This window comes from Crinia signifera, chromosome 5 (genome assembly GCF_055691185.1).
Source record: "Crinia signifera chromosome 5, ASM5569118v1, whole genome shotgun sequence".
Taxonomy (NCBI): Eukaryota; Metazoa; Chordata; class Amphibia; order Anura; family Myobatrachidae; genus Crinia; species Crinia signifera.
Genome location: NC_139221.1, coordinates 187,390,105 through 187,462,193, shown reverse-complemented (window position 1 = coordinate 187,462,193; position 72,089 = coordinate 187,390,105). Strand labels below are relative to the sequence as shown.

The 72,089-nt window shown below is 44.7% G+C and overlaps 1 protein-coding gene across 2 annotated transcripts; it reads right to left on the bottom strand.

The window, feature by feature from the left end:
- Positions 1–57,033: 57,033 nt before the first annotated feature.
- On the bottom strand, positions 57,034–64,888 carry LOC146080730 (syncytin-1-like). Of its 2 annotated transcripts, none has more exons than XM_083188311.1 (2): positions 64,469–64,888; positions 57,034–59,742 (listed from the first exon to the last, which is right to left on the bottom strand). In XM_083188311.1, the coding sequence occupies exon 2, from the start codon at positions 58,888–58,890 to the stop codon at positions 57,397–57,399; it is 1,494 nt and encodes a 497-aa protein (XP_083044437.1). In that variant the 5' UTR covers positions 58,891–59,742; positions 64,469–64,888; the 3' UTR covers positions 57,034–57,396. The 2 variants fall into 2 exon arrangements, with proteins under 2 accessions (XP_083044437.1, XP_083044438.1); XM_083188312.1 differs by lacking the exon at positions 64,469–64,888 and adding an exon at positions 59,819–60,504.
- Between the last annotated feature and the right edge of the window lie 7,201 nt (positions 64,889–72,089).

Here is a 72,089-nt window from a genome sequence, read left to right as displayed (position 1 = left end):
GGCTGCCTCCTATGGAATGACGGCCTTTTAATTCTCCATCCTGAAGCCAAAATAGCATTAAAGCAGCTCCATTATGCGATATTAAGACCCCGATGTTACGGTGATCCCCATAGCGCACGCGCTCATCCTTTTGCAAATATGCCCGTCTACACCCCTACTCTCGTAAACATGTCACCTGACGCGGAATGACGGCTTCATCCTATGGAATGACGGCCTTTTAGTTCGCCATCCTGAAGCCAAAATAGCATTAAAGCAGCTCCATTATGCGATATTAAGACCCCGATGTTACGGTGATCCCCATAGCGCACGCGCTCATCCTTTTCCAAATATGCCCGCCTACACCCCTAATCTCGTAAACATGTCACGTGACGCAGAATGACGGCTGCCTCCTATGGAATGACGGCCTTTTAATTCGCCATCCTGAAGCCAAAATAGCATTAAAGCAGCTCCAATATGCGATATTAAGACCCCGATGTTACGGTGATCCCCATAGCGCACGCGCTCATACTTTTCCAAATACGCCCGCCTACACCCCTACTCTCGTAAACATGTCACGTGACGCGGAATGACGGCTGCCTCCTATGGAATGACGGCCTTTTAATTCGCCATCCTGAAGCCAAAATAGCATTAAAATAGCACAGTGGAATGACAGTGGAATGACAGTGTTGTCTGCAGATAAGGAATGCCAATTGACTATAATGGGAGAAAATGACTTATATATTAATATTTCTGAAATTATTGCACATATAAACTATATTTTTGGTATACTTCTTGCTAAGACCATTACACATATTTTACATGCAGAATGACGCGGAATGACGGCTGCCTCCTATGGAATGACGGCCTTTTAATTCTCCATCCTGAAGCCAAAATAGCATTAAAGCAGCTCCATTATGCGATATTAAGACCCCGATGTTACGGTGATCCCCATAGCGCACGCGCTCATCCTTTTCCAAATATGCCCGTCTACACCCCTACTCTCGTAAACATGTCACCTGACGCGGAATGACGGCTGCCTCCTATGGAATGACGGCCTTTTAATTCGCCATCCTGAAGCCAAAATAGCATTAAAATAGCACAGTGGAATGACAGTGGAATGACAGTGTTGTCTGCAGATAAGGAATGCCAATTGACTATAATGGGAGAAAATGACTTATATATTAATATTTCTGAAATTATTGCAAATATCAACTATATTTTTGGTATACTTCTTGTTAAGACCATTACACATATTTTACATGCAGAATATTGCGGAATGACGGCTGCCTCCTATGGAATGACGGCCTTTTAATTCGCCATCCTGAAGCCAAAATAGCATTAAAGCAGCTCCATTATGCGATATTAAGACCCCGATGTTACGGTGATCCCCATAGCGCACGCGCTCATCCTTTTCCAAATATGCCCGCCTACACCCCTAATCTCGTAAACATGTCACGTGACGCAGAATGACGGCTGCCTCCTATGGAATGATGGCCTTTTAATTCGCCATCCTGAAGCCAAAATAGCATTAAAGCAGCTCCATTATGCGATATTAAGACCCCGATGTTACGGTGATCCCCATAGCGCACGCGCTCATACTTTTCCAAATATGCCCGCCTACACCCCTACTCTCGTAAACATGTCACGTGACGCGGAATGACGGCTGCCTCCTATGGAATGACGGCCTTTTAATTCGCCATCCTGAAGCCAAAATAGCATTAAAATAGCACAGTGGAATGACAGTGGAATGACAGTGTTGTCTGCAGATAAGGAATGCCAATTGACTATAATGGGAGAAAATGACTTTTATATTAATATTTCTAAAATTATTGCACATATCAACTATATTTTCGGTATACTTCTTGCTAAGACCATTACACATATGTTACATGCTGAATGACGCGGAATGACGGCTGCCTCCTATGGAATGACGGCCTTTTAATTCGCCATCCTGAAGCCAAAATAGCATTAAAGCAGCTCCATTATGCGATATTAAGACCCCGATGTTACGGTGATCCCCATAGCGCACGCGCTCATCCTTTTCCAAATATGCCCGCCTACACCCCTACTCTCGTAAACATGTCACGTGACGCGGAATGACGACTGCCTCCTATGGAATGACGGCCTTTTAATTCGCCATCCTGAAGCCAAAATAGCATTAAAGCAGCTCCAATATGCGATATTAAGACCCCGATGTTACGGTGATCCCCATAGCGCACGCGCTCATCCTTTTCCAAATATGCCCGCCTACACCCCTACTCTCGTAAACATGTCACGTGACGCGGAATGACGGCTGCCTCCTATGGAATGACGGCCTTTTAATTCGCCATCCTGAAGCCAAAATAGCATTAAAGCAGCTCCAATATGCGATATTAAGACCCCATTGTTACGGTGATCCCCATAGCGCACGCGCTCATCCTTTTCCAAATATGCCCGCCTACACCCCTACTCTCGTAAACATGTCACGTGACGCGGAATGACGGCTGCCTCCTATGGAATGACGGCCTTTTAATTCGCCATCCTGAAGCCAAAATAGCATTAAAATAGCACAGTGGAATGACAGTGGAATGACAGTGTTGTCTGCAGATAAGGAATGCCAATTGACTATAACGGGAGAAAATGACTTATATATTAATATTTCTGAAATTATTGCACATATCAACTATATTTTTGGTATACTTCTTGCTAAGACCATTACACATATTTTACATGCAGAATAACGCGGAATGACGGCTGCCTCCTATGGAATGACGGCCTTTTAATTCGCCATCCTGAAGCCAAAATAGCATAAAAGCAGCTCCATTATGCGATATTAAGACCCCGATGTTACGGTGATCCCCATAGCGCACGCGCTCATCCTTTTCCAAATATGCCCGCCTACACCCCTACTCTCGTAAACATGTCACGTGACGCTGAATGACGGCTGCCTCCTATGGAATGACGGCCTTTTAATTCGCCATCCTGAAGCCAAAATAGCATTAAAGCAGCTCCAATATGCGATATTAAGACCCCGATGTTACGGTGATCCCCATAGCGCACGCGCTCATCCTTTTCCAAATATGCCCGCCTACACCCCTACTCTCGTAAACATGTCACCTGACGCGGAATGGCGGCTGCCTCCTATGGAATGACGGCCTTTTAATTCGCCATCCTGAAGCCAAAATAGCATTAAAATACCACAGTGGAATCACAGTGGAATCACAGTGGAATGACAGTGTTGTCTGCAGATAAGGAATGCCAATTGACTATAATGGGAGAAAATGACTTATATATTAATATTTCTGAAATTATTGCACATATCAACTATATTTTTGGTATACTTCTTGCTAAGACCATTACACATATTTTACATGCAGAATGACGCGGAATGACGGCTGCCTCCTATGGAATGACGGCCTTTTAATTCGCCATCCTGAAGCCAAAATAGCATTAAAGCAGCTCCAATATGCGATATTAAGACCCCGATGTTACGGTGATCCCCATAGCGCACGCGCTCATCCTTTTCCAAATATGCCCGCCTACACCCCTACTCTCGTAAACATGTCACGTGACGCGGAATGACAGCTGCCTCCTATGGAATGACGGCCTTTTAATTCGCCATCCTGAAGCCAAAATAGCATTAAAATAGCACAGTGGAATGACAGTGGAATGACAGTGTTGTCTGCAGATAAGGAATGCCAATTGACTATAATGGGAGAAAATGACTTTTATATTAATATTTCTGAAATTATTGCACATATCAACTATATTTTTCGTATACTTCTTGCTAAGACCATTACACATATTTTACATGCAGAATATTGCGGAATGACGGCTGCCTCCTATGGAATGACGGCCTTTTAATTCGCCATCCTGAAGCCAAAATAGCATAAAAGCAGCTCCATTATGCGATATTAAGACCCCGATGTTACGGTGATCCCCATAGCGCACGCGCTCATCCTTTTCCAAATATGCCCGCCTACACCCCTACTCTCGTAAACATGTCACGTGACGCGGAATGACGGCTGCCTCCTATGGAATGACGGCCTTTTAATTCGCCATCCTGAAGCCAAAATAGAATTAAAGCAGCTCCAATATGCTATATTAAGACCCCGATGTTACGGTGATCCCCATAGTGCACGCGCTCATCCTTTTCCAAATATGCCCGCCTACACCCCTACTCTCGTAAACATGTCACGTGACGCGGAATGACGGCTGCCTCCTATGGAATGACGGCCTTTTATTACGCCATCCTGAAGCCAAAATAGCATTAAAATAGCACAGTGGAATGACAGTGGAATGACAGTGTTGTCTGCAGATAAGGAATGCCAATTGACTATAATGGGAGAAAATGACTTTTATATTAATATTTCTGAAATTATTGCACATATCAACTATATTTTTGGTATACTTCTTGCTAAGACCATTACACATATTTTACATGCAGAATATTGCGGAATGACGGCTGCCTCCTATGGAATGACGGCCTTTTAATTCGCCATCCTGAAGCCAAAATAGCATAAAAGCAGCTCCATTATGCGATATTAAGACCCCGATGTTACGGTGATCCCCATAGAGCACGCGGTCATCCTTTTCCAAATATGCCCGCCTACACCCCATCTCTCGTAAACATGTCACGTGATGCGGAATGACGGCTGCCTCCTATGGAATGACGGCCTTTTAATTCGCCATCCTAAAGCCAAAATAGCATTAAAGCAGCTCCAATATGCGATATTAAGACCCCGATGTTACGGTGATCCCCATAGCGCACGCGCTCATCCTTTTCCAAATATGCCCGCCTACACCCCTACTCTCGTAAACATGTCACGTGACGCGGAATGACGGCTGCCTTCTATGGAATGACGGCCTTTTAATTCGCCATCCTGAAGCCAAAATAGCATTAGAATAGCACAGTGGAATGACAGTGGAATGACAGTGTTGTCTGCAGATAAGGAATGCCAATTGACTATAATGGGAGAAAATGACTTATATATTAATATTTCTGAAATTATTGCACATATCAACTATATTTTTGGTATACTTCTTGCTAAGACCATTACACATATTTTACATGCAGAATAACGCGGAATGACGGCTGCCTCCTATGGAATGACGGCCTTTTAATTCGCCATCCTGAAGCCAAAATAGCATAAAAGCAGCTCCATTATGCGATATTAAGACCCCGATGTTACGGTGATCCCCATAGCGCACGCGCTCATCCTTTTCCAAATATGCCCGCCTACACCCCTACTCTCGTAAACATGTCACGTGACGCGGAATGACGGCTGCCTCCTATGGAATGACTGCCTTTTAATTCGCCATCCTGAAGCCAAAATAGCATTAAAATAGCACAGTGGAATGACAGTGGAATGACAGTGTTGTCTGCAGATAAGGAATGCCAATTGACTATAATGGGAGAAAATGACTTATATATTAATATTTCTGAAATTATTGCACATATCAACTATATTTTTGGTATACTTCTTGCTAAGACCATTACACATATTTTACATGCAGAATGACGCGGAATGACGGCTGCCTCCTATGGAATGACGGCCTTTTAATTCTCCATCCTGAAGCCAAAATAGCATTAAAGCAGCTCCATTATGCGATATTAAGACCCCGATGTTACGGTGATCCCCATAGCGCACGCGCTCATCCTTTTCCAAATATGCCCGTCTACACCCCTACTCTCGTAAACATGTCACCTGACGCGGAATGACGGCTTCATCCTATGGAATGACGGCCTTTTAATTCGCCATCCTGAAGCCAAAATAGCATTAAAGCAGCTCCATTATGCGATATTAAGACCCCGATGTTACGGTGATCCCCATAGCGCACGCGCTCATCCTTTTCCAAATATGCCCGCCTACACCCCTAATCTCGTAAACATGTCACGTGACGCAGAATGACGGCTGCCTCCTATGGAATGACGGCCTTTTAATTCGCCATCCTGAAGCCAAAATAGCATTAAAGCAGCTCCAATATGCGATATTAAGACCCCGATGTTACGGTGATCCCCATAGCGCACGCGCTCATACTTTTCCAAATATGCCCGCCTACACCCCTACTCTCGTAAACATGTCACGTGACGCGGAATGACGGCTGCCTCCTATGGAATGACGGCCTTTTAATTTGCCATCCTGAAGCCAAAATAGCATTAAAATAGCACAGTGGAATGACAGTGGAATGACAGTGTTGTCTGCAGATAAGGAATGCCAATTGACTATAATGGGAGAAAATGACTTATATATTAATATTTCTGAAATTATTGCACATATCAACTATATTTTTGGTATACTTCTTGCTAAGACCATTACACATATTTTACATGCAGAATGACGCGGAATGACGGCTGCCTCCTATGGAATGACGGCCTTTTAATTCTCCATCCTGAAGCCAAAATAGCATTAAAGCAGCTCCATTATGCGATATTAAGACCCCGATGTTACGGTGATCCCCATAGCGCACGCGCTCATCCTTTTCCAAATATGCCAGTCTACACCCCTACTCTCGTAAACATGTCACCTGACGCGGAATGACGGCTTCATCCTATGGAATGACGGCCTTTTAATTCGCCATCCTGAAGCCAAAATAGCATTAAAGCAGCTCCATTTTGCGATATTAAGACCCCGATGTTACGGTGATCCCCATAGCGCACGCGCTCATCCTTTTCCAAATATGCCCGCCTACACCCCTAATCTCGTAAACATGTCACGTGACGCAGAATGACGGCTGCCTCCTATGGAATGACGGCCTTTTAATTCGCCATCCTGAAGCCAAAATAGCATTAAAGCAGCTCCAATATGCGATATTAAGACCCCGATGTTACGGTGATCCCCATAGCGCACGCGCTCATACTTTTCCAAATATGCCCGCCTACACCCCTACTCTCGTAAACATGTCACGTGACGCGGAATGACGGCTGCCTCCTATGGAATGACGGCCTTTTAATTCGCCATCCTGAAGCCAAAATAGCATTAAAATAGCACAGTGGAATGACAGTGGAATGACAGTGTTGTCTGCAGATAAGGAATGCCAATTGACTATAATGGGAGAAAATTACTTTTATATTAATATTTCTGAAATTATTGCACATATCAACTATATTTTCGGTATACTTCTTGCTAAGACCATTGCACATATGTTACATGCTGAATGACGCGGAATGACGGCTGCCTCCTATGGAATGACGGCCTTTTAATTCGCCATCCTGAAGCCAAAATAGCATTAAAGCAGCTCCAATATGCGATATTAAGACCCCGATATTACGGTGATCCCCATAGCGCACGCGCTCATCCTTTTCCAAATATGCCCGCCTACACCCCTACTCTCGTAAACATGTCACGTGACGCGGAATGACAGCTGCCTCCTATGGAATGACGGCCTTTTAATTCGCCATCCTGAAGCCAAAATAGCATTAAAGCAGCTCCATTATGCGATATTAAGACCCCGATGTTACGGGGATCCCCATAGCGCACGCGCTCATCCTTTTCCAAATATGCCCGCCTACACCCCTACTCTCGTAAACATGTCACGTGACGCGGAATGACGGCTGCCTCCTATGGAATGACGGCCTTTTAATTCGCCATCCTGAAGCCAAAATAGCATTAAAATAGCACAGTGGAATGACAGTGGAATGACAGTGTTGTCTGCAGATAAGGAATGCCAATTGACTATAATGGGAGAAAATGACTTATATATTAATATTTCTGAAATTATTGCACATATCAACTATATTTTTGGTATACTTCTTGCTAAGACCATTACACATATTTTACATGCAGAATGACGCGGAATGACGGCTGCCTCCTATGGAATGACGGCCTTTTAATTCTCCATCCTGAAGCCAAAATAGCATTAAAGCAGCTCCATTATGCGATATTAAGACCCCGATGTTACGGTGATCCCCATAGCGCACACGCTCATCCTTTTCCAAATATGCCCGTCTACACCCCTACTCTCGTAAACATGTCACCTGACGCGGAATGACGGCTTCATCCTATGGAATGACGGCCTTTTAATTCGCCATCCTGAAGCCAAAATAGCATTAAAGCAGCTCCATTATGCGATATTAAGACCCCGATGTTACGGTGATCCCCATAGCGCACGCGCTCATCCTTTTCCAAATATGCCCGCCTACACCCCTAATCTCGTAAACATGTCACGTGACGCAGAATGACGGCTGCCTCCTATGGAATGACGGCCTTTTAATTCGCCATCCTGAAGCCAAAATAGCATTAAAGCAGCTCCAATATGCGATATTAAGACCCCGATGTTACGGTGATCCCCATAGCGCACGCGCTCATACTTTTCCAAATATGCCCGCCTACACCCCTACTCTCGTAAACATGTCACGTGACGCGGAATGACGGCTGCCTCCTATGGAATGACGGCCTTTTAATTCGCCATCCTGAAGCCAAAATAGCATTAAAATAGCACAGTGGAATGACAGTGGAATGACAGTGTTGTCTGCAGATAAGGAATGCCAATTGACTATAATGGGAGAAAATGACTTTTATATTAATATTTCTGAAATTATTGCACATATCAACTATATTTTCGGTATACTTCTTGCTAAGACCATTACACATATGTTACATGCTGAATGACGCGGAATGACGGCTGCCTCCTATGGAATGACGGCCTTTTAATTCGCCATCCTGAAGCCAAAATAGCATTAAAGCAGCTCCATTATGCGATATTAAGACCCCGATGTTACGGTGATCCCCATAGCGCACGCGCTCATCCTTTTCCAAATATGCCCGCCTACACCCCTACTCTCGTAAACATGTCACGTGACGCGGAATGACGGCTGCCTCCTATGGAATGACGGCCTTTTAATTCGCCATCCTGAAGCCAAAATAGCATTAAAGCAGCTCCAATATGCGATATTAAGACCCCGATGTTACGGTGATCCCCATAGCGCACGCGCTCATCCTTTTCCAAATATGCCCGCCTACACCCCTACTCTCGTAAACATGTCACCTGACGCGGAATGGCGGCTGCCTCCTATGGAATGACGGCCTTTTAATTCGCCATCCTGAAGCCAAAATAGCATTAAAATACCACAGTGGAATCACAGTGGAATGACAGTGTTGTCTGCAGATAAGGAATGCCAATTGACTATAATGGGAGAAAATGACTTATATATTAATATTTCTGAAATTATTGCACATATCAACTATATTTTTGGTATACTTCTTGCTAAGACCATTACACATATTTTACATGCAGAATGACGCGGAATGACGGCTGCCTCCTATGGAATGACGGCCTTTTAATTCGCCATCCTGAAGCCAAAATAGCATTAAAGCAGCTCCAATATGCGATATTAAGACCCCGATGTTACGGTGATCCCCATAGCGCACGCGCTCATCCTTTTCCAAATATGCCCGCCTACACCCCTACTCGCGTAAACATGTCACGTGACGCGGAATGACAGCTGCCTCCTATGGAATGACGGCCTTTTAATTCGCCATCCTGAAGCCAAAATAGCATTAAAATAGCACAGTGGAATGACAGTGGAATGCCAGTGTTGTCTGCAGATAAGGAATGCCAATTGACTATAATGGGAGAAAATGACTTTTATATTAATATTTCTGAAATTATTGCACATATCAACTATATTTTTCGTATACTTCTTGCTAAGACCATTACACATATTTTACATGCAGAATATTGCGGAATGACGGCTGCCTCCTATGGAATGACGGCCTTTTAATTCGCCATCCTGAAGCCAAAATAGCATAAAAGCAGCTCCATTATGCGATATTAAGACCCCGATGTTACGGTGATCCCCATAGCGCACGCGCTCATCCTTTTCCAAATATGCCCGCCTACACCCCTACTCTCGTAAACATGTCACGTGACGCGGAATGACGGCTGCCTCCTATGGAATGACGGCCTTTTAATACGCCATCCTGAAGCCAAAATAGCATTAAAATAGCACAGTGGAATGACAGTGGAATGCCAGTGTTGTCTGCAGATAAGGAATGCCAATTGACTATAATGGGAGAAAATGACTTATATATTAATATTTCTGAAATTATTGCACATATCAACTATATTTTTGGTATACTTCTTGCTAAGACCATTACACATATTTTACATGCAGAATAACGCGGAATGACGGCTGCCTCCTATGGAATGACGGCCTTTTAATTCGCCATCCTGAAGCCAAAATAGCATAAAAGCAGCTCCATTATGCGATATTAAGACCCCGATGTTACGGTGATCCCCATAGCGCACGCGCTCATCCTTTTCCAAATATGCCCGCCTACACCCCATCTCTCGTAAACATGTCACGTGATGCGGAATGACGGCTGCCTCCTATGGAATGACGGCCTTTTAATTCGCCATCCTAAAGCCAAAATAGCATTAAAGCAGCTCCAATATGCGATATTAAGACCCCGATGTTACGGTGATCCCCATAGCGCACGCGCTCATCCTTTTCCAAATATGCCCGCCTACACCCCTACTCTCGTAAACATGTCACGTGACGCGGAATGACGGCTGCCTCCTATGGAATGACGGCCTTTTAATTCGCCATCCTGAAGCCAAAATAGTATTAGAATAGCACAGTGGAATGACAGTGGAATGACAGTGTTGTCTGCAGATAAGGAATGCCAATTGACTATAATGGGAGAAAATGACTTATATATTAATATTTCTGAAATTATTGCACATATCAACTATATTTTTGGTATACTTCTTGCTAAGACCATTACACATATTTTACATGCAGAATAACGCGGAATGACGGCTGCCTCCTATGGAATGACGGCCTTTTAATTCGCCATCCTGAAGCCAAAATAGCATAAAAGCAGCTCCATTATGCGATATTAAGACCCCGATGTTACGGTGATCCCCATAGCGCACGCGCTCATCCTTTTCCAAATATGCCCGCCTACACCCCTACTCTCGTAAACATGTCACGTGACGCGGAAAGACGGCTGCCTCCTATGGAATGACGGCCTTTTAATTCGCCATCCTGAAGCCAAAATAGCATTAAAGCAGCTCCAATATGCGATATTAAGACCCCGATGTTACGGTGATCCCCATAGCGCACGCGCTCATCCTTTTCCAAATATGCCCGCCTACACCCCTACTCTCGTAAACATGTCACGTGACGCGGAATGACGGCTGCCTCCTATGGAATGACTGCCTTTTAATTCGCCATCCTGAAGCCAAAATAGCATTAAAATAGCACAGTGGAATGACAGTGGAATGACAGTGTTGTCTGCAGATAAGGAATGCCAATTGACTATAATGGGAGAAAATGACTTATATATTAATATTTCTGAAATTATTGCACATATCAACTATATTTTTGGTATACTTCTAGCTAAGACCATTACACATATTTTACATGCAGAATGACGCGGAATGACGGCTGCCTCCTATGGAATGACGGCCTTTTAATTCTCCATCCTGAAGCCAAAATAGCATTAAAGCAGCTCCATTATGCGATATTAAGACCCCGATGTTACGGTGATCCCCATAGCGCACGCGCTCATCCTTTTCCAAATATGCCCGTCTACACCCCTACTCTCGTAAACATGTCACCTGACGCGGAATGACGGCTTCATCCTATGGAATGACGGCCTTTTAATTCGCCATCCTGAAGCCAAAATAGCATTAAAGCAGCTCCATTATGCGATATTAAGACCCCGATGTTACGGTGATCCCCATAGCGCACGCGCTCATCCTTTTCCAAATATGCCCGCCTACACCCCTAATCTCGTAAACATGTCACGTGACGCAGAATGACGGCTGCCTCCTATGGAATGACGGCCTTTTAATTCGCCATCCTGAAGCCAAAATAGCATTAAAGCAGCTCCAATATGCGATATTAAGACCCCGATGTTACGGTGATCCCCATAGCGCACGCGCTCATACTTTTCCAAATATGCCCGCCTACACCCCTACTCTCGTAAACATGTCACGTGACGCGGAATGACGGCTGCCTCCTATGGAATGACGGCCTTTTAATTCGCCATCCTGAAGCCAAAATAGCATTAAAATAGCACAGTGGAATGACAGTGGAATGACAGTGTTGTCTGCAGATAAGGAATGCCAATTGACTATAATGGGAGAAAATGACTTATATATTAATATTTCTGAAATTATTGCACATATCAACTATATTTTTGGTATACTTCTTGCTAAGACCATTACACATATTTTACATGCAGAATGACGCGGAATGACGGCTGCCTCCTATGGAATGACGGCCTTTTAATTCTCCATCCTGAAGCCAAAATAGCATTAAAGCAGCTCCATTATGCGATATTAAGACCCCGATGTTACGGTGATCCCCATAGCGCACGCGCTCATCCTTTTCCAAATATGCCCGTCTACACCCCTACTCTCATAAACATGTCACCTGACGCGGAATGACGGCTTCATCCTATGGAATGACGGCCTTTTAATTCGCCATCCTGAAGCCAAAATAGCATTAAAGCAGCTCCATTATGCGATATTAAGACCCCGATGTTACGGTGATCCCCATAGCGCACGCGCTCATCCTTTTCCAAATATGCCCGCCTACACCCCTAATCTCGTAAACATGTCACGTGACGCAGAATGACGGCTGCCTCCTATGGAATGACGGCCTTTTAATTCGCCATCCTGAAGCCAAAATAGCATTAAAGCAGCTCCAATATGCGATATTAAGACCCCGATGTTACGGTGATCCCCATAGCGCACGCGCTCATACTTTTCCAAATATGCCCGCCTACACCCCTACTCTCGTAAACATGTCACGTGACGCGGAATGACGGCTGCCTCCTATGGAATGACTGCCTTTTAATTTGCCATCCTGAAGCCAAAATAGCATTAAAATAGCACAGTGGAATGACAGTGGAATGACAGTGTTGTCTGCAGATAAGGAATGCCAATTGACTATAATGGGAGAAAATGACTTTTATATTAATATTTCTGAAAATATTGCACATATCAACTATATTTTCGGTATACTTCTTGCTAAGACCATTACACATATGTTACATGCTGAATGACGCGGAATGAATGCTGCCTCCTATGGAATGACGGCCTTTTAATTCGCCATCCTGAAGCCAAAATAGCATTAAAGCAGCTCCATTATGCGATATTAAGACCCCGAAGTTACGGTGATCCCCATAGCGCACGCGCTCATCCTTTTCCAAATATGCCCGCCTACACCCCTACTCTCGTAAACATGTCACCTGACGTGGAATGACGGCTGCCTCCTATGGAATGACGGCCTTTTAATTCGCCATCCTGAAGCCAAAATAGCATTAAAGCAGCTCCATTATGCGATATTAAGACCCCGATGTTACGGTGATCCCCATAGTGCACGCGTTCATCCTTTTCCAAATATGCCCGCCTACACCCCTACTCTCGTAAACATGTCACCTGACGCGGAATGACGGCTGCCTCCTATGGAATGACAGCCTTTTAATTCGCCATCCTGAAGCCAAAATAGCATTAAAGCAGCTCCAATATGCGATATTAAGACCCCGATGTTACGGTGATCCCCATAGCGCACGCGCTCATACTTTTCCAAATATGCCCGCCTACACCCCTACTCTCGTAAACATGTCACGTGACGCGGAATGACGGCTGCCTCCTATGGAATGACGGCCTTTTAATTCGCCATCCTGAAACCAAAATAGCATTAAAATAGCACAGTGGAATGACAGTGGAATGACAGTGTTGTCTGCAGATAAGGAATGCCAATTGACTACAATGGGAGAAAATGACTTTTATATTAATATTTCTGAAAATATTGCACATATCAACTATATTTTCGGTATACTTCTTGCTAAGACCATTACACATATGTTACATGCTGAATGACGCGGAATGAATGCTGCCTCCTATGGAATGACGGCCTTTTAATTCGCCATCCTGAAGCCAAAATAGCATTAAAGCAGCTCCATTATGCGATATTAAGACCCCGAAGTTACGGTGATCCCCATAGCGCACGCGCTCATCCTTTTCCAAATATGCCCGCCTACACCCCTACTCTCGTAAACATGTCACCTGACGTGGAATGACGGCTGCCTCCTATGGAATGACGGCCTTTTAATTCGCCATCCTGAAGCCAAAATAGCATTAAAGCAGCTCCATTATGCGATATTAAGACCCCGATGTTACGGTGATCCCCATAGTGCACGCGTTCATCCTTTTCCAAATATGCCCGCCTACACCCCTACTCTCGTAAACATGTCACCTGACGCGGAATGACGGCTGCCTCCTATGGAATGACAGCCTTTTAATTCGCCATCCTGAAGCCAAAATAGCATTAAAGCAGCTCCATTATGCAATATTAAGACCCCGATGTTACGGTGATCCCCATAGCGCACGCGCTCATCCTTTTCCAAATATGCCCGCCTACACCCCTACTCTCGTAAACATGTCACGTGACGCGGAATGACGGCTGCCTCCTATGGAATGACGGCCTTTTAATTCGCCATCCTGAAGCCAAAATAGCATTAAAATAGCACAGTGGAATGACAGTGGAATGAGAGTGTTGTCTGCAGATAAGGAATGCCAATTGACTATAATGGGAGAAAATGACTTTTATATTAATATTTCTGAAATTTTTGCACATATCAACTATATTTTTCGTATACTTCTTGCTAAGACCATTACACATATTTTACATGCAGAATATTGCGGAATGACGGCTGCCTCCTATGGAATGACGGCCTTTTAATTCGCCATCCTGAAGCCAAAATAGCATAAAAGCAGCTCCATTATGCGATATTAAGACCCCGATGTTACGGTGATCCCCATAGCGCACGCGCTCATCCTTTTCCAAATATGCCCGCCTACACCCCTACTCTCGTAAACATGTCACGTGACGCGGAATGACGGCTGCCTCCTATGGAATGACGGCCTTTTAATTCGCCATCCTGAAGCCAAAATTGCATTAAAGCAGCTCCAATATGCGATATTAAGACCCCGATGTTACGGTGATCCCCATAGCGCACGCGCTCATCCTTTTCCAAATATGCCCGCCTACACCCCTACTCTCGTAAACATGTCACGTGACGCGGAATGACGGCTGCCTCCTATGGAATGACGGCCTTTTAATACGCCATCCTGAAGCCAAAATAGCATTAAAATAGCACAGTGGAATGACAGTGGAATGACAGTGTTGTCTGCAGATAAGGAATGCCAATTGACTATAATGGGAGAAAATGACTTTTATATTAATATTTCTGAAATTATTGCACATATCAACTATATTTTTGGTATACTTCTTGCTAAGACCATTACACATATTTTACATGCAGAAAATTGCGGAATGACGGCTGCCTCCTATGGAATGACGGCCTTTTAATTCGCCATCCTGAAGCCAAAATAGCATAAAAGCAGCTCCATTATGCGATATTAAGACCCCGATGTTACGGTGATCCCCATAGCGCACGCGCTCATCCTTTTCTAAATATGCCCGCCTACACCCCATCTCTCGTAAACATGTCACGTGATGCGGAATGACGGCTGCCTCCTATGGAATGACGGCCTTTTAATTCGCCATCCTAAAGCCAAAATAGCATTAAAGCAGCTCCAATATGCGATATTAAGACCCCGATGTTACGGTGATCCCCATAGCGCACGCGCTCATCCTTTTCCAAATATGCCCGCCTACACCCCTACTCTCGTAAACATGTCACGTGACGCGGAATGACGGCTGCCTCCTATGGAATGACGGCCTTTTAATTCGCCATCCTGAAGCCAAAATAGCATTAGAATAGCACAGTGGAATGACAGTGGAATGACAGTGTTGTCTGCAGATAAGGAATGCCAATTGACTATAATGGGAGAAAATGACTTATATATTAATATTTCTGAAATTATTGCACATATCAACTATATTTTTGGTATACTTCTTGCTAAGACCATTACACATATTTTACATGCAGAATAACGCGGAATGACGGCTGCCTCCTATGGAATGACGGCCTTTTAATTCGCCATCCTGAAGCCAAAATAGCATAAAAGCAGCTCCATTATGCGATATTAAGACCCTGATGTTACGGTGATCCCCATAGCGCACGCGCTCATCCTTTTCCAAATATGCCCGCCTACACCCCTACTCTCGTAAACATGTCACGTGACGCGGAATGACGGCTGCCTCCTATGGAATGACAGCCTTTTAATTCGCCATCCTGAAGCCAAAATAGCATTAAAGCAGCTCCAATATGCGATATTAAGACCCCGATGTTACGGTGATCCCCATAGCGCACGCGCTCATCCTTTTCCAAATATGCCCGCCTACACCCCTACTCTCGTAAACATGTCACGTGACGCGGAATGACGGCTGCCTCCTATGGAATGACGGCCTTTTAATTCGCCATCCTGAAGCCAAAATAGCATTAAAATAGCACAGTGGAATGACAGTGGAATGACAGTGTTGTCTGCAGATAAGGAATGCCAATTGACTATAATGGGAGAAAATGACTTATATATTAATATTTCTGAAATTATTGCACATATCAACTATATTTTTGGTATACTTCTTGCTAAGACCATTACACATATTTTACATGCAGAATGACGCGGAATGACGGCTGCCTCCTATGGAATGACGGCCTTTTAATTCTCCATCCTGAAGCCAAAATAGCATTAAAGCAGCTCCATTATGCGATATTAAGACCCCGATGTTACGGTGATCCCCATAGCGCACGCGCTCATCCTTTTCCAAATATGCCCGTCTACACCCCTACTCTCGTAAACATGTCACCTGACGCGGAATGACGGCTGCCTCCTATGGAATGACGGCCTTTTAATTCGCCATCCTGAAGCCAAAATAGCATTAAAATAGCACAGTGGAATGACAGTGGAATGACAGTGTTGTCTGCAGATAAGGAATGCCAATTGACTATAATGGGAGAAAATGACTTATATATTAATATTTCTGAAATTATTGCACATATCAACTATATTTTTGGTATACTTCTTGCTAAGACCATTACACATATTTTACATGCAGAATATTGCGGAATGACGGCTGCCTCCTATGGAATGACGGCCTTTTAATTCGCCATCCTGAAGCCAAAATAGCATTAAAGCAGCTCCATTATGCGATATTAAGACCCCGATGTTACGGTGATCCCCATAGCGCACGCGCTCATCCTTTTCCAAATATGCCCGCCTACACCCCTAATCTCGTAAACATGTCACGTGACGCAGAATGACGGCTGCCTCCTATGGAATGACGGCCTTTTAATTCGCCATCCTAAAGCCAAAATAGCATTAAAGCAGCTCCAATATGCGATATTAAGACCCCGATGTTACGGTGATCCCCATAGCGCACGCGCTCATCCTTTTCCAAATATGCCCGCCTACACCCCTACTCTCGTAAACATGTCACGTGACGCGGGATGACGGCTGCCTCCTATGGAATGACGGCCTTTTAATTCGCCATCCTGAAGCCAAAATAGCATTAAAATAGCACAGTGGAATGACAGTGGAATGACAGTGTTGTCTGCAGATAAGGAATGCCAATTGACTATAATGGGAGAAAATGACTTATATATTAATATTTCTGAAATTATTGCACATATCAACTATATTTTTGGTATACTTCTTGCTAAGACCATTACACATATTTTACATGCAGAATAACGCGGAATGACGGCTGCCTCCTATGGAATGACGGCCTTTTAATTCGCCATCCTGAAGCCAAAATAGCATAAAAGCAGCTCCATTATGCGATATTAAGACCCCGATGTTACGGTGATCCCCATAGCGCACGCGCTCATCCTTTTCCAAATATGCCCGCCTACACCCCTACTCTCGTAAACATGTCACGTGACGCGGAATGACGGCTGCCTCCTATGGAATGACGGCCTTTTAATTCGCCATCCTGAAGCCAAAATAGCATTAAAGCAGCTCCAATATGCGATATTAAGACCCCGATGTTACGGTGATCCCCATAGCGCACGCGCTCATCCTTTTCCAAATATGCCCGCCTACACCCCTACTCTCGTAAACATGTCACGTGATGCGGAATGACGGCTGCCTCCTATGGAATGACGGCCTTTTAATTCGCCATCCTGAAGCCAAAATAGCATTAAAATAGCACAGTGGAATGACGGTGGAATGACAGTGTTGTCTGCAGATAAGGAATGCCAATTGACTATAATGGGAGAAAATGACTTATATATTAATATTTCTGAAATTATTGTACATATCAACTATATTTTTGGTATACTTCTTGCTAAGACCATTACACATATTTTACATGCAGAATGACGCGGAATGACGGCTGCCTCCTATGGAATGACGGCCTTTTAATTCTCCATCCTGAAGCCAAAATAGCATTAAAGCAGCTCCATTATGCGATATTAAGACCCCGATGTTACGGTGATCCCCATAGCGCACGCGCTCATCCTTTTCCAAATATGCCCGTCTACACCCCTACTCTCGTAAACATGTCACCTGACGCGGAATGACGGCTTCATCCTATGGAATGACTGCCTTTTAATTCGCCATCCTGAAGCCAAAATAGCATTAAAATAGCACAGTGGAATGACAGTGGAATGACGGTGTTGTCTGCAGATAAGGAATGCCAATTGACTATAATGGGAGAAAATGACTTTTATATTAATATTTCTGAAATTATTGCACATATCAACTATATTTTTGGTATACTTCTTGCTAAGACCATTACACATATTTTACATGCAGAATATTGCGGAATGATGGCTGCCTCCTATGGATTGACGGCCTTTTAATTCGCCATCCTGAAGCCAAAATAGCATAAAAGCAGCTCCATTATGCGATATTAAGACCCCGATGTTACGGTGATCCCCATAGCGCACGCGCTCATCCTTTTCCAAATATGCCCGCCTACACCCCTACTCTCGTAAACATGTCACGTGACGCGGAATGACGGCTGCCTCCTATGGAATGACGGCCTTTTAATTCGCCATCCTAAAGCCAAAATAGCATTAAAGCAGCTCCAATATGCGATATTAAGACCCCGATGTTACGGTGATCCCCATAGCGCACGCGCTCATCCTTTTCCAAATATGCCCGCCTACACCCCTCCTTTCGTAAACATGTCACGTGACGCGGAATGACGGCTGCCTCCTATGGAATGACGGCCTTTTAATTCGCCATCCTGAAGCCAAAATAGCATTAAAATAGCACAGTGGAATGACAGTGGAATGACAGTGTTGTCTGCAGATAAGGAATGCCAATTGACTATAATGGGAGAAAATGACTTTTATATTAATATTTCTGAAATTATTGCACATATCAACTATATTTTTGGTATACTTCTTGCTAAGACCATTACACATATTTTACATGCAGAATATTGCGGAATGTCGGCTGCCTCCTATGGAATAACGGCCTTTTAATTCGCCATCCTGAAGCCAAAATTGCATAAAAGCAGCTCCATTATGCGATATTAAGACCCCGATGTTACGGTGATCCCCATAGCGCACGCGCTCATCCTTTTCCAAATATGCCCGCCTACACCCCTACTCTCGTAAACATGTCACGTGACGCGGAATGACGGCTGCCTCCTATGGAATGACGGCCTTTTAATTCGCCATCCTAAAGCCAAAATAGCATTAAAGCAGCTCCAATATGCGATATTAAGACCCCGATGTTTTGGTGATCCCCATAGCGCACGCGCTCATCCTTTTCCAAATATGCCCGCCTACACCCCTACTCTCGTAAACATGTCACGTGACGCGGAATGACGGCTGCCTCCTATGGAATGACGGCCTTTTAATTCGCCATCCTGAAGCCAAAATAGCATTAAAATAGCACAGTGGAATGACAGTGGAATGACAGTGTTGTCTGCAGATAAGGAATGCCAATTGACTATAATGGGAGAAAATGACTTATATATTAATATTTCTGAAATTATTGCACATATCAACTATATTTTTGGTATACTTCTTGCTAAGACCATTACACATATTTTACATGCAGAATAACGCGGAATGACGGCTGCCTCCTATGGAATGACGGCCTTTTAATTCGCCATCCTGAAGCCAAAATAGCATAAAAGCAGCTCCATTATGCGATATTAAGACCCCGATGTTACGGTGATCCCCATAGCGCACGCGCTCATCCTTTTCCAAATATGCCCGCCTACACCCCTACTCTCGTAAACATGTCACGTGACGCGGAATGACGGCTGCCTCCTATGGAATGACAGCCTTTTAATTCGCCATCCTGAAGCCAAAATAGCATTAAAGCAGCTCCAATATGCGATATTAAGACCCCGATGTTACGGTGATCCCCATAGCGCACGCGCTCATCCTTTTCTAAATATGCCCGCCTACACCCCTACTCTCGTAAACATGTCACGTGACGCGGAATGACGGCTGCCTCCTATGGAATGACGGCCTTTTAATTCGCCATCCTGAAGCCAAAATAGCATTAAAATAGCACAGTGGAATGACAGTGGAATGACAGTGTTGTCTGCAGATAAGGAATGCCAATTGACTATAATGGGAGAAAATGACTTATATATTAATATTTCTGAAATTATTGCACATATCAACTATATTTTTGGTATACTTCTTGCTAAGACCATTACACATATTTTACATGCAGAATGACGCGGAATGACGGCTGCCTCCTATGGAATGACGGCCTTTTAATTCTCCATCCTGAAGCCAAAATAGCATTAAAGCAGCTCCATTATGCGATATTAAGACCCCGATGTTACGGTGATCCCCATAGCGCACGCGCTCATCCTTTTCCAAATATGCCCGTCTACACCCCTACTCTCGTAAACATGTCACCTGACGCGGAATGACGGCTTCATCCTATGGAATGACGGCCTTTTAATTCGCCATCCTGAAGCCAAAATAGCATTAAAGCAGCTCCATTATGCGATATTAAGACCCCGATGTTACGGTGATCCCCATAGCGCACGCGCTCATCCTTTTCCAAATATGCCCGCCTACACCCCTAATCTCGTAAACATGTCGCGTGACGCAGAATGACGGCTGCCTCCTATGGAATGACGGCCTTTTAATTCGCCATCCTGAAGCCAAAATAGCATTAAAGCAGCTCCAATATGCGATATTAAGACTCCGATGTTACGGTGATCCCCATAGCGCACGCGCTCATACTTTTCCAAATATGCCCGCCTACACCCCTACTCTCGTAAACATGTCACGTGACGCGGAATGACGGCTGCCTCCTATGGAATGACGGCCTTTTAATTCGCCATCCTGAAGCCAAAATAGCATTAAAATAGCACAGTGGAATGACAGTGGAATGACAGTGTTGTCTGCAGATAAGGAATGCCAATTGACTATAATGGGAGAAAATGACTTATATATTAATATTTCTGAAAATTTTGCACATATCAACTATATTTTTGGTATACTTCTTGCTAAGACCATTACACATATTTTACATGCAGAATGACGCGGAATGACGGCTGCCTCCTATGGAATGACGGCCTTTTAATTCTCCATCCTGAAGCCAAAATAGCATTAAAGCAGCTCCATTATGCGATATTAAGACCCCGATGTTACGGTGATCCCCATAGCGCACGCGCTCATCCTTTTCCAAATATGCCCGTCTACACCCCTACTCTCGTAAACATGTCACCTGACGCGGAATGACGGCTTCATCCTATGGAATGACGGCCTTTTAATTCGCCATCCTGAAGCCAAAATATCATTAAAGCAGCTCCATTATGCGATATTAAGACCCCGATGTTACGGTGATCCCCATAGCGCACGCGCTCATCCTTTTCCAAATATGCCCGCCTACACCCCTAATCTCGTAAACATGTCACGTGACGCAGAATGACGGCTGCCTCCTATGGAATGACGGCCTTTTAATTCGCCATCCTGAAGCCAAAATAGCATAAAAGCAGCTCCATTATGCGATATTAAGACCCCGATGTTACGGTGATCCCCATAGCGCACGCGCTCATCCTTTTCCAAATATGCCCGCCTACACCCCTACTCTCGTAAACATGTCACGTGACGCGGAATGACGGCTGCCTCCTATGGAATGACGGCCTTTTAATTCGCCATCCTGAAGCCAAAATAGCATTAAAGCAGCTCCAATATGCGATATTAAGACCCCGATGTTACGGTGATCCCCATAGCGCACGCGCTCATCCTTTTCCAAATATGCCCGCCTACACCCCTACTCTCGTAAACATGTCACGTGACGCGGAATGACGGCTGCCTCCTATGGAATGACGGCCTTTTAATTCGCCATCCTGAAGCCAAAATAGCATTAAAATAGCACAGTGGAATGACGGTGGAATGACAGTGTTGTCTGCAGATAAGGAATGCCAATTGACTATAATGGGAGAAAATGACTTATATATTAATATTTCTGAAATTATTGCACATATCAACTATATTTTTGGTATACTTCTTGCTAAGACCATTACACATATTTTACATGCAGAATGACGCGGAATGACGGCTGCCTCCTATGGAATGACGGCCTTTTAATTCTCCATCCTGAAGCCAAAATAGCATTAAAGCAGCTCCATTATGCGATATTAAGACCCCGATGTTACGGTGATCCCCATAGCGCACGCGCTCATCCTTTTGCAAATATGCCCGTCTACACCCCTACTCTCGTAAACATGTCACCTGACGCGGAATGACGGCTTCATCCTATGGAATGACGGCCTTTTAGTTCGCCATCCTGAAGCCAAAATAGCATTAAAGCAGCTCCATTATGCGATATTAAGACCCCGATGTTACGGTGATCCCCATAGCGCACGCGCTCATCCTTTTCCAAATATGCCCGCCTACACCCCTAATCTCGTAAACATGTCACGTGACGCAGAATGACGGCTGCCTCCTATGGAATGACGGCCTTTTAATTCGCCATCCTGAAGCCAAAATAGCATTAAAGCAGCTCCAATATGCGATATTAAGACCCCGATGTTACGGTGATCCCCATAGCGCACGCGCTCATACTTTTCCAAATACGCCCGCCTACACCCCTACTCTCGTAAACATGTCACGTGACGCGGAATGACGGCTGCCTCCTATGGAATGACGGCCTTTTAATTCGCCATCCTGAAGCCAAAATAGCATTAAAATAGCACAGTGGAATGACAGTGGAATGACAGTGTTGTCTGCAGATAAGGAATGCCAATTGACTATAATGGGAGAAAATGACTTATATATTAATATTTCTGAAATTATTGCACATATAAACTATATTTTTGGTATACTTCTTGCTAAGACCATTACACATATTTTACATGCAGAATGACGCGGAATGACGGCTGCCTCCTATGGAATGACGGCCTTTTAATTCTCCATCCTGAAGCCAAAATAGCATTAAAGCAGCTCCATTATGCGATATTAAGACCCCGATGTTACGGTGATCCCCATAGCGCACGCGCTCATCCTTTTCCAAATATGCCCGTCTACACCCCTACTCTCGTAAACATGTCACCTGACGCGGAATGACGGCTGCCTCCTATGGAATGACGGCCTTTTAATTCGCCATCCTGAAGCCAAAATAGCATTAAAATAGCACAGTGGAATGACAGTGGAATGACAGTGTTGTCTGCAGATAAGGAATGCCAATTGACTATAATGGGAGAAAATGACTTATATATTAATATTTCTGAAATTATTGCAAATATCAACTATATTTTTGGTATACTTCTTGTTAAGACCATTACACATATTTTACATGCAGAATATTGCGGAATGACGGCTGCCTCCTATGGAATGACGGCCTTTTAATTCGCCATCCTGAAGCCAAAATAGCATTAAAGCAGCTCCATTATGCGATATTAAGACCCCGATGTTACGGTGATCCCCATAGCGCACGCGCTCATCCTTTTCCAAATATGCCCGCCTACACCCCTAATCTCGTAAACATGTCACGTGACGCAGAATGACGGCTGCCTCCTATGGAATGACGGCCTTTTAATTCGCCATCCTGAAGCCAAAATAGCATTAAAGCAGCTCCATTATGCGATATTAAGACCCCGATGTTACGGTGATCCCCATAGCGCACGCGCTCATACTTTTCCAAATATGCCCGCCTACACCCCTACTCTCGTAAACATGTCACGTGACGCGGAATGACGGCTGCCTCCTATGGAATGACGGCCTTTTAATTCGCCATCCTGAAGCCAAAATAGCATTAAAATAGCACAGTGGAATGACAGTGGAATGACAGTGTTGTCTGCAGATAAGGAATGCCAATTGACTATAATGGGAGAAAATGACTTTTATATTAATATTTCTAAAATTATTGCACATATCAACTATATTTTCGGTATACTTCTTGCTAAGACCATTACACATATGTTACATGCTGAATGACGCGGAATGACGGCTGCCTCCTATGGAATGACGGCCTTTTAATTCGCCATCCTGAAGCCAAAATAGCATTAAAGCAGCTCCATTATGCGATATTAAGACCCCGATGTTACGGTGATCCCCATAGCGCACGCGCTCATCCTTTTCCAAATATGCCCGCCTACACCCCTACTCTCGTAAACATGTCACGTGACGCGGAATGACGACTGCCTCCTATGGAATGACGGCCTTTTAATTCGCCATCCTGAAGCCAAAATAGCATTAAAGCAGCTCCAATATGCGATATTAGGACCCCGATGTTACGGTGATCCCCATAGCGCACGCGCTCATCCTTTTCCAAATATGCCCGCCTACACCCCTACTCTCGTAAACATGTCACGTGACGCGGAATGACGGCTGCCTCCTATGGAATGACGGCCTTTTAATTCGCCATCCTGAAGCCAAAATAGCATTAAAGCAGCTCCAATATGCGATATTAAGACCCCATTGTTACGGTGATCCCCATAGCGCACGCGCTCATCCTTTTCCAAATATGCCCGCCTACACCCCTACTCTCGTAAACATGTCACGTGACGCGGAATGACGGCTGCCTCCTATGGAATGACGGCCTTTTAATTCGCCATCCTGAAGCCAAAATAGCATTAAAATAGCACAGTGGAATGACAGTGGAATGACAGTGTTGTCTGCAGATAAGGAATGCCAATTGACTATAACGGGAGAAAATGACTTATATATTAATATTTCTGAAATTATTGCACATATCAACTATATTTTTGGTATACTTCTTGCTAAGACCATTACACATATTTTACATGCAGAATAACGCGGAATGACGGCTGCCTCCTATGGAATGACGGCCTTTTAATTCGCCATCCTGAAGCCAAAATAGCATAAAAGCAGCTCCATTATGCGATATTAAGACCCCGATGTTACGGTGATCCCCATAGCGCACGCGCTCATCCTTTTCCAAATATGCCCGCCTACACCCCTACTCTCGTAAACATGTCACGTGACGCTGAATGACGGCTGCCTCCTATGGAATGACGGCCTTTTAATTCGCCATCCTGAAGCCAAAATAGCATTAAAGCAGCTCCAATATGCGATATTAAGACCCCGATGTTACGGTGATCCCCATAGCGCACGCGCTCATCCTTTTCCAAATATGCCCGCCTACACCCCTACTCTCGTAAACATGTCACCTGACGCGGAATGGCGGCTGCCTCCTATGGAATGACGGCCTTTTAATTCGCCATCCTGAAGCCAAAATAGCATTAAAATACCACAGTGGAATCACAGTGGAATCACAGTGGAATGACAGTGTTGTCTGCAGATAAGGAATGCCAATTGACTATAATGGGAGAAAATGACTTATATATTAATATTTCTGAAATTATTGCACATATCAACTATATTTTTGGTATACTTCTTGCTAAGACCATTACACATATTTTACATGCAGAATGACGCGGAATGACGGCTGCCTCCTATGGAATGACGGCCTTTTAATTCGCCATCCTGAAGCCAAAATAGCATTAAAGCAGCTCCAATATGCGATATTAAGACCCCGATGTTACGGTGATCCCCATAGCGCACGCGCTCATCCTTTTCCAAATATGCCCGCCTACACCCCTACTCTCGTAAACATGTCACGTGACGCGGAATGACAGCTGCCTCCTATGGAATGACGGCCTTTTAATTCGCCATCCTGAAGCCAAAATAGCATTAAAATAGCACAGTGGAATGACAGTGGAATGACAGTGTTGTCTGCAGATAAGGAATGCCAATTGACTATAATGGGAGAAAATGACTTTTATATTAATATTTCTGAAATTATTGCACATATCAACTATATTTTTCGTATACTTCTTGCTAAGACCATTACACATATTTTACATGCAGAATATTGCGGAATGACGGCTGCCTCCTATGGAATGACGGCCTTTTAATTCGCCATCCTGAAGCCAAAATAGCATAAAAGCAGCTCCATTATGCGATATTAAGACCCCGATGTTACGGTGATCCCCATAGCGCACGCGCTCATCCTTTTCCAAATATGCCCGCCTACACCCCTACTCTCGTAAACATGTCACGTGACGCGGAATGACGGCTGCCTCCTATGGAATGACGGCCTTTTAATTCGCCATCCTGAAGCCAAAATAGAATTAAAGCAGCTCCAATATGCTATATTAAGACCCCGATGTTACGGTGATCCCCATAGTGCACGCGCTCATCCTTTTCCAAATATGCCCGCCTACACCCCTACTCTCGTAAACATGTCACGTGACGCGGAATGACGGCTGCCTCCTATGGAATGACGGCCTTTTATTACGCCATCCTGAAGCCAAAATAGCATTAAAATAGCACAGTGGAATGACAGTGGAATGACAGTGTTGTCTGCAGATAAGGAATGCCAATTGACTATAATGGGAGAAAATGACTTTTATATTAATATTTCTGAAATTATTGCACATATCAACTATATTTTTGGTATACTTCTTGCTAAGACCATTACACATATTTTACATGCAGAATATTGCGGAATGACGGCTGCCTCCTATGGAATGACGGCCTTTTAATTCGCCATCCTGAAGCCAAAATAGCATAAAAGCAGCTCCATTATGCGATATTAAGACCCCGATGTTACGGTGATCCCCATAGAGCACGCGGTCATCCTTTTCCAAATATGCCCGCCTACACCCCATCTCTCGTAAACATGTCACGTGATGCGGAATGACGGCTGCCTCCTATGGAATGACGGCCTTTTAATTCGCCATCCTAAAGCCAAAATAGCATTAAAGCAGCTCCAATATGCGATATTAAGACCCCGATGTTACGGTGATCCCCATAGCGCACGCGCTCATCCTTTTCCAAATATGCCCGCCTACACCCCTACTCTCGTAAACATGTCACGTGACGCGGAATGACGGCTGCCTCCTATGGAATGACGGCCTTTTAATTCGCCATCCTGAAGCCAAAATAGCATTAGAATAGCACAGTGGAATGACAGTGGAATGACAGTGTTGTCTGCAGATAAGGAATGCCAATTGACTATAATGGGAGAAAATGACTTATATATTAATATTTCTGAAATTATTGCACATATCAACTATATTTTTGGTATACTTCTTGCTAAGACCATTACACATATTTTACATGCAGAATAACGCGGAATGACGGCTGCCTCCTATGGAATGACGGCCTTTTAATTCGCCATCCTGAAGCCAAAATAGCATAAAAGCAGCTCCATTATGCGATATTAAGACCCCGATGTTACGGTGATCCCCATAGCGCACGCGCTCATCCTTTTCCAAATATGCCCGCCTACACCCCTACTCTCGTAAACATGTCACGTGACGCGGAATGACGGCTGCCTCCTATGGAATGACTGCCTTTTAATTCGCCATCCTGAAGCCAAAATAGCATTAAAATAGCACAGTGGAATGACAGTGGAATGACAGTGTTGTCTGCAGATAAGGAATGCCAATTGACTATAATGGGAGAAAATGACTTATATATTAATATTTCTGAAATTATTGCACATATCAACTATATTTTTGGTATACTTCTTGCTAAGACCATTACACATATTTTACATGCAGAATGACGCGGAATGACGGCTGCCTCCTATGGAATGACGGCCTTTTAATTCTCCATCCTGAAGCCAAAATAGCATTAAAGCAGCTCCATTATGCGATATTAAGACCCCGATGTTACGGTGATCCCCATAGCGCACGCGCTCATCCTTTTCCAAATATGCCCGTCTACACCCCTACTCTCGTAAACATGTCACCTGACGCGGAATGACGGCTTCATCCTATGGAATGACGGCCTTTTAATTCGCCATCCTGAAGCCAAAATAGCATTAAAGCAGCTCCATTATGCGATATTAAGACCCCGATGTTACGGTGATCCCCATAGCGCACGCGCTCATCCTTTTCCAAATATGCCCGCCTACACCCCTAATCTCGTAAACATGTCACGTGACGCAGAATGACGGCTGCCTCCTATGGAATGACGGCCTTTTAATTCGCCATCCTGAAGCCAAAATAGCATTAAAGCAGCTCCAATATGCGATATTAAGACCCCGATGTTACGGTGATCCCCATAGCGCACGCGCTCATACTTTTCCAAATATGCCCGCCTACACCCCTACTCTCGTAAACATGTCACGTGACGCGGAATGACGGCTGCCTCCTATGGAATGACGGCCTTTTAATTTGCCATCCTGAAGCCAAAATAGCATTAAAATAGCACAGTGGAATGACAGTGGAATGACAGTGTTGTCTGCAGATAAGGAATGCCAATTGACTATAATGGGAGAAAATGACTTATATATTAATATTTCTGAAATTATTGCACATATCAACTATATTTTTGGTATACTTCTTGCTAAGACCATTACACATATTTTACATGCAGAATGACGCGGAATGACGGCTGCCTCCTATGGAATGACGGCCTTTTAATTCTCCATCCTGAAGCCAAAATAGCATTAAAGCAGCTCCATTATGCGATATTAAGACCCCGATGTTACGGTGATCCCCATAGCGCACGCGCTCATCCTTTTCCAAATATGCCAGTCTACACCCCTACTCTCGTAAACATGTCACCTGACGCGGAATGACGGCTTCATCCTATGGAATGACGGCCTTTTAATTCGCCATCCTGAAGCCAAAATAGCATTAAAGCAGCTCCATTTTGCGATATTAAGACCCCGATGTTACGGTGATCCCCATAGCGCACGCGCTCATCCTTTTCCAAATATGCCCGCCTACACCCCTAATCTCGTAAACATGTCACGTGACGCAGAATGACGGCTGCCTCCTATGGAATGACGGCCTTTTAATTCGCCATCCTGAAGCCAAAATAGCATTAAAGCAGCTCCAATATGCGATATTAAGACCCCGATGTTACGGTGATCCCCATAGCGCACGCGCTCATACTTTTCCAAATATGCCCGCCTACACCCCTACTCTCGTAAACATGTCACGTGACGCGGAATGACGGCTGCCTCCTATGGAATGACGGCCTTTTAATTCGCCATCCTGAAGCCAAAATAGCATTAAAATAGCACAGTGGAATGACAGTGGAATGACAGTGTTGTCTGCAGATAAGGAATGCCAATTGACTATAATGGGAGAAAATTACTTTTATATTAATATTTCTGAAATTATTGCACATATCAACTATATTTTCGGTATACTTCTTGCTAAGACCATTGCACATATGTTACATGCTGAATGACGCGGAATGACGGCTGCCTCCTATGGAATGACGGCCTTTTAATTCGCCATCCTGAAGCCAAAATAGCATTAAAGCAGCTCCAATATGCGATATTAAGACCCCGATATTACGGTGATCCCCATAGCGCACGCGCTCATCCTTTTCCAAATATGCCCGCCTACACCCCTACTCTCGTAAACATGTCACGTGACGCGGAATGACAGCTGCCTCCTATGGAATGACGGCCTTTTAATTCGCCATCCTGAAGCCAAAATAGCATTAAAGCAGCTCCATTATGCGATATTAAGACCCCGATGTTACGGGGATCCCCATAGCGCACGCGCTCATCCTTTTCCAAATATGCCCGCCTACACCCCTACTCTCGTAAACATGTCACGTGACGCGGAATGACGGCTGCCTCCTATGGAATGACGGCCTTTTAATTCGCCATCCTGAAGCCAAAATAGCATTAAAATAGCACAGTGGAATGACAGTGGAATGACAGTGTTGTCTGCAGATAAGGAATGCCAATTGACTATAATGGGAGAAAATGACTTATATATTAATATTTCTGAAATTATTGCACATATCAACTATATTTTTGGTATACTTCTTGCTAAGACCATTACACATATTTTACATGCAGAATGACGCGGAATGACGGCTGCCTCCTATGGAATGACGGCCTTTTAATTCTCCATCCTGAAGCCAAAATAGCATTAAAGCAGCTCCATTATGCGATATTAAGACCCCGATGTTACGGTGATCCCCATAGCGCACACGCTCATCCTTTTCCAAATATGCCCGTCTACACCCCTACTCTCGTAAACATGTCACCTGACGCGGAATGACGGCTTCATCCTATGGAATGACGGCCTTTTAATTCGCCATCCTGAAGCCAAAATAGCATTAAAGCAGCTCCATTATGCGATATTAAGACCCCGATGTTACGGTGATCCCCATAGCGCACGCGCTCATCCTTTTCCAAATATGCCCGCCTACACCCCTAATCTCGTAAACATGTCACGTGACGCAGAATGACGGCTGCCTCCTATGGAATGACGGCCTTTTAATTCGCCATCCTGAAGCCAAAATAGCATTAAAGCAGCTCCAATATGCGATATTAAGACCCCGATGTTACGGTGATCCCCATAGCGCACGCGCTCATACTTTTCCAAATATGCCCGCCTACACCCCTACTCTCGTAAACATGTCACGTGACGCGGAATGACGGCTGCCTCCTATGGAATGACGGCCTTTTAATTCGCCATCCTGAAGCCAAAATAGCATTAAAATAGCACAGTGGAATGACAGTGGAATGACAGTGTTGTCTGCAGATAAGGAATGCCAATTGACTATAATGGGAGAAAATGACTTTTATATTAATATTTCTGAAATTATTGCACATATCAACTATATTTTCGGTATACTTCTTGCTAAGACCATTACACATATGTTACATGCTGAATGACGCGGAATGACGGCTGCCTCCTATGGAATGACGGCCTTTTAATTCGCCATCCTGAAGCCAAAATAGCATTAAAGCAGCTCCATTATGCGATATTAAGACCCCGATGTTACGGTGATCCCCATAGCGCACGCGCTCATCCTTTTCCAAATATGCCCGCCTACACCCCTACTCTCGTAAACATGTCACGTGACGCGGAATGACGGCTGCCTCCTATGGAATGACGGCCTTTTAATTCGCCATCCTGAAGCCAAAATAGCATTAAAGCAGCTCCAATATGCGATATTAAGACCCCGATGTTACGGTGATCCCCATAGCGCACGCGCTCATCCTTTTCCAAATATGCCCGCCTACACCCCTACTCTCGTAAACATGTCACCTGACGCGGAATGGCGGCTGCCTCCTATGGAATGACGGCCTTTTAATTCGCCATCCTGAAGCCAAAATAGCATTAAAATACCACAGTGGAATCACAGTGGAATGACAGTGTTGTCTGCAGATAAGGAATGCCAATTGACTATAATGGGAGAAAATGACTTATATATTAATATTTCTGAAATTATTGCACATATCAACTATATTTTTGGTATACTTCTTGCTAAGACCATTACACATATTTTACATGCAGAATGACGCGGAATGACGGCTGCCTCCTATGGAATGACGGCCTTTTAATTCGCCATCCTGAAGCCAAAATAGCATTAAAGCAGCTCCAATATGCGATATTAAGACCCCGATGTTACGGTGATCCCCATAGCGCACGCGCTCATCCTTTTCCAAATATGCCCGCCTACACCCCTACTCGCGTAAACATGTCACGTGACGCGGAATGACAGCTGCCTCCTATGGAATGACGGCCTTTTAATTCGCCATCCTGAAGCCAAAATAGCATTAAAATAGCACAGTGGAATGACAGTGGAATGCCAGTGTTGTCTGCAGATAAGGAATGCCAATTGACTATAATGGGAGAAAATGACTTTTATATTAATATTTCTGAAATTATTGCACATATCAACTATATTTTTCGTATACTTCTTGCTAAGACCATTACACATATTTTACATGCAGAATATTGCGGAATGACGGCTGCCTCCTATGGAATGACGGCCTTTTAATTCGCCATCCTGAAGCCAAAATAGCATAAAAGCAGCTCCATTATGCGATATTAAGACCCCGATGTTACGGTGATCCCCATAGCGCACGCGCTCATCCTTTTCCAAATATGCCCGCCTACACCCCTACTCTCGTAAACATGTCACGTGACGCGGAATGACGGCTGCCTCCTATGGAATGACGGCCTTTTAATACGCCATCCTGAAGCCAAAATAGCATTAAAATAGCACAGTGGAATGACAGTGGAATGCCAGTGTTGTCTGCAGATAAGGAATGCCAATTGACTATAATGGGAGAAAATGACTTATATATTAATATTTCTGAAATTATTGCACATATCAACTATATTTTTGGTATACTTCTTGCTAAGACCATTACACATATTTTACATGCAGAATAACGCGGAATGACGGCTGCCTCCTATGGAATGACGGCCTTTTAATTCGCCATCCTGAAGCCAAAATAGCATAAAAGCAGCTCCATTATGCGATATTAAGACCCCGATGTTACGGTGATCCCCATAGCGCACGCGCTCATCCTTTTCCAAATATGCCCGCCTACACCCCATCTCTCGTAAACATGTCACGTGATGCGGAATGACGGCTGCCTCCTATGGAATGACGGCCTTTTAATTCGCCATCCTAAAGCCAAAATAGCATTAAAGCAGCTCCAATATGCGATATTAAGACCCCGATGTTACGGTGATCCCCATAGCGCACGCGCTCATCCTTTTCCAAATATGCCCGCCTACACCCCTACTCTCGTAAACATGTCACGTGACGCGGAATGACGGCTGCCTCCTATGGAATGACGGCCTTTTAATTCGCCATCCTGAAGCCAAAATAGTATTAGAATAGCACAGTGGAATGACAGTGGAATGACAGTGTTGTCTGCAGATAAGGAATGCCAATTGACTATAATGGGAGAAAATGACTTATATATTAATATTTCTGAAATTATTGCACATATCAACTATATTTTTGGTATACTTCTTGCTAAGACCATTACACATATTTTACATGCAGAATAACGCGGAATGACGGCTGCCTCCTATGGAATGACGGCCTTTTAATTCGCCATCCTGAAGCCAAAATAGCATAAAAGCAGCTCCATTATGCGATATTAAGACCCCGATGTTACGGTGATCCCCATAGCGCACGCGCTCATCCTTTTCCAAATATGCCCGCCTACACCCCTACTCTCGTAAACATGTCACGTGACGCGGAAAGACGGCTGCCTCCTATGGAATGACGGCCTTTTAATTCGCCATCCTGAAGCCAAAATAGCATTAAAGCAGCTCCAATATGCGATATTAAGACCCCGATGTTACGGTGATCCCCATAGCGCACGCGCTCATCCTTTTCCAAATATGCCCGCCTACACCCCTACTCTCGTAAACATGTCACGTGACGCGGAATGACGGCTGCCTCCTATGGAATGACTGCCTTTTAATTCGCCATCCTGAAGCCAAAATAGCATTAAAATAGCACAGTGGAATGACAGTGGAATGACAGTGTTGTCTGCAGATAAGGAATGCCAATTGACTATAATGGGAGAAAATGACTTATATATTAATATTTCTGAAATTATTGCACATATCAACTATATTTTTGGTATACTTCTAGCTAAGACCATTACACATATTTTACATGCAGAATGACGCGGAATGACGGCTGCCTCCTATGGAATGACGGCCTTTTAATTCTCCATCCTGAAGCCAAAATAGCATTAAAGCAGCTCCATTATGCGATATTAAGACCCCGATGTTACGGTGATCCCCATAGCGCACGCGCTCATCCTTTTCCAAATATGCCCGTCTACACCCCTACTCTCGTAAACATGTCACCTGACGCGGAATGACGGCTTCATCCTATGGAATGACGGCCTTTTAATTCGCCATCCTGAAGCCAAAATAGCATTAAAGCAGCTCCATTATGCGATATTAAGACCCCGATGTTACGGTGATCCCCATAGCGCACGCGCTCATCCTTTTCCAAATATGCCCGCCTACACCCCTAATCTCGTAAACATGTCACGTGACGCAGAATGACGGCTGCCTCCTATGGAATGACGGCCTTTTAATTCGCCATCCTGAAGCCAAAATAGCATTAAAGCAGCTCCAATATGCGATATTAAGACCCCGATGTTACGGTGATCCCCATAGCGCACGCGCTCATACTTTTCCAAATATGCCCGCCTACACCCCTACTCTCGTAAACATGTCACGTGACGCGGAATGACGGCTGCCTCCTATGGAATGACGGCCTTTTAATTCGCCATCCTGAAGCCAAAATAGCATTAAAATAGCACAGTGGAATGACAGTGGAATGACAGTGTTGTCTGCAGATAAGGAATGCCAATTGACTATAATGGGAGAAAATGACTTATATATTAATATTTCTGAAATTATTGCACATATCAACTATATTTTTGGTATACTTCTTGCTAAGACCATTACACATATTTTACATGCAGAATGACGCGGAATGACGGCTGCCTCCTATGGAATGACGGCCTTTTAATTCTCCATCCTGAAGCCAAAATAGCATTAAAGCAGCTCCATTATGCGATATTAAGACCCCGATGTTACGGTGATCCCCATAGCGCACGCGCTCATCCTTTTCCAAATATGCCCGTCTACACCCCTACTCTCATAAACATGTCACCTGACGCGGAATGACGGCTTCATCCTATGGAATGACGGCCTTTTAATTCGCCATCCTGAAGCCAAAATAGCATTAAAGCAGCTCCATTATGCGATATTAAGACCCCGATGTTACGGTGATCCCCATAGCGCACGCGCTCATCCTTTTCCAAATATGCCCGCCTACACCCCTAATCTCGTAAACATGTCACGTGACGCAGAATGACGGCTGCCTCCTATGGAATGACGGCCTTTTAATTCGCCATCCTGAAGCCAAAATAGCATTAAAGCAGCTCCAATATGCGATATTAAGACCCTGATGTTACGGTGATCCCCATAGCGCACGCGCTCATACTTTTCCAAATATGCCCGCCTACACCCCTACTCTCGTAAACATGTCACGTGACGCGGAATGACGGCTGCCTCCTATGGAATGACTGCCTTTTAATTTGCCATCCTGAAGCCAAAATAGCATTAAAATAGCACAGTGGAATGACAGTGGAATGACAGTGTTGTCTGCAGATAAGGAATGCCAATTGACTATAATGGGAGAAAATGACTTTTATATTAATATTTCTGAAAATATTGCACATATCAACTATATTTTCGGTATACTTCTTGCTAAGACCATTACACATATGTTACATGCTGAATGACGCGGAATGAATGCTGCCTCCTATGGAATGACGGCCTTTTAATTCGCCATCCTGAAGCCAAAATAGCATTAAAGCAGCTCCATTATGCGATATTAAGACCCCGAAGTTACGGTGATCCCCATAGCGCACGCGCTCATCCTTTTCCAAATATGCCCGCCTACACCCCTACTCTCGTAAACATGTCACCTGACGTGGAATGACGGCTGCCTCCTATGGAATGACGGCCTTTTAATTCGCCATCCTGAAGCCAAAATAGCATTAAAGCAGCTCCATTATGCGATATTAAGACCCCGATGTTACGGTGATCCCCATAGTGCACGCGTTCATCCTTTTCCAAATATGCCCGCCTACACCCCTACTCTCGTAAACATGTCACCTGACGCGGAATGACGGCTGCCTCCTATGGAATGACAGCCTTTTAATTCGCCATCCTGAAGCCAAAATAGCATTAAAGCAGCTCCAATATGCGATATTAAGACCCCGATGTTACGGTGATCCCCATAGCGCACGCGCTCATACTTTTCCAAATATGCCCGCCTACACCCCTACTCTCGTAAACATGTCACGTGACGCGGAATGACGGCTGCCTCCTATGGAATGACGGCCTTTTAATTCGCCATCCTGAAACCAAAATAGCATTAAAATAGCACAGTGGAATGACAGTGGAATGACAGTGTTGTCTGCAGATAAGGAATGCCAATTGACTACAATGGGAGAAAATGACTTTTATATTAATATTTCTGAAAATATTGCACATATCAACTATATTTTCGGTATACTTCTTGCTAAGACCATTACACATATGTTACATGCTGAATGACGCGGAATGAATGCTGCCTCCTATGGAATGACGGCCTTTTAATTCGCCATCCTGAAGCCAAAATAGCATTAAAGCAGCTCCATTATGCGATATTAAGACCCCGAAGTTACGGTGATCCCCATAGCGCACGCGCTCATCCTTTTCCAAATATGCCCGCCTACACCCCTACTCTCGTAAACATGTCACCTGACGTGGAATGACGGCTGCCTCCTATGGAATGACGGCCTTTTAATTCGCCATCCTGAAGCCAAAATAGCATTAAAGCAGCTCCATTATGCGATATTAAGACCCCGATGTTACGGTGATCCCCATAGTGCACGCGTTCATCCTTTTCCAAATATGCCCGCCTACACCCCTACTCTCGTAAACATGTCACCTGACGCGGAATGACGGCTGCCTCCTATGGAATGACAGCCTTTTAATTCGCCATCCTGAAGCCAAAATAGCATTAAAGCAGCTCCATTATGCAATATTAAGACCCCGATGTTACGGTGATCCCCATAGCGCACGCGCTCATCCTTTTCCAAATATGCCCGCCTACACCCCTACTCTCGTAAACATGTCACGTGACGCGGAATGACGGCTGCCTCCTATGGAATGACGGCCTTTTAATTCGCCATCCTGAAGCCAAAATAGCATTAAAATAGCACAGTGGAATGACAGTGGAATGAGAGTGTTGTCTGCAGATAAGGAATGCCAATTGACTATAATGGGAGAAAATGACTTTTATATTAATATTTCTGAAATTTTTGCACATATCAACTATATTTTTCGTATACTTCTTGCTAAGACCATTACACATATTTTACATGCAGAATATTGCGGAATGACGGCTGCCTCCTATGGAATGACGGCCTTTTAATTCGCCATCCTGAAGCCAAAATAGCATAAAAGCAGCTCCATTATGCGATATTAAGACCCCGATGTTACGGTGATCCCCATAGCGCACGCGCTCATCCTTTTCCAAATATGCCCGCCTACACCCCTACTCTCGTAAACATGTCACGTGACGCGGAATGACGGCTGCCTCCTATGGAATGACGGCCTTTTAATTCGCCATCCTGAAGCCAAAATTGCATTAAAGCAGCTCCAATATGCGATATTAAGACCCCGATGTTACGGTGATCCCCATAGCGCACGCGCTCATCCTTTTCCAAATATGCCCGCCTACACCCCTACTCTCGTAAACATGTCACGTGACGCGGAATGACGGCTGCCTCCTATGGAATGACGGCCTTTTAATACGCCATCCTGAAGCCAAAATAGCATTAAAATAGCACAGTGGAATGACAGTGGAATGACAGTGTTGTCTGCAGATAAGGAATGCCAATTGACTATAATGGGAGAAAATGACTTTTATATTAATATTTCTGAAATTATTGCACATATCAACTATATTTTTGGTATACTTCTTGCTAAGACCATTACACATATTTTACATGCAGAAAATTGCGGAATGACGGCTGCCTCCTATGGAATGACGGCCTTTTAATTCGCCATCCTGAAGCCAAAATAGCATAAAAGCAGCTCCATTATGCGATATTAAGACCCCGATGTTACGGTGATCCCCATAGCGCACGCGCTCATCCTTTTCTAAATATGCCCGCCTACACCCCATCTCTCGTAAACATGTCACGTGATGCGGAATGACGGCTGCCTCCTATGGAATGACGGCCTTTTAATTCGCCATCCTAAAGCCAAAATAGCATTAAAGCAGCTCCAATATGCGATATTAAGACCCCGATGTTACGGTGATCCCCATAGCGCACGCGCTCATCCTTTTCCAAATATGCCCGCCTACACCCCTACTCTCGTAAACATGTCACGTGACGCGGAATGACGGCTGCCTCCTATGGAATGACGGCCTTTTAATTCGCCATCCTGAAGCCAAAATAGCATTAGAATAGCACAGTGGAATGACAGTGGAATGACAGTGTTGTCTGCAGATAAGGAATGCCAATTGACTATAATGGGAGAAAATGACTTATATATTAATATTTCTGAAATTATTGCACATATCAACTATATTTTTGGTATACTTCTTGCTAAGACCATTACACATATTTTACATGCAGAATAACGCGGAATGACGGCTGCCTCCTATGGAATGACGGCCTTTTAATTCGCCATCCTGAAGCCAAAATAGCATAAAAGCAGCTCCATTATGCGATATTAAGACCCTGATGTTACGGTGATCCCCATAGCGCACGCGCTCATCCTTTTCCAAATATGCCCGCCTACACCCCTACTCTCGTAAACATGTCACGTGACGCGGAATGACGGCTGCCTCCTATGGAATGACAGCCTTTTAATTCGCCATCCTGAAGCCAAAATAGCATTAAAGCAGCTCCAATATGCGATATTAAGACCCCGATGTTACGGTGATCCCCATAGCGCACGCGCTCATCCTTTTCCAAATATGCCCGCCTACACCCCTACTCTCGTAAACATGTCACGTGACGCGGAATGACGGCTGCCTCCTATGGAATGACGGCCTTTTAATTCGCCATCCTGAAGCCAAAATAGCATTAAAATAGCACAGTGGAATGACAGTGGAATGACAGTGTTGTCTGCAGATAAGGAATGCCAATTGACTATAATGGGAGAAAATGACTTATATATTAATATTTCTGAAATTATTGCACATATCAACTATATTTTTGGTATACTTCTTGCTAAGACCATTACACATATTTTACATGCAGAATGACGCGGAATGACGGCTGCCTCCTATGGAATGACGGCCTTTTAATTCTCCATCCTGAAGCCAAAATAGCATTAAAGCAGCTCCATTATGCGATATTAAGACCCCGATGTTACGGTGATCCCCATAGCGCACGCGCTCATCCTTTTCCAAATATGCCCGTCTACACCCCTACTCTCGTAAACATGTCACCTGACGCGGAATGACGGCTGCCTCCTATGGAATGACGGCCTTTTAATTCGCCATCCTGAAGCCAAAATAGCATTAAAATAGCACAGTGGAATGACAGTGGAATGACAGTGTTGTCTGCAGATAAGGAATGCCAATTGACTATAATGGGAGAAAATGACTTATATATTAATATTTCTGAAATTATTGCACATATCAACTATATTTTTGGTATACTTCTTGCTAAGACCATTACACATATTTTACATGCAGAATATTGCGGAATGACGGCTGCCTCCTATGGAATGACGGCCTTTTAATTCGCCATCCTGAAGCCAAAATAGCATTAAAGCAGCTCCATTATGCGATATTAAGACCCCGATGTTACGGTGATCCCCATAGCGCACGCGCTCATCCTTTTCCAAATATGCCCGCCTACACCCCTAATCTCGTAAACATGTCACGTGACGCAGAATGACGGCTGCCTCCTATGGAATGACGGCCTTTTAATTCGCCATCCTGAAGCCAAAATAGCATTAAAGCAGCTCCAATATGCGATATTAAGACCCCGATGTTACGGTGATCCCCATAGCGCACGCGCTCATACTTTTCCAAATATGCCCGCCTACACCCCTACTCTCGTAAACATGTCACGTGACGCGGAATGACGGCTGCCTCCTATGGAATGACGGCCTTTTAATTCGCCATCCTGAAGCCAAAATAGCATTAAAATAGCACAGTGGAATGACAGTGGAATGACAGTGTTGTCTGCAGATAAGGAATGACAATTGACTATAATGGGAGAAAATGACTTTTATATTAATATTTCTGAAATTATTGCACATATCAACTATATTTTCGGTATACTTCTTGCTAAGACCATTACACATATGTTACATGCTGAATGACGCGGAATGACGGCTGCCTCCTATGGAATGACGGCCTTTTAATTCGCCATCCTGAAGCCAAAATAGCATTAAAGCAGCTCCATTATGCGATATTAAGACCCCGATGTTACGGTGATCCCCATAGCGCACGCGCTCATCCTTTTCCAAATATGCCCGCCTACACCCCTACTCTCGTAAACATGTCACCTGTCGTGGAATGACGGCTGCCTCCTATGGAATGACGGCCTTTTAATTCGCCATCCTGAAGCCAAAATAGCATTAAAGCAGCTCCATTATGCGATATTAAGACCCCGATGTTACGGTGATCCCCATAGTGCACGCGTTCATCCTTTTCCAAATATGCCCGCCTACACCCCTACTCTCGTAAACATGTCACCTGACGCGGAATGACGGCTGCCTCCTATGGAATGACAGCCTTTTAATTCGCCATCCTGAAGCCAAAATAGCATTAAAGCAGCTCCATTATGCGATATTAAGACCCCGATGTTACGGTGATCCCCATAGCGCACGCGCTCATCCTTTTCCAAATATGCCCGCCTACACCCCTACTCTCGTAAACATGTCACGGGACGCAGAATGACGGCTGCCTCCTATGGAATGACGGCCTTTTAATTCGCCATCCTGAAGCCAAAATAGCATTAAAATAGCACAGTGAAATGACAGTGGAATGACAGTGTTGTCTGCAGATAAGGAATGACAATTGACTATAATGGGAGAAAATGACTTATATATTAATATTTCTGAAATTATTGCACATATCAACTATATTTTTGGTATACTTCTTGCTAAGACCATTACACATATTTTACATGCAGAATATTGCGGAATGACGGCTGCCTCCTATGGAATGACGGCCTTTTAATTCGCCATCCTGAAGCCAAAATAGCATAAAAGCAGCTCCATTATGCGATATTAAGACCCCCGATGTTACGGTGATCCCCATAGCGCACGCGCTCATCCTTTTCCAAATATGCCCGCCTACACCCCTACTCTCGTAAACATGTCACGTGACGCGGAATGACGGCTGCCTCCTATGGAATGACAGCCTTGTAATTCGCCATCCTGAAGCCAAAATAGCATTAAAGCAGCTCCAATATGCGATATTAAGACCCCGATGTTACGGTGATCCCCATAGCGCACGCGCTCATCCTTTTCCAAATATGCCCGCCTACACCCCTACTCTCGTAAACATGTCACGTGACGCGGAATGACGACTGCCTCCTATGGAATGACGGCCTTTTAATTCGCCATCCTGAAGCCAAAATAGCATTAAAATAGCACAATGGAATGACAGTGGAATGACAGTGTTGTCTGCAGATAAGGAATGCCAATTGACTATAATGGGAGAAAATGACTTATATATTAATATTTCTGAAATTATTGCACATACAGTATCAACTATATTTTTGGTATACTTCTTGCTAAGACCATTACACATATTTTACATGCAGAATAACGCGGAATGGCGGCTGCCTCCTATGGAATGACGGCCTTTTAATTTGCCATCCTGAAGCCAAAATAGCATTAAAGCAGCTCCAATATGCGATATTAAGACCCCATTGTTACGGTGATCCCCATAGCGCACGCGCTCATCCTTTTCCAAATATGCCCGCCTACACCCCTACTCTCGTAAACATGTCACGTGACGCGGAATGACGGCTGCCTCCTATGGAATGACGGCCTTTTAATTCGCCATCCTGAAGCCAAAATAGCATTAAAATAGCACAGTGGAATGACAGTGGAATGACAGTGTTGTCTGCAGATAAGGAATGCCAATTGACTATAATGGGAGAAAATGACTTATATATTAATATTTCTGAAATTATTGCACATATCAACTATATTTTTGGTATACTTCTTGCTAAGACCATTACACATATTTTACATGCAGAATAACGCGGAATGACGGCTGCCTCCTATGGAATGACGGCCTTTTAATTCGCCATCCTGAAGCCAAAATAGCATAAAAGCAGCTCCATTATGCGATATTAAGACCCCGATGTTACGGTGATCCCCATAGCGCACGCGCTCATCCTTTTCCAAATATGCCCGCCTACACCCCTACTCTCGTAAACATGTCACGTGACGCGGAATGACGGCTGCCTCCTATGGAATGACGGCCTTTTAATTCGCCATCCTGAAGCCAAAATAGCATTAAAGCAGCTCCAATATGCGATATTAAGACCCCGATGTTACGGTGATCCCCATAGCGCACGCGCTCATCCTTTTCCAAATATGCCCGCCTACACCCCTACTCTCGTAAACATGTCACGTGACGCGGAATGACGGCTGCCTCCTATGGAATGACGGCCTTTTAATTCGCCATCCTGAAGCCAAAATAGCATTAAAGCAGCTCCAATATGCGATATTAAGACCCCATTGTTACGGTGATCCCCATAGCGCACGCGCTCATCCTTTTCCAAATATGCCCGCCTACACCCCTACTCTCGTAAACATGTCACGTGACGCGGAATGACGGCTGCCTCCTATGGAATGACGGCCTTTTAATTCGCCATCCTGAAGCCAAAATAGCATTAAAATAGCACAGTGGAATGACAGTGGAATGACAGTGTTGTCTGCAGATAAGGAATGCCAATTGACTATAATGGGAGAAAATGACTTATATATTAATATTTCTGAAATTATTGCACATATCAACTATATTTTTGGTATACTTCTTGCTAAGACCATTACACATATTTTACATGCAGAATAACGCGGAATGACGGCTGCCTCCTATGGAATGACGGCCTTTTAATTCGCCATCCTGAAACCAAAATAGCATAAAAGCAGCTCCATTATGCGATATTAAGACCCCGATGTTACGGTGATCCCCATAGCGCACGCGCTCATCCTTTTCCAAATATGCCCGCCTACACCCCTACTCTCGTAAACATGTCACGTGACGCTGAATGACGGCTGCCTCCTATGGAATGACGGCCTTTTAATTCGCCATCCTGAAGCCAAAATAGCATTAAAGCAGCTCCAATATGCGATATTAAGACCCCGATGTTACGGTGATCCCCATAGCGCACACGCTCATCCTTTTCCAAATATGCCCGCCTACACCCCTACTCTCGTAAACATGTCACCTGACGCGGAATGGCGGCTGCCTCCTATGGAATGACGGCCTTTTAATTCGCCATCCTGAAGCCAAAATAGCATTAAAGCAGCTCCAATATGCGATATTAAGACCCCGATGTTACGGTGATCCCCATAGCGCACACGCTCATCCTTTTCCAAATATGCCCGCCTACACCCCTACTCTCGTAAACATGTCACCTGACGCGGAATGGCGGCTGCCTCCTATGGAATGACGGCCTTTTAATTCGCCATCCTGAAGCCAAAATAGCATTAAAATACCACAGTGGAATCACAGTGGAATCACAGTGGAATGACAGTGTTGTCTGCAGATAAGGAATGCCAATTGACTATAATGGGAGAAAATGACTTATATATTAATATTTCTGAAATTATTGCACATATCAACTATATTTTTGGTATACTTCTTGCTAAGACCATTACACATATTTTACATGCAGAATGACGCGGAATGACGGCTGCCTCCTATGGAATGACGGCCTTTTAATTCGCCATCCTGAAGCCAAAATAGCATTAAAGCAGCTCCAATATGCGATATTAAGACCCCGATGTTACGGTGATCCCCATAGCGCACGCGCTCATCCTTTTCCAAATATGCCCGCCTACACCCCTACTCTCGTAAACATGTCACGTGACGCGGAATGACAGCTGCCTCCTATGGAATGACGGCCTTTTAATTCGCCATCCTGAAGCCAAAATAGCATTAAAATAGCACAGTGGAATGACAGTGGAATGACAGTGTTGTCTGCAGATAAGGAATGCCAATTGACTATAATGGGAGAAAATGACTTTTATATTAATATTTCTGAAATTATTGCACATATCAACTATATTTTTCGTATACTTCTTGCTAAGACCATTACACATATTTTACATGCAGAATATTGCGGAATGACGGCTGCCTCCTATGGAATGACGGCCTTTTAATTCGCCATCCTGAAGCCAAAATAGCATAAAAGCAGCTCCATTATGCGATATTAAGACCCCGATGTTACGGTGATCCCCATAGCGCACGCGCTCATCCTTTTCCAAATATGCCCGCCTACACCCCTACTCTCGTAAACATGTCACGTGACGCGGAATGACGGCTGCCTCCTATTGAATGACGGCCTTTTAATTCGCCATCCTGAAGCCAAAATAGAATTAAAGCAGCTCCAATATGCTATATTAAGACCCCGATGTTACGGTATTCCCCATAGCGCACGCGCTCATCCTTTTCCAAATATGCCCGCCTACACCCCTACTCTCGTAAACATGTCACGTGACGCGGAATGACGGCTGCCTCCTATGGAATGACGGCCTTTTAATACGCCATCCTGAAGCCAAAATAGCATTAAAATAGCACAGTGGAATGACAGTGGAATGACAGTGTTGTCTGCAGATAAGGAATGCCAATTGACTATAATGGGAGAAAATGACTTTTATATTAATATTTCTGAAATTATTGCACATATCAACTATATTTTTGGTATACTTCTTGCTAAGACCATTACACATATTTTACATGCAGAATATTGCGGAATGACGGCTGCCTCCTATGGAATGACGGCCTTTTAATTTGCCATCCTGAAGCCAAAATAGCATAAAAGCAGCTCCATTATGCGATATTAAGACCCCGATGTTACGGTGATCCCCATAGAGCACGCGCTCATCCTTTTCCAAATATGCCCGCCTACACCCCATCTCTCGTAAACATGTCACGTGATGCGGAATGACGGCTGCCTCCTATGGAATGACGGCCTTTTAATTCGCCATCCTAAAGCCAAAATAGCATTAAAGCAGCTCCAATATGCGATATTAAGACCCCGATGTTACGGTGATCCCCATAGCGCACGCGCTCATCCTTTTCCAAATATGCCCGCCTACACCCCTACTCTCGTAAACATGTCACGTGACGCGGAATGACGGCTGCCTCCTATGGAATGACTGCCTTTTAATTCGCCATCCTGAAGCCAAAATAGCATTAAAATAGCACAGTGGAATGACAGTGGAATGACAGTGTTGTCTGCAGATAAGGAATGCCAATTGACTATAATGGGAGAAAATGACTTATATATTAATATTTCTGAAATTATTGCACATATCAACTATATTTTTGGTATACTTCTTGCTAAGACCATTACACATATTTTACATGCAGAATGACGCGGAATGACGGCTGCCTCCTATGGAATGACGGCCTTTTAATTCTCCATCCTGAAGCCAAAATAGCATTAAAGCAGCTCCATTATGCGATATTAAGACCCCGATGTTACGGTGATCCCCATAGCGCACGCGCTCATCCTTTTCCAAATATGCCCGTCTACACCCCTACTCTCGTAAACATGTCACCTGACGCGGAATGACGGCTTCATCCTATGGAATGACGGCCTTTTAATTCGCCATCCTGAAGCCAAAATAGCATTAAAGCAGCTCCATTATGCGATATTAAGACCCCGATGTTACGGTGATCCCCATAGCGCACGCGCTCATCCTTTTCCAAATATGCCCGCCTACACCCCTAATCTCGTAAACATGTCACGTGACGCAGAATGACGGCTGCCTCCTATGGAATGACGGCCTTTTAATTCGCCATCCTAAAGCCAAAATAGCATTAAAGCAGCTCCAATATGCGATATTAAGACCCCGATGTTACGGTGATCCCCATAGCGCACGCGCTCATACTTTTCCAAATATGCCCGCCTACACCCCTACTCTCGTAAACATGTCACGTGACGCGGAATGACGGCTGCCTCCTATGGAATGACGGCCTTTTAATTCACCATCCTGAAGCCAAAATAGCATTAAAATAGCACAGTGGAATGACAGTGGAATGACAGTGTTGTCTGCAGATAAGGAATGCCAATTGACTATAATGGGAGAAAATGACTTATATATTAATATTTCTGAAATTATTGCACATATCAACTATATTTTTGGTATACTTCTTGCTAAGACCATTACACATATTTTACATGCAGAATGACGGCTGCCTCCTATGGAATGACGGCCTTTTAATTCTCCGTCCTGAAGCCAAAATAGCATTAAAGCAGCTCCATTATGCGATATTAAGACCCCGATGTTACGGTGATCCCCATAGCGCACGCGCTCATCCTTTTCCAAATATGCCAGTCTACACCCCTACTCTCGTAAACATGTCACCTGACGCGGAATGACGGCTTCATCCTATGGAATGACGGCCTTTTAATTCGCCATCCTGAAGCCAAAATAGCATTAAAGCAGCTCCATTATGCGATATTAAGACCCCGATGTTACGGTGATCCCCATAGCGCACGCGCTCATCCTTTTCCAAATATGCCCGCCTACACCCCTAATCTCGTAAACATGTCACGTGACGCAGAATGACGGCTGCATCCTATGGAATGACGGCCTTTTAATTCGCCATCCTGAAGCCAAAATAGCATTAAAGCAGCTCCAATATGCGATATTAAGACCCCGATGTTACGGTGATCCCCATAGCGCACGCGCTTATACTTTTCCAAATATGCCCGCCTACACCCCTACTCTCGTAAACATGTCACGTGACGCGGAATGACGGCTGCCTCCTATGGAATGACGGCCTTTTAATTCGCCATCCTGAAGCCAAAATAGCATTAAAATAGCACAGTGGAATGACAGTGGAATGACAGTGTTGTCTGCAGATAAGGAATGCCAATTGACTATAATGGGAGAAAATGACTTTTATATTAATATTTCTGAAATTATTGCACATATCAACTATATTTTCGGTATACTTCTTGCTAAGACCATTACACATATGTTACATGCTGAATGACGCGGAATGACGGCTGCCTCCTATGGAATGACGGCCTTTTAATTCGCCATCCTGAAGCCAAAATAGCATTAAAGCAGCTCCATTATGCGATATTAAGACCCCGATGTTACGGTGATCCCCATAGCGCACGCGCTCATCCTTTTCCAAATATGCCCGCCTACACCCCTACTCTCGTAAACATGTCACGTGACGCTGAATGACGGCTGCCTCCTATGGAATGACGGCCTTTTAATTCGCCATCCTGAAGCCAAAATAGCATTAAAGCAGCTCCAATATGCGATATTAAGACCCCGATGTTACGGTGATCCCCATAGCGCACGCGCTCATCCTTTTCCAAATATGCCCGCCTACACCCCTACTCTCGTAAACATGTCACCTGACGCGGAATGGCGGCTGCCTCCTATGGAATGACGGCCTTTTAATTCGCCATCCTGAAGCCAAAATAGCATTAAAATACCACAGTGGAATCACAGTGGAATGACTGTGTTGTCTGCAGATAAGGAATGCCAATTGACTATAATGGGAGAAAATGACTTATATATTAATATTTCTGAAATTATTGCACATATCAACTATATTTTTGGTATACTTCTTGCTAAGACCATTACACATATTTTACATGCAGAATGACGCGGAATGACGGCTGCCTCCTATGGAATGACGGCCTTTTAATTCGCCATCCTGAAGCCAAAATAGCATTAAAGCAGCTCCAATATGCGATATTAAGACCCCGATGTTACGGTGATCCCCATAGCGCATGCGCTCATCCTTTTCCAAATATGCCCGCCTACACCCCTACTCTCGTAAACATGTCACGTGACGCGGAATGACAGCTGCCTCCTATGGAATGACGGCCTTTTAATTCGCCATCCTGAAGCCAAAATAGCATTAAAGCAGCTCCATTATGCGATATTAAGACCCCGATGTTACGGTGATCCCCATAGCGCACGCGCTCATCCTTTTCCAAATATGCCCGCCTACACCCCTACTCTCGTAAACATGTCACGTGACGCGGAATGACGGCTGCCTCCTATGGAATGACGGCCTTTTAATTCGCCATCCTGAAGCCAAAATAGCATTAAAATAGCACAGTGGAATGACAGTGGAATGACAGTGTTGTCTGCAGATAAGGAATGCCAATTGACTATAATGGGAGAAAATGACTTATATATTAATATTTCTGAAATTATTGCACATATCAACTATATTTTTGGTATACTTCTTGCTAAGACCATTACACATATTTTACATGCAGAATGACGCGGAATGACGGCTGCCTCCTATGGAATGACGGCCTTTTAATTCTCCATCCTGAAGCCAAAATAGCATTAAAGCAGCTCCATTATGCGATATTAAGACCCCGATGTTACGGTGATCCCCATAGCGCACGCGCTCATCCTTTTCCAAATATGCCCGTCTACACCCCTACTCTCGTAAACATGTCACCTGACGCGGAATGACGGCTTCATCCTATGGAATGACGGCCTTTTAATTCGCCATCCTGAAGCCAAAATAGCATTAAAGCAGCTCCATTATGCGATATTAAGACCCCGATGTTACGGTGATCCCCATAGCGCACGCGCTCATCCTTTTCCAAATATGCCCGCCTACACCCCTAATCTCGTAAACATGTCACGTGACGCAGAATGACGGCTGCCTCCTATGGAATGACGGCCTTTTAATTCGCCATCCTGAAGCCAAAATAGCATTAAAGCAGCTCCAATATGCGATATTAAGACCCCGATGTTACGGTGATCCCCATAGCGCACGCGCTCATACTTTTCCAAATATGCCCGCCTACACCCCTACTCTCGTAAACATGTCACGTGACGCGGAATGACGGCTGCCTCCTATGGAATGACGGCCTTTTAATTCGCCATCCTGAAGCCAAAATAGCATTAAAATACCACAGTGGAATCACAGTGGAATGACAGTGTTGTCTGCAGATAAGGAATGCCAATTGACTATAATGGGAGAAAATGACTTATATATTAATATTTCTGAAATTATTGCACATATCAACTATATTTTTGGTATACTTCTTGCTAAGACCATTACACATATTTTACATGCAGAATGACGCGGAATGACGGCTGCCTCCTATGGAATGACGGCCTTTTAATTCGCCATCCTGAAGCCAAAATAGCATTAAAGCAGCTCCAATATGCGATATTAAGACCCCGATGTTACGGTGATCCCCATAGCGCACGCGCTCATCCTTTTCCAAATATGCCCGCCTACACCCCTACTCTCGTAAACATGTCACGTGACGCGGAATGACAGCTGCCTCCTATGGAATGACGGCCTTTTAATTCGCCATCCTGAAGCCAAAATAGCATTAAAATAGCACAGTGGAATGACAGTGGAATGCCAGTGTTGTCTGCAGATAAGGAATGCCAATTGACTATAATGGGAGAAAATGACTTTTATATTAATATTTCTGAAATTATTGCACATATCAACTATATTTTTCGTATACTTCTTGCTAAGACCATTACACATATTTTACATGCAGAATATTGCGGAATGACGGCTGCCTCCTATGGAATGACGGCCTTTTAATTCGCCACCCTGAAGCCAAAATAGCATAAAAGCAGCTCCATTATGCGATATTAAGACCCCGATGTTACGGTGATCCCCATAGCGCACGCGCTCATCCTTTTCCAAATATGCCCGCCTACACCCCTACTCTCGTAAACATGTCACGTGACGCGGAATGACGGCTGCCTCCTATGGAATGACGGCCTTTTAATACGCCATCCTGAAGCCAAAATAGCATTAAAATAGCACAGTGGAATGACAGTGGAATGACAGTGTTGTCTGCAGATAAGGAATGCCAATTGACTATAATGGGAGAAAATGACTTTTATATTAATATTTCTGAAATTATTGCACATATCAACTATATTTTTGGTATACTTCTTGCTAAGACCATTACACATATTTTACATGCAGAATATTGCGGAATGACGGCTGCCTCCTATGGAATGACGGCCTTTTAATTCGCCATCCTGAAGCCAAAATAGCATAAAAGCAGCTCCATTATGCGATATTAAGACCCCGATGTTACGGTGATCCCCATAGCGCACGCGCTCATCCTTTTCCAAATATGCCCGCCTACACCCCATCTCTCGTAAACATGTCACGTGATGCGGAATGACGGCTGCCTCCTATGGAATGACGGCCTTTTAATTCGCCATCCTAAAGCCAAAATAGCATTAAAGCAGCTCCAATATGCGATATTAAGACCCCGATGTTACGGTGATCCCCATAGCGCACGCGCTCATCCTTTTCCAAATATGCCCGCCTACACCCCTACTCTCGTAAACATGTCACGTGACGCGGAATGACGGCTGCCTCCTATGGAATGACGGCCTTTTAATTCGCCATCCTGAAGCCAAAATAGTATTAGAATAGCACAGTGGAATGACAGTGGAATGACAGTGTTGTCTGCAGATAAGGAATGCCAATTGACTATAATGGGAGAAAATGACTTATATATTAATATTTCTGAAATTATTGCACATATCAACTATATTTTTGGTATACTTCTTGCTAAGACCATTACACATATTTTACATGCAGAATAACGCGGAATGACGGCTGCCTCCTATGGAATGACGGCCTTTTAATTCGCCATCCTGAAGCCAAAATAGCATAAAAGCAGCTCCATTATGCGATATTAAGACCCCGATGTTACGGTGATCCCCATAGCGCACGCGCTCATCCTTTTCCAAATATGCCCGCCTACACCCCTACTCTCGTAAACATGTCACGTGACGCGGAATGACGGCTGCCTCCTATGGAATGACGGCCTTTTAATTCGCCATCCTGAAGCCAAAATAGCATTAAAGCAGCTCCATTATGCGATATTAAGACCCCGATGTTACGGTGATCCCCATAGCGCACGCGCTCATCCTTTTCCAAATATGCCCGCCTACACCCCTAATCTCGTAAACATGTCACGTGACGCAGAATGACGGCTGCCTCCTATGGAATGACGGCCTTTTAATTCGCCATCCTGAAGCCAAAATAGCATTAAAGCAGCTCCAATATGCGATATTAAGACCCCGATGTTACGGTGATCCCCAAAGCGCACGCGCTCATACTTTTCCAAATATGCCCGCCTACACCCCTACTCTCGTAAACATGTCACGTGACGCGGAATGACGGCTGCCTCCTATGGAATGACGGCCTTTTAATTCGCCATCCTGAAGCCAAAATAGCATTAAAATAGCACAGTGGAATGACAGTGGAATGACAGTGTTGTCTGCAGATAAGGAATGCCAATTGACTATTGTGACGGAACCAGGCCACGCCCCTTTCCGTCATATGTTGTTCTCCCGCCTCTTTCTGCGCTTCAGCAAAGAGAATTGCAAAATGCCGGCGATAACCGGATATTATCACTGACTGTATTCATATCTGAGCTGTGTTCCCCAGACTGCTGTATACAGGGGACATCACAGGGCTGTATGTCGGACAATAATAGGACGTTATACTGACTGTATTCATATCTGAGCTGTGTTCCCCAGACTGCTGCATACAGGGGACATCACAGGGCTGTATGTCAGACAATAATAATATGTTATACTGAATAATCCAAACAGGTTATTCCATTAGGCTGAGTATGTGTGCTACTGGAGGGAAATATTCCCTCATGTTATGTAAATGACTGTAATATGTTCCCAAAGCTTTGTATACTGTATCCCATACTGTTACATATGCATATAAAGACAAGAAGATAGTTTCTGGGCACAGGAGAAACTGGGAGGGAGGATCAGCGTTGCCCGTGGTTACGTCACTGCCTCCAGGTAATGTTCTTAGTAAACTGCGATGGTATCATGAATAAGGGATTTGTGACTATGAAGTTAATTATGGCAGTCTTCCCAAATGCGTATTACTTAAATATTGTAACTGTATATGTGGAGACAAATGGTCCGGGTAGAAGTGACCAAACGCTTAGATTAGAATCTGGTCAGTTTGTTTATAGTTTTTGGTTCAGGGATCAAAGAGCCTCTTTATAGGCTGTTTAGTAACAGAGACTACAGGTAGTGGCAGAGACATACACTCCCCCCCCCCAAATAACAAGAGGCTAAGGATGGATAACACCAGGGTCAGTCTCCAGAGAAGAGATCTGTTCACATGAAGGTGTGAAATCCCTCACGTACACAAGCTTCAAAGCCAGATGAACGGAGTGAGTTAATCAGCCAATGGACAGGTAATAGGAGACCCTGTTACATTCATGCAACTGCACCCAGCATAGGAAGGGTTAAGAATTCCTGAGGGAGGGGGAGAGGGGTGCCTTTGGGATGTAAGTGGGTGTTTGGAGGGAGAGAAGGAAGAGAAGTGACTGAGCATCAGCGCTGGAAGTTGTGGACTTGCGGGTCCTGTCCATCTGAAGCTAACCTGAGTGGTGTCGTGGTAAGGTTCTGATAACGTGACTAATACTGATGGCCTTTCTGTATATATTGTATATAGACTGTAATTGCTGATTTTACATGTATAACCCGTGTGTAAAATAAAGGTAATACTTTTGTACCTTTGCTATTGTGTATTCCTGTGCGATCTTTGGATCTCGGAGTGACCCTGGGGCTCTGCGTTAGGCATAAGTCGCGCTGCGCTGCTGCATGACCCCGGGATCATCACAATTGGTGGCAAGCGGTGGGGATCGCACACCCAAAGGAGGGAGAGCTAGGGGCTCGTATCTTGATGCGACCAGGCTCTGGAAACACAATAGCCAGTAATTGGCCAGTATTAGCTCATGTTTGAGGGACCTGGTAACCATTGTTCCTAACAAGGATGCCGGGGAGAAGAAAAAGTATACTTTGCGAGGGCATTAAGCGAGGGAAGAATTCCGCTTAAGTGCCGGCTTGTCCAGGGGACAATCCCTGCAAGCGAGGGAACGGCGGAGTGTGCCGTGGCCCAGAAGCGGAAGCTGACGTAAGGGGGTCCAGCAAGTGACGCTGACCAAGCTCTACGAGTGCAGCCCGTGTGGAGAATGGCTCCAGGAAAAGGACAGAGACGTCCAAAGAGAGGCAAGAGGTGCCCACAGTCACCCAGAGCAGTGAGGCTCATAGATGAGGAATCGTCATGGAGTCGTCTGGCTGAGGAATGGGACTGGAGAAGCCCATCCACGCTGATGCAGCCTCTCTGGGAGGATTGGGAAGCAGCATATCGGTGGATTAATGTATGGACAGGAGCTACTACAGAGGAGAAAGCAGCTTACCTGACCGATGAATTTAAGCAGTATGTATCTGAGGCTGCTGCAGGAAACCTGCTGCATACGGTGGCGTGGAAGGCTTTTGTCACAGAAGTAAGTAACGCCACGCATCAGCTAATGCATAGAAGCCGGATCGCTGCGGCCAGCGTGCCAGCACCGGGTAACGTGGTTCCTGGGAAGGAGCCCGCAAAGAGAACTCAAAGGGAGGAGGAGTTGATGGTGCCACCGGGGTGGATGACCGAGGGGTCCACTACCGAGATCCCAGGGGGGGAGGCAGAGGAACTGTGGCCTGCAGAATCTGGAGCTCCATTAGCGAGAATGAGTCTGGAGGACCTAACTGACGAATGGAGGCTACGATGCAGCACACCCCCCGAAGGCCGCTCACACTGCACTCTTATCCGATGGGTGTACGAGCAACAAGAGGACCCGCTACATGCGTTCAGCGTGTATAGGAACTGGGTCCTGTGTCCAGGAGAACTGAGAAGTGTCCAGGAGCAGTTACAGTGTCTCCTGCACTGTTATGATAATGCAGAGAGGGTCGCCCGGGCACAGGGACAGCTGAATTCTCCAGAGTGGCTGGACCAGTGTCTGAGGGTGGAGGCAGAGGAACAGCGGCTGCTGCGGCTCATGCATCCTCAGAGAGCCACAGAACTAGATTCCCCACTGACACAGGGAGAAATCACAGAACTGTTCCCATTCAGTGAGTTGGGAAATGAGCAACTAGCTGTGGAGTGTCCCTGTGATATCGCACCAGGGACCCCGGACTCTAAAGGAGCCCTAACATCATGGACTGTGATTGTGGCAGATGGATATCGGGAAGAGGATATTTATTCCCCCTGCATTGTGCCGAGTAGTGTGGCAGAGCTGGGCACTGTGGCCCCACATGGTGGTGACGGACTGGCGCACATGGAGCCCGTGATAGATGGAGCAGTACCAGTATACAGTGCAGGGGTTGCCCCAGAGACTAGCCCCAGAGCAGAGCAGATCTCGGAGGCTGGGACTGTGATGGCTGAGTCCTCGCCACAGGAGGTACAAAGCAGTGGTCAGCCACTGCTCCAAGCAGCTAGCCAAAGGATGGGGGTGCACCCAAAATTGGCACCCCAGGAAGAATGGCAGTACATCTTCCCTTTTGCAGATGTGGGAGATGGAGACTTTGAAACTAGCGGCCAGAGGGTCTGCAAGGATTGTGCCCCAGCAGAGGGGGCAGTACTTCTCCCCTACATGACCACCAGCGGCCCAGCGAATGAGGGCATCTTGCCCCAGGAGCCCCAGCATATTCAGCAGGGGGAGATGGAAGGAAGTGTGTCTGGGGTGCGCTCTGCCACTCTACCACCCCAGGAGGATTATCCAGGACTGTTCCCACTTAGCCATCAGAGCCAGGAGGAGCTGAAGTCAAAAGGCAGGTATGTGACCGGGGTGCCAGAGCAGGGAGTAGAGGCTGGGGTGCAGCGCTTCTGCGAGTCCCCTGCAAGAGTGACTGACTGTAATTATGTGCCCGGGGAGCCGCTGCAGCAAACAGGCAGCCAAGCAAGCAAACATGGAGGGGATGGTCAGAGGCATAGCTCAGCACCCCCCTGCGCCTCAGAGGAAGACACCTTACCACCCAGCATGGCACGAGCAAGAGAATGTGAGTTGGCACCTGGGGCTGTAAGGGAGATGCCAGCAGTGCTGCCGTACAATGCCACCCCACCAGTCCCTCTCATAGCCAGGCTGGGGAAGCAGTGCACCCTGGGGAAGATGGAAGTTTGCCCAGGGGAGGCCCAGCAGTTATTGTTCAAAGGGCTGGGGGAGGTGTTCGACCCAAGGGGGGGGATTGTGGGTAAATCAGGGGGAGACTCGCGGATACCCCCTGCTTCTCTGCAGCCATTGTGTGAAGGAGAATCCCTAGGACCGCTGCCTGCTGCTGAGGGAAGGTGGAGGCTGGGTGTGCTCAGGCCCTGGGAGGTGGGGGAGAAGGATCCCACCAGCAAGGACCTTCAAGCATCACGTAAGGGTCCAGAGGACCATTTAGAACTGGGGGAGGTGTTTGTGGGGGCTTTTAAGGGAAGAGCCAGGGAAGGATTGCGGATACCCCCTGCTCTTCTGCAGCCATGGTGTGAAGGAGAATTCCCTGGGCCACTGCCTAGTGCTGAGGGCAGGTGGGGGCAGAGTGTGCTGAGGCCCTGCAAGGTGGATGAACAGACATGGATGGAAGGTTGCCCAGGGGAGGCCCAGCAGCTTCAGGGGCTGGGGGAGGTTTCAGACCCAAGTGGGGTGGATGTGAAAGCGTTTGAGGGAGGGACATTGTCGGTACCCGCCGCTCCTCTGCAGCCAACATCAGCACTGTTCTTAAGAGCGGCCAGGTTCCCTGATGCTGGTCTGCGTGCGCAGATCGGGCCCCTCCCAGTTGCGCCAGAGGCGGAGGGAGGAGGAACAACCAAAAGGGAAGGCGAGGAGGAAACATTCCCACCTGACAGTGGAAAACCCTGTACCAGGAGTACTGGAGGTTGTGCGATAAACTGTGAATGGCTGAGCCCAGGAGGGCCAGGGATAAGCAATACGCAGGGACATTGTGTAGCCGTGAATCGCAGCGGCGGTAAACAACAGGGGTGCTGTGTGACGGAACCAGGCCACGCCCCTTTCCGTCATATGTTGTTCTCCCGCCTCTTTCTGCGCTTCAGCAAAGAGAATTGCAAAATGCCGGCGATAACCGGATATTATCACTGACTGTATTCATATCTGAGCTGTGTTCCCCAGACTGCTGTATACAGGGGACATCACAGGGCTGTATGTCGGACAATAATAGGACGTTATACTGACTGTATTCATATCTGAGCTGTGTTCCCCAGACTGCTGCATACAGGGGACATCACAGGGCTGTATGTCAGACAATAATAATATGTTATACTGAATAATCCAAACAGGTTATTCCATTAGGCTGAGTATGTGTGCTACTGGAGGGAAATATTCCCTCATGTTATGTAAATGACTGTAATATGTTCCCAAAGCTTTGTATACTGTATCCCATACTGTTACATATGCATATAAAGACAAGAAGATAGTTTCTGGGCACAGGAGAAACTGGGAGGGAGGATCAGCGTTGCCCGTGGTTACGTCACTGCCTCCAGGTAATGTTCTTAGTAAACTGCGATGGTATCATGAATAAGGGATTTGTGACTATGAAGTTAATTATGGCAGTCTTCCCAAATGCGTATTACTTAAATATTGTAACTGTATATGTGGAGACAAATGGTCCGGGTAGAAGTGACCAAACGCTTAGATTAGAATCTGGTCAGTTTGTTTATAGTTTTTGGTTCAGGGATCAAAGAGCCTCTTTATAGGCTGTTTAGTAACAGAGACTACAGGTAGTGGCAGAGACATACACTCCCCCCCCCCAAATAACAAGAGGCTAAGGATGGATAACACCAGGGTCAGTCTCCAGAGAAGAGATCTGTTCACATGAAGGTGTGAAATCCCTCACGTACACAAGCTTCAAAGCCAGATGAACGGAGTGAGTTAATCAGCCAATGGACAGGTAATAGGAGACCCTGTTACATTCATGCAACTGCACCCAGCATAGGAAGGGTTAAGAATTCCTGAGGGAGGGGGAGAGGGGTGCCTTTGGGATGTAAGTGGGTGTTTGGAGGGAGAGAAGGAAGAGAAGTGACTGAGCATCAGCGCTGGAAGTTGTGGACTTGCGGGTCCTGTCCATCTGAAGCTAACCTGAGTGGTGTCGTGGTAAGGTTCTGATAACGTGACTAATACTGATGGCCTTTCTGTATATATTGTATATAGACTGTAATTGCTGATTTTACATGTATAACCCGTGTGTAAAATAAAGGTAATACTTTTGTACCTGTTGGGAAATCGATCATGCGCCGATGTATCGATTTCCTCATATATTAATTACCTTATTTGACCTCAGTGTGAAGACCCCTTAGAGCTCCGTGAGAGTGTAACCTCATATGATATGACCAGTAACGATGACCACAGATACAAGGTTGAACTCTGATTTAATGATGACGAAAACAACATATTTATACACAACAAACGACGTTGGTTCAATTACATGATTGGTTAATATTTGGTGCAGAGGTAGGGAAATAGCAGTGTCTTTGTGGGGTGGCTTATACATCGCCTTTGTGTAGTATTCATTAGTTATGAGAAAGCACAGAATGTACAGTGTCTAAGGAAAGTAACAAAGTTTATGATAGCAGCGAGTACTGGAAAAGAGCCAGGATATAACCACCTTGAAATCAGCAGGGACAGACACAGAGAAACAAGATGGCTGATTAACCCCTCAATAGAAACAAGATGGCTGATTAACCCTTCAATCCCCTCTTAGAATCAATGTCCTTTTTAGACAATTTGATTCTTGTAGATGGCATCTTGTTTGGTACGATGGATTTTAACATATTCACTATAATCTTCTGGTGAGGGAAGGCTTTTGGCGAGATCAGTGTACATAGCAGGTGTTACATTATCCAGGTACTTGGAACCAATCTTCTTACATATGGGAAAGACACAATATCCTACTATCATAAGTACAATAATTATAATGAGAATAAACATGCCTATTTGTGTTAGTGCGTGTTTCCAATCATTTAACCATCCAAACCAGCTACTCCAGGGGTCCGTGACACCTGAGTTCTTCTTGAGTTCGATGGATAAATCTTCTAGATGTTTAATAGCTAGGGTAGTTTTCCCATTAGGACCTGTGTTGTCTGGGATATAAGTACAGCATCCATCAACCTTACCTATGTACACGCAGGTTCCTCCTTTCTCGGCAAGCATCATATCTAAAGCCATACGATTCTGAAATGTCATTTGTGATGTAGCTTCCAACTGTTCAGCAATACCTTTTAAAGCATCTCTAGTATCATTAACAAAACGCTGCTGATTATAATATATATAATTTATCCAGTCCACGTTCTTATTGATTGTCACCTGGGGAATTAGAGACTCAAAGCCAGCAGCGACTTCATCTCGAGCCTTAAATTCATCTGGAACTCCCCGAGGGACACCAATAGTATCGATATATATATGTGGATCGAAACTTTCCTTGGGGGCATCTCTCCTAGCTCTAGAGTGTGTGTTTGTGTTACCTGTGGGAGGAGGTTGAGGAAGGTTGGCTGGGAGGATGTGAATGGGCATAATAATCTTTGCCAGGGCACATTCTCCTTTCCAAGGGCTATTTAGTTTTGTCCTCAATTTCATATCTCCACAGATAAAATAGATATCTCCCAAAGATTTCTTCATGGTGGGTATGGTGATATGTCTTCTTTCAGCACAATACCCATCAGGAAATAATTTCAATTGTACAACATTTTGATCAGTACTATTAGAGAAATAACAAGTGTAATTACCGGGGTAAATAGTTATAGTACTACCAGGGTTGGTATTCTTTGTCATAATGGGGTATTCCTTTTTCCATTGTTCACATTTGGCTTCTTCTATTACAGTGTCAGTGTATAAACTAAAAAAGCATTTATCCTGTTCAGGTGGTATGTGTATGGGTACAGTACCTAAATGGGGTCTGGACTTTCCACACACATAGCAATCAGTTTGATTAACCTTGCGGGCATTATACTTCATCCATTCTAACCAATAGTTTACATCAGAGAAACCTGTTTCCATAGACATGGTATCTTCATACGTGGGATTATCAATGGCCAACATATCATTAAAAGTAGTGACATGTGGTTTAAAGAATGATGATGGTGTTTTAGGTTTTACAGTGGTTTTGAGGGCGGTGTATTCTGGGTTATCATACATGTCTTTTAAATGGAATCTTCCCCTTGGGCCCCCCGCTTTCTCCTGATTGATATTTACCCATGACATATAGTCCGGCATCGCCGGGGGCTGGGTTTTCTAGGTTAACGATAAATTGGCTATTGCAAGTGCCCTTTTTTCGTAGGGACATACGGGCTAGTAAGGATCGACCATTGGACCATTTATGGATGCCAACATCGGGGTAATATCCCCAGTCTTGGCTGATATCAAAGGCAGTGGTATCTGCTCTAGTGTTCCACCCAACAGCTCCCCATGAGTTGCAAGAATCTCCCCAGTAAGTACTAGTGATACAGATATATACGTGACTTACAGCGTGTGGTGTGTGGTGGATGTTACACAGCCATGGTAGCGGTGGTTCTCCTCGATTCCCGCCTTGATTGTTTGAACAAGATACAATATCACAATAAGAAAATATAAAAGTAGCGACAGTCGTGCTAGAAGAATTATACCAGAAGGTAAAGCGTCCATCATTTTGAGTAATATCAACTTCAGCAAAACAGTTATAAAGAACAAGCCCGAATAAAATCACTAGGGCTAAGGTGGGGGGAGTCATATCCTGTAGCGTCGTCCTTGGCTTCAGAATGTTGTACCCCTGATTCCTCGTCACCTCCAGCCGGCAGGTCTTCTCCAGGTTGGAGGTCAGAGCCACTGGCCCCCGTTATTACCTCTCTCGTCCCGTCTGTGTCAGTCTCGGGATCGGTGTCGACCTCTGTGTTGACGTGTGGTGGAGGTGGAATTTTCTTCACTCTGGATGCAATGGATCCACGTTGGTCCTTCGTCGGTGAGGACAGCCGTCCTGGTGACTGCGACCACTTCTGTCTCTGGTCCGTAGGTGAAGTCTCCGGGGTGCTTGTTTCTCGGCAACACTTTCACTACGACCTTGTCTCCAACCCTGAATGGGTGAGTGGGTATCTGTGGATGAGAAGGATTCTTAAAGATAACATTTTGTTCAACTTCATTAAGTTTCTGTATTAGGGATCTGACATACTCTTCTCTTATTATTTCTAAGTCTCCTTCTGTGGTAACTAAAGGGTTCTTTGCCCAGGGAGTGGGGAAAGGTCTGCCCATCGGTACTTCAAAGGGGGAGTAACCTAGAGTCTTTTGTGGAGTCATTCTCTGTGGGTGATATGGAATGTGAAACTTCCATTCTATTTGCAGTGCTTTGACTAGTTCTGCTGTGACTTTGGCTGTGAAGGCTGAACCTTTATCGCTATTGATTCGGAGCGGGCATCCTCAGCGCGGAATGATCTCTCGCGTGAGTATGCGGGCTACTGTTTTTTTGCATCTTCTGATTTAGTGGGATAAGCTTCCTGCATTATTGATATGTGTAAAATCTATTTGAAGATGTGTGAATGGTGTGGTTGGGTATTCTAGATGTTGGTGTCTTGCTTTATTTGGGTTGTTTGGGTTGTTTCTAAGACACACTATACATCTACTGATGTACTGTTTTACAAGTTCTTTGGCATTAGTAATGTAGAAATCATTGGAGAGGAGTAAAGTAGTTGTTACTATACTATGGTGTCCTACTCCGTGGTAATGTACTATGAACAATGATGCACTGGTTTGGGGTATACATGGTTTCCCCTCTTTGCAGATTAATCCAGTCCGTGGATTCTTCTGCAATATTGGATATGTCCAATCTGATAGATCTGAATTAGAGGCAGCAGCCTGTAATTCTGTCAGTAGGTATGTATCATCTAGCGAAGGAGGCGAGATGATAGCAAGAGTGAGGTTATATGTTGCTGTAGTGGCAGCACGTTTAGCAGCGGTATCAGCGAGAGCGTTGCCTTTGCTGATGTCATCCTTTCCTCCAGTGTGTGCTTTACAATGAAGGATGGCAATTTGAGATGGTAATGTAATTGCGTGTAAGAGATCTGTGATGAGTTGCGCATGTGATATGCCTTTCCCATCAGCGCCAGTGAAGCCTCGGCGTTGCCTGAACAACTCCGTAAGCGTATTTGGAGTCTGTGTAAATTGTGACAGGTTTGTTTTTTGTAAGTGTGACAAGCTCGAGTGAGTGCAATGAGTTCTGCAGCTTGTGCTGACTGTAAGGGGACTGTCTTTGCTTCAAGGGTGGTGTTTGGAAGTTTAACCACTGCATATCCTGCCTGGTACGTGTTGTCATTGGGACGGCTGCAGGAGCCGTCAACAAATATTATGTCGGCATCGGGGATAGGCACAGTCGACATGTCTTGTCTGGGTGAAGTTTCTGAGTCAATTGTCAGAGTACAGTCATGTTGAGGCGGCGCCTCGTCGTCAGGTCCTTTAAGACCTAAAAGTGCGTTTAGTACAGGGACAGGTCCTTCTGAGTTTGTTGCGTATTTTACAGTGAGAGAAGGATTCCCTAGTAGGAGTACTTCATAGCCGCTGAGTCTTTGGGCAGACATGTGTTGTGTGTGTAGACCTTTGAGGATGGAGAGGACATTATGTGTGGTATGTAACACAGTAGGATGTCCTAATGTAAGTGATGTGGACATCTCAACAACCATTGCACAGGCAGCCAGTGCTCGAAGACAAGCTGGCATTCCTTGCACAGTGACAGGCATTACTTTTGAAAAAAAATGCGACAGGGCGCATTTTGCCTCCGTGAAGTTGGGTCAGTACACCCGCCATAGTTGTACATGTGTCCCTTGCAAACAAGTGAAATGATAACATATAGTCCGGGAGACCAAGCGCGGGACTCTGTACTAACATTTCTTTCAATTTTTTAAATGCAGAATACATTTCATCTGACCATTGTATAACCTTGGGTTTGTCTTTGAGTGTGCATTGTCTCAAGATATTATCATAGTAGGAACAATCAGAAATCCACTGTCTGCAGTAACTTACCATACCCAAGAAAGACAACATATCCTTCTGGGTAGTTGGGGTGACCAGGCCCAATACAGACTGTATGCGTTGTGGACTGATTTTCCTTTCTCCCTCAGAGAGTACAAAACCCAGGTAATTGACATTTGTTTTACACCATTGCAGTTTAGCTTTTGACACCTTGTGTCCACATTCTGATAACATCTAACCGGCTGGCCTCCTCGGTGGTACTACAGAGAAGCAGATCATCTGCATACTGTAGCAGGACAGAACCATGGGGGGGGTGCCAGGGAGCCAATGTGGCTTGGAGGACTATGCTATAGACCACTGGAGAGTCAATATAGCCTTGGGGTAAACGACACCAGGTTAATTGTTTACCTTCAAATGAAAAAACAAAGAGTAATTGGGTCTCTGTGTCTATAGGAATGCTAAAAATGCGTTTTTCAAATCTATGACATTAAAGTGGGTTGCGTTTGCAGGGATTGCTGAGATGAGTGAATTGATGTCTGGTACTATCTACAGAACAATTAATTAGTTTATTATCTGAGGTCCTGTTGACCATATCTGAGGATTTACAGTGTCTAATTCTGTGTTTGGGTCAGAACTGTCAGTCATGAGCAAGTGTGGTGATGAAACATCAATTCCCTTTCCTGCTTCTGATGGACTAATTATGATTTCTAGCACAGAGAGAAGATCTCTGCCTAGCAAATTGATTGGGCAGTCAGGTATTACAGTAAATTCATGTTTTCCTATGTCATGGCCCTTTAAGGTCAGTCCCTGCCAGTCAATCTGAAATCTGGGGTTGTCTCTTGGTCTGGGTTGACTGGGCTGTATGGGGTTACTGACCTGTCGGGGTTTGTTTGAAGGGAACGGACAGTCTCTAGCCCAATGGCTATCCCTTTTATAATTATAGCAGCTTGTCTGCCTGTTGGGTGGGGGTCCCGCAGGAGCCCTCTGAGGTAGTCTGTCTCTAGGAGGACGGAATGGTTTATTCTGTCTCCTAGGATTGTTTTGATTTTGGAAGCGTGTGAACGGGGTATGTGATGGTGTGACAGTGTTTCTTTTAACTTCAAAACAACCTGCTGCTTCCCTTTCATACAAATGTTTTTCAAAATCCTTCACTGTATCAGAGGTCCAAGTTGAAACAGTCGGCAGCAGATTATTAATGAAAGTAGAAACAAGTAAATTATCATTATGCAGAAGCGGCAGACCTGCTTCCTTGGTCCAACACTTCTTGAATTTTTTTCCAGAAATTTGTCACTGTTTCTGTTTACATGAAACTGCAATAGGCAGCGATGTTCAGTGTTAGGGAGAGAGAGACCAATACTGCAGCTTCCCCCTCAAACCCCCCTCTTCCAGCAAAGACACAGAAGCCTAGCAGGAATCCGCCGTACACCCTGAGAGCTCAACAGAAAATAGATCTTTCAAAGCTGAACTGGTGTACGGTGATTTCATTCCACATGTCAGTTATCTCCTGTGCTTTGTTAAGGGGATAGTCTGCAGCTGTTTACTATATTGCAGGGATCGGGGTATTAATACTGGGGACTTGATTCCAGTCCCATCTATTATATTGTCCACCTCATGGATTAACAAGGTAATAATTTGTGGGCAACATATTCCTTACATATTTCACTAGGTAATGGGGGTGGATAGACTGTTTTATTCTTACTATTATTTCCACCCATGTCGGGGTATGATTGTGTATCAATGTATTTTTGAATAACGTCTGTGCGCAGATGGCAGCCTAATACAAGGACCGCCTTTACAACAGTACCGTTAGACAGGGACGTGAGTGTAGATTTGAACCTTATAAGTTCACTATTGGCAGATACTATCGTCTCTTTCAGGGTTATGGTACCAGAGTACTATACTACACTGGCAATCTTCACAGTTTCCTATTTGTGGGTGTCTAGGATGTGACATATGTGACTATAATATGAGAGCGTGAAAAATTCAAAGTTTACAGACTAGGGGCACTGTCACAGAAAGGCAGGTACACCTATAGCAGCAATCTGCGAGAGTTAGTCTTTGTCTGTTCACTTTTAGAATTATGTATTCACTTTAGACATCTCATAAAAATTTTTAAATGTATAATGATTTTGTTAGTGGAAACCACAGACTGTCTACGTGACAGTGGATAGAGTCCAGTGGTTTTGTTGCTGAGAACTGTATGTGAAGCCTCACATTGCGTTACTCCGAGAAGGAGAGCATAAAGTCCGCAAGTCTATTGGCATACAGTAGTCAGATTAGACAAATGGTGAAGTTATTGTGCGTGAACTTACCAGCCGCACGGTTTACAAGGAAATACAGATATCACGAGTGTGTATACTCACCAATCACACAGGGATATTGAATGAAAGAAAAACTTATACTTTAAGACAATACAATAAAGACAATTGGCCAATAAAGAATGGGCGTTCAAAGTGAGGTACTATTTAGACTAAAGACCCCAGGTCTCCTTCGTACTCCAAGTACGGCATCTGATCCCAGATCAGGTTATGTGCACAAAAATAGACTAAAGACCCCAGGTCTCCTTCGTACTCCAAGTACGGCATCTGATCCCAGATCAGGTTATGTGCACAAAAATAGAAGACTTTAACTTCTATGATAGAAGACTCTAACTTCTATATAAGACATTCAACATACCCCAGGCATGGTGTCACAGGTTCAGGATCGAGTATGTCCGTAACCTCACAACAGATTCAGGCAGACTGTAAAATCTTTATGACATCTGTGTAGGAATGAACCTCGCATCCCGGTGGCCGAGCCCCCAGCTCTGTTGGGAAATCGATCATGCGCCGATGTATCGATTTCCTCATATATTAATTACCTTATTTGACCTCAGTGTGAAGACCCCTTAGAGCTCCGTGAGAGTGTAACCTCATATGATATGACCAGTAACGATGACCACAGATACAAGGTTGAACTCTGATTTAATGATGACGAAAACAACATATTTATACACAACAAACGACGTTGGTTCAATTACATGATTGGTTAATATTTGGTGCAGAGGTAGGGAAATAGCAGTGTCTTTGTGGGGTGGCTTATACATCGCCTTTGTGTAGTATTCATTAGTTATGAGAAAGCACAGAATGTACAGTGTCTAAGGAAAGTAACAAAGTTTATGATAGCAGCGAGTACTGGAAAAGAGCCAGGATATAACCACCTTGAAATCAGCAGGGACAGACACAGAGAAACAAGATGGCTGATTAACCCCTCAATAGAAACAAGATGGCTGATTAACCCTTCAGTACCTTTGCTATTGTGTATTCCTGTGCGATCTTTGGATCTCGGAGTGACCCTGGGGCTCTGCGTTAGGCATAAGTCGCGCTGCGCTGCTGCATGACCCCGGGATCATCACAACTATAATGGGAGAAAATGACTTATATATTAATATTTCTGAAATTATTGCACATATCAACTATATTTTTGGTATACTTCTTGCTAAGACCATTACACATATTTTACATGCAGAATGACGCGGAATGACGGCTGCCTCCTATGGAATGACGGCCTTTTAATTCTCCATCCTGAAGCCAAAATAGCATTAAAGCAGCTCCATTATGCGATATTAAGACCCCGATGTTACGGTGATCCCCATAGCGCACGCGCTCATCCTTTTCCAAATATGCCCGTCTACACCCCTACTCTCATAAACATGTCACCTGACGCGGAATGACGGCTTCATCCTATGGAATGACGGCCTTTTAATTCGCCATCCTGAAGCCAAAATAGCATTAAAGCAGCTCCATTATGCGATATTAAGACCCCGATGTTACGGTGATCCCCATAGCGCACGCGCTCATCCTTTTCCAAATATGCCCGCCTACACCCCTAATCTCGTAAACATGTCACGTGACGCAGAATGACGGCTGCCTCCTATGAAATGACGGCCTTTTAATTCGCCATCCTGAAGCCAAAATAGCATTAAAGCAGCTCCAATATGCGATATTAAGACCCCGATGTTACGGTGATCCCCATAGCGCACGCGCTCATACTTTTCCAAATTTGCCCAATCACACCCCTACTCTCGTAAACATGTCACGTGACGCGGAATGACGGCTGCCTCCTATGGAATGACGGCCTTTTAATTCGCCATCCTGAAGCCAAAATAGCATTAAAATAGCACAGTGGAATGACAGTGGAATGACAGTGTTGTCTGCAGATAAGGAATGCCAATTGACTATAATGGGAGAAAATGACTTTTATATTAATATTTCTGAAAATATTGCACATATCAACTATATTTTCGGTATACTTCTTGCTAAGACCATTACACATATGTTACATGCTGAATGACGCGGAATGAATGCTGCCTCCTATGGAATGACGGCCTTTTAATTCGCCATCCTGAAGCCAAAATAGCATTAAAGCAGCTCCATTATGCGATATTAAGACCCCGAAGTAACGGTGATCCCCATAGCGCACGCGCTCATCCTTTTCCAAATATGCCCGCCTACACCCCTACTCTCGTAAACATGTCACCTGACGTGGAATGACGGCTGCCTCCTATGGAATGACGGCCTTTTAATTCGCCATCCTGAAGCCAAAATAGCATTAAAGCAGCTCCATTATGCGATATTAAGACCCCGATGTTACGGTGATCCCCATAGTGCACGCGTTCATCCTTTTCCAAATATGCCCGCCTACACCCCTACTCTCGTAAACATGTCACCTGACGCGGAATGACGGCTGCCTCCTATGGAATGACAGCCTTTTAATTCACCATCCTGAAGCCAAAATAGCATTAAAGCAGCTCCATTATGCAATATTAAGACCCCGATGTTACGGTGATCCCCATAGCGCACGCGCTCATCCTTTTCCAAATATGCCCGCCTACACCCCTACTCTCGTAAACATGTCACGTGACGCGGAATGACGGCTGCCTCCTATGGAATGACGGCCTTTTAATTCGCCATCCTGAAGCCAAAATAGCATTAAAATAGCACAGTGGAATGACAGTGGAATGAGAGTGTTGTCTGCAGATAAGGAATGCCAATTGACTATAATGGGAGAAAATGACTTTTATATTAATATTTCTGAAATTTTTGCACATATCAACTATATTTTTCGTATACTTCTTGCTAAGACCATTACACATATTTTACATGCAGAATATTGCGGAATGACGGCTGCCTCCTATGGAATGACGGCCTTTTAATTCGCCATCCTGAAGCCAAAATAGCATAAAAGCAGCTCCATTATGCGATATTAAGACCCCGATGTTACGGTGATCCCCATAGCGCACGCGCTCATCCTTTTCCAAATATGCCCGCCTACACCCCTACTCTCGTAAACATGTCACGTGACGCGGAATGACGGCTGCCTCCTATGGAATGACGGCCTTTTAATTCGCCATCCTGAAGCCAAAATAGCATTAAAGCAGCTCCAATATGCGATATTAAGACCCCGATGTTACGGTGATCCCCATAGCGCACGCGCTCATCCTTTTCCAAATATGCCCGCCTACACCCCTACTCTCGTAAACATGTCACGTGACGCGGAATGACGGCTGCCTCCTATGGAATGACGGCCTTTTAATACGCCATCCTGAAGCCAAAATAGCATTAAAATAGCACAGTGGAATGACAGTGGAATGACAGTGTTGTCTGCAGATAAGGAATGCCAATTGACTATAATGGGAGAAAATGACTTTTATATTAATATTTCTGAAAATATTGCACATATCAACTATATTTTTGGTATACTTCTTGCTAAGACCATTACACATATTTTACATGCAGAATATTGCGGAATGACGGCTGCCTCCTATGGAATGACGGCCTTTTAATTCGCCATCCTGAAGCCAAAATAGCATAAAAGCAGCTCCATTATGCGATATTAAGACCCCGATGTTACGGTGATCCCCATAGCGCACGCGCTCATCCTTTTCTAAATATGCCCGCCTACACCCCATCTCTCGTAAACATGTCACGTGATGCGGAATGACGGCTGCCTCCTATGGAATGACGGCCTTTTAATTCGCCATCCTAAAGCCAAAATAGCATTAAAGCAGCTCCAATATGCGATATTAAGACCCCGATGTTACGGTGATCCCCATAGCGCACGCGCTCATCCTTTTCCAAATATGCCCGCCTACACCCCTACTCTCGTAAACATGTCACGTGACGCGGAATGACGGCTGCCTCCTATGGAATGACGGCCTTTTAATTCGCCATCCTGAAGCCAAAATAGCATTAGAATAGCACAGTGGAATGACAGTGGAATGACAGTGTTGTCTGCAGATAAGGAATGCCAATTGACTATAATGGGAGAAAATGACTTATATATTAATATTTCTGAAATTATTGCACATATCAACTATATTTTTGGTATACTTCTTGCTAAGACCATTACACATATTTTACATGCAGAATAACGCGGAATGACGGCTGCCTCCTATGGAATGACGGCCTTTTAATTCTCCATCCTGAAGCCAAAATAGCATAAAAGCAGCTCCATTATGTGATATTAAGACCCCGATGTTACGGTGATCCCCATAGCGCACGCGCTCATCCTTTTCCAAATATGCCCGCCTACACCCCTACTCTCGTAAACATGTCACGTGACGCGGAATGACGGCTGCCTCCTATGGAATGACGGCCTTTTAATTCGCCATCCTGAAGCCAAAATAGCATTAAAGCAGCTCCAATATGCGATATTAAGACCCCGATGTTACGGTGATCCCCATAGCGCACGCGCTCATCCTTTTCCAAATATGCCCGCCTACACCCCTACTCTCGTAAACATGTCACCTGACGCGGAATGACGGCTGCCTCCTATGGAATGACAGCCTTTTAATTCGCCATCCTGAAGCCAAAATAGCATTAAAATAGCACAGTGGAATGACAGTGTTGTCTGCAGATAAGGAATGCCAATTGACTATAATGGGAGAAAATGACTTATATATTAATATTTCTGAAATTATTGCACATATCAACTATATTTTTGGTATACTTCTTGCTAAGACCATTACACATATTTTACATGCAGAATGACGCGGAATGACGGCTGCCTCCTATGGAATGACGGCCTTTTAATTCTCCATCCTGAAGCCAAAATAGCATTAAAGCAGCTCCATTATGCGATATTAAGACCCCGATGTTACGGTGATCCACATAGCGCACGCGCTCATCCTTTTCCAAATATGCCCGCCTACACCCCTACTCTCGTAAACATGTCACGTGAAGCGGAATGACGGCTGCCTCCTATGGAATGACGGCCTTTTAATTCGCCATCCTGAAGCCAAAATAGCATTAAAGCAGCTCCAATATGCGATATTAAGACCCCGATGTTACGGTGATCCCCATAGCGCACGCGCTCATCCTTTTCCAAATATGCCCGCCTACACCCCTACTCTCGTAAACATGTCACCTGACGCGGAATGACGGCTGCCTCCTATGGAATGACGGCCTTTTAATTCGCCATCCTGAAGCCAAAATAGCATTAAAGCAGCTCCAATATGCGATATTAAGACCCCGAAGTTACGGTGATCCCCATAGCGCACGCGCTCTTCCTTTTCCAAATATGCCCGCCTACACCCCTACTCTCGTAAACATGTCACCTGACGCGGAATAACGGCTGCCTCCTATGGAATGACGGCCTTTTAATTCGCCATCCTGAAGCCAAAATAGCATTAAAATAGCACAGTGGAATGACAGTGGAATGACAGTGTTGTCTGCAGAAAAGGAATGCCAATTGACTATAATGGGAGAAAATGACTTATATATTAATATTTCTGAAATTATTGCACATATCAACTATATTTTTGGTATACTTCTTGCGAAGACCATTACACATATTTTACATGCAGAATGACGCGGAATGACGGCTGCCTCCTATGGAATGACGGCCTTTTAATTCTCCATCCTGAAGCCAAAATAGCATTAAAGCAGCTCCATTATGCGATATTAAGACCCCGATTTTACGGTGATCCCCATAGCGCACGCGCTCATCCTTTTCCAAATATGCCCGTCTACACCCCTACTCTCGTAAACATGTCACCTGACGCGGAATGACGGCTGCCTCCTATGGAATGACGGCCTTTTAATTTGCCATCCTGAAGCCAAAATAGCATTAAAATAGCACAGTGGAATGACAGTGGAATGACAGTGTTGTCTGCAGATAAGGAAAGCCAATTGACTATAATGGGAGAAAATGACTTTTATATTAATATTTCTGAAATTATTGCACATATCAACTATATTTTCGGTATACTTCTTGCTAAGACCATTACACATATGTTACATGCTGAATGACGCGGAATGACGGCTGCCTCCTATGGAATGACGGCCTTTTAATTCGCCATCCTGAAACCAAAATAGCATTAAAGCAGCTCCATTATGCGATATTAAGACCCCGATGTTACGGTGATCCTCATAGCGCACGCGCTCATCCTTTTCCAAATATGCCCGCCTACACCCCTACTCTCGTAAACATGTAACCTGACGCGGAATGACGGCTGCCTCCTATGGAATGACGGCCTTTTAATTCGCCATCCTGAAGCCAAAATAGCATTAAAGCAGCTCCATTATGCGATATTAAGACCCCGATGTTACGGTGATCCCCATAGTACACGCGTTCATCCTTTTCCAAATATGCCCGCCTACACCCCTACTCTCGTAAACATGTCACCTGACGCGGAATGACGGCTGCCTCCTATGGAATGACAGCCTTTTAATTCGCCATCCTGAAGCCAAAATAGCATTAAAATAGCACAGTGGAATGACAGTGGAATGACAGTGTTGTCTGCAGATAAGGAATGCCAATTGACTATAATGGGAGAAAATGACTTATATATTAATATTTCTGAAATTATTGCACATATCAACTATATTTTTGGTATTCTTCTTGCTAAGACCATTACACATATTTTACATGCAGAATGACGCGGAATGACGGCTGCCTCCTATGGAATGACGGCCTTTTAATTCTCCATCCTGAAGCCAAAATAGCATTAAAGCAGCTCCATTATGCGATATTAAGACCCCGATGTTACGGTGATCCCCATAGCGCACGCGCTCATCCTTTTCCAAATATGCCCGTCTACACCCCTACTCTCGTACACATGTCACCTGACGCGGAATGACGGCTTCATCCTATGGAATGACGGCCTTTTAATTCGCCATCCTGAAGCCAAAATAGCATTAAAGCAGCTATATTATGCGATATTAAGACCCCGATGTTACGGTGATCCCCATAGCGCACGCGCTCATCCTTTTCCAAATATGCCCGCCTACACCTCTAATCTCGTAAACATGTCACGTGACGCAGAATGACGGCTGCCTCCTATGGAATGACGGCCTTTTAATTCGCCATCCTGAAGCCAAAATAGCATTAAAGCAGCTCCAATATGCGATATTAAGACCCCGATGTTACGGTGATCCCCATAGCGCACGCGCTCATACTTTTCCAAATATGCCCGCCTACACCCCTACTCTCGTAAACATGTCACGTGACGCGGAATGACGGCTGCCTCCTATGGAATGACGGCCTTTTAATTCGACATCCTGAAGCCAAAATAGCATTAAAATAGCACAGTGGAATGACAGTGGAATGACAGTGTTGTCGGCAGATAAGGAATGCCAATTGACTATAATGGGAGAAAATGACTTTTATATTAATATTTCTGAAATTATTGCACATATCAACTATATTTTCGGTATACTTCTTGCTAAGACCATTACACATATGTTACATGCTGAATGACGCGGAATGACGGCTGCCTCCTATGGAATGACGGCCTTTTAATTCGCCATCCTGAAGCCAAAATAGCATTAAAGCAGCTCCATTATGCGATATTAAGACCCCGATGTTACGGTGATCCCCATAGCGCACGCGCTCATCCTTTTCCAAATATGCCCGCCTACACCCCTACTCTCGTAAACATGTCACGTGACGCGGAATGACGGCTGCCTCCTATGGAATGACGGCCTTTTAATTCGCCATCCTGAAGCCAAAATAGCATTAAAATAGCACAGTGGAATGACAGTGGAATGACAGTGTTGTCTGCAGATAAGGAATACCAATTGACTATAATGGGAGAAAATGACTTATATATTAATATTTCTGAAATTATTGCACATATCAACTATATTTTTGGTATACTTCTAGCTAAGACCATTACACATATTTTACATGCAGAATGACGCGGAATGACGGCTGCCTCCTATGGAATGACGGCCTTTTAATTCTCCATCCTGAAGCCAAAATAGCATTAAAGCAGCTCCATTATGCGATATTAAGACCCCGATTTTACGGTGATCCCCATAGCGCACGCGCTCATCCTTTTCCAAATATGCCCGTCTACACCCCTACTCTCGTAAACATGTCACCTGACGCGGAATGACGGCTGCCTCCTATGGAATGACGGCCTTTTAATTTGCCATCCTGAAGCCAAAATAGCATTAAAATAGCACAGTGGAATGACAGTGGAATGACAGTGTTGT

What these genes read in the sequence shown, in the direction of transcription:
- LOC146080730 (XM_083188311.1), bottom strand. Translation starts at nt 58,890, where the DNA reads ATGCCGGACTATATGTCATGGGTAAATATCAATCAGGAGAAAGCGGGG.